We start from the raw sequence: 72,089 nt of genomic DNA on the forward strand, positions 1-72,089 counted from the left end.
CTATGAAGCTAAAATAAAAGTTGAAATTAAAGAAGACATTTACAACCCACAAAAATTAAAAATAAATATTGTAAAATTTACAAAGCACTTGTCACTTTTAACCTACTATTAATAACTAAATTTCTTTGTGAAGTTAGTTAGAATTAGCCTTCTGATTAATATTTTGATTTATTTTTATAATTCTCGCATTGCCTAAAACAACACATAAATTGTGCTAAGGGCTCAATATATATCTTCTGAATGGCTGAATAAAATGATCAAAGCAAAAATAAATAAAAATGAGACTACAAATTACAGAAGATAAGCAAAACAAATATGGTTTCTTTGAAAAAATAAAAAAAATTAACAAACCTTCAGTTAGACTAAAAAAAAAGGAAGGACCCAAAAAAATAACATCTGAGTTGAAAAAGAAGATATAAAAACAGACATACAAAGAATCACTACAGATTATTAGAAGCATTTGATCATAATACACCAACTAATTGGAACACTTAGAGGAATTGTGTACATTTCTGGACACATATAACCTACAGATATTGATCCATGAAGAAATGGAAAACCTTGATAAACCCATAACAAGTAGTGATACAGAAGCAGTAATAAAAAGTCTTCCATCAAAGAAAAGCCCAGGATCTGAAGGCTTCACTTCTGATTTCTACTAGACATTTAAAGAAGAACTAATAGCAGTTCCACCCAAACTTTTCAAAAAATTGAAGAGAAAGAAATATTTCCAGTCTCATTCTACTTGGCCCGTATTACCCTGATACCAAAACAAGACTAAGACACAACATGAAAAAATTTATAGGACAATATCTCAGATAAACATGGATGCAAAAATTTCAAGAAAATACTGGCAGACCAAACAACACATTAAAAATATTATTCACCATGATGAAATGGTGCAAGAATAGTTAGTTCAATATATGTAATACATAAAAATGAGATACTTTAAAGTAGTTTTTTCCAATTCTGTAAAGAAACTCATTGGTAGCTTGATGGGGATGGCATCTAATCTATAAATTACCTTGGGCAGTATGGCCATTTTCATGATATTGATTCTTCCTACCCATGAGCATGGAATGTTCTTCCATTCGTTTGTATCCTCTTTTATTTCATTGAGCAGTGGTTTGTAGTTCTCCTTGAAGAGGTCCTTCATGTCCCTTGTAAGTTGGATTCCGAGGTATTTTATTCTCTATGAAGCAATTGTGAATGGGAGTTCACTCATGATTTGGCTCTCTGTTTGTCTGTTATTGGTGTATAAGAATGCTTGTGATTTTTGTACATTGATTTTGTATCCTGAGACTTTGCTGAAGTCGCTTATCAGCTTAAGGAGATTTTGGGCTGAGACAATGGGGTTTTCTAGATATACAATCATGGAACCAAAAAAGAGCCCGCATCACCGAGTCAATCCTAAGCCAAAAGAACAAAGCTGGAGGCATCATGCTACCTGACTTCAAACTATACTACAAGGCTACAGTAACCAAAACAGCATGGTACTGGTACCAAAACAGAGATATAGATCAATGGAACAGAACAGAGCCCTCAGAAAAAACGCCGCATATCTACAACTATCCGATCTTTGAAAAACCTGAGGAAAACAAGCAATGGGGAAAGGATTCCCTATTTAATAAATGGTGCTGGGAAAACTGGCTAGTCATATGTAGAAAGCTGAAACTGGATCCCTTCCTTACACCTTATACAAAAATTAATTCAAGATGGATTAAAGACTTAAACATTAGACCTAAAACCATAAAAAACCCTAGAAGAAAACCTAGGCATTACCATTCAGGACATAGGCATGGGCAAGGACTTCATGTCTAAAACACCAAAAGCAGTGGCAACAAAAGCCAAAATTGACAAATGGGATCTAATTAAACTAAAGAGCTTCTGCACAGCAAAAGAAACTACCATCAGAGTGAACAGGCAACCTACAAAATGGGAGAAAATGTTCGCAACCTACTCATCTGACAAAGGGCTAATATCCAGAATCTACAATGAACTCAAACAAATTTACAAGAAAAAAACAAACAACCCCATCAAAAAGTGGGCAAAGGATATGAACAGACACTTCTCAAAAGAAGACATTTATGGAGCCAAAAAACACATGAAAAAATTCTCACCATCACTGGCTATCAGAGAAATGCAAATCAAAACCACAATGAGATACCATCTCACACCAGTTAGACAGGTCAAGGGATCCAGACCTTCTTTGCCAATATGGTAAAACTGAAACCCTGTCTCTACTAAAAATACAAAAATTAGCTGGGCGTGGTGGCACACGCCTGTAGTCCCAGCTACTGAGGAGGCTGAAGCAGGACAATCGCTTGAACCCAGGAGGCGGAGGTTGCAGTGAGCCCAGGTTGTGCCACTCCAGCCTGGCGACAGAGTGAGATTCCATCTCAAAAAAAAAAAAAAATCTATTGACATACTTTCAGTGCACAACAATTCTCCTAAAACTTTTAATGACAAAAATAGATAGATATTGGGGTGCCTAAAAAAAGAGATCTATTTTAAGACAGAATTAGAATTAATTCTGTGGATATTTCATGTAGCAATGAGAACTGACCTGGTCTAAGAATGGCTTGGCAAAGTGACAATGAATATAGTATCTGAAGGATAAGTTGGTCAAGTAGAGGTAAAAGGAGAAAGATTATCCTATGCAGAAACACCTTAAAAAGTCCAGAGTTAGGATAATGGGTGCAATATCCAAGGAAAATAAGTTTTCATATAGGATGGCTCAGTTAGGTTTTAGAATCCCAACTTTTAATTTGCTCAGACATTTATATATCTCTTTTTAAATTTTCTATCTTAAATTGAACCTAATTTTGACAACTGTGCTTATACTCCCCTGTGGACTTCACATTTATTATGCAGATACCTATCTAGATGAGTTTGACATATATTCTATTTTTTATGAGATCCTGAGTTTAAATTACCTGTATTGAGTGATATACCCCTATAGGACAAGAATGTCTGGGATCACTAAACCACTGTAAGTGATTGAGTGATGGCTTTGCTTAAATGTCAGTACACCCATACTGGCTACTGCTATTACCCTTAGGGTATTGTTGCTTTCCTCTTGCCTGTCTACATCCTAACAGAGGTCTTGTTTCCTTTTTTTTTTCCTTCTTTCTCCCTCAACACTTTTTGAAAGTTAATATGCAATTTGTTTTATTATGGGAATTGGCACTCAGTCACCAGCCTGCTTACTCATTACATTTTCCATCTCTCTCTTTGCTGATTTTTTATATACCTTGCTATTTTTGCAGCCTCCAGTGAAATGCAGAAATTAAAAGGTAATTAAGTGTTCATGATCACTTTCCTTTGGAATCATAGAACTATGCAACCTTATTTTTCAACTACAGTGGATGAATGACAAACTGAAATAAAAACCAATGATTTATATTAAGCCAGGTGGGTATTTTGTGATCCTAGTCATGTAGGAAAACATTGATAAACAGTGAAAATGTGACTTGACTCATTTTTTTCTATTATGTTTGTCCATAACTTGATAGTATGATCCTTTCCTTTTATTATGTTTTATGTAAGTATAGAAGAACACCACAAAGCATAAGCCAGAATTTGCATATATGACAGAGAAGTAAAGACATTGGGAAACCTGGCAACTAAAGTTTAAATAGTTAAAAGTGTAACATATATAACATTATTAGAGACAAGGCAAAGCTATCATAGCCAAGATGAATCAAATATACACATATATAATGTATATATGTATATATAATATATATAATGTATATATATGGTTCTTTTCTTTCATTATTATGTATTCATTATAAACATTTCAGCTTTTGGAAAGCTTTTTAATTTAATACTGAAACAGGTTTTATTCACTTTTTCCAAATCAATCATATTTTGCCTTTTTTCCCCTAGTGGTCCTTTATATAGTTCAGGCAAAAAAAAAAAAAAAAATAGCTATCTTGACTCTGCAGCTTTGGTATTATTGACCTTGTCAAATATAAGAAGGATGACAGACAGAACACACATTTTTCAGTGGTATAAGCTGATTATATTCAGTCAAGTCGACATTTTAGGATCATTTCTAATCACATTTAGAATTGAATCTCATGCTACTCTTGGTAAATCCTTTCTGAACCTTATAGCCTTTTGAACTTAAAAAGGAACTGTCTGATACTTGAGAAAAATGCTTGCCAATTAGGAAAAATGGACAGTGATGACGGAATAGCCCATAACTACAAATATAATCAGAATAAATCTGTAGGATGAACTTTAATCTACCCTGAGAGATGTGATAGGAAATTGGGCATATGCCCCTTTCTCCACTGGCTTTTCTTTTTCAAACACAGATTACTCTTGGCTGTCCCTTTTTTATAATTTGTGTAAAATTGATTTCCCTCTTACTCTTGGATTGCAATGTAAAGTCACACTGCCAGTAGAAAAAATCACATATAGCCAAAATTAGCCTTGATAATCTCACAAATAATCCTTCAATTTCAAAACCTGGAACCTCAGATTCTTAAAATAATATGCATTTTATTCATGGATTTTTTCCCCTCTGGAAGTAATGGAGGTCAAGTTTTTGTTAGAATGAGGAAATACTCTATCCCCCTTTTTAAAAATTCTTTGCTTCTCTCTCTCTTCCTTTCAATCTCTACTTCTATCTTCATTTTAATATCATGTTTCTCCGCAATATTGCTACAATTAAGCAGGCTAAATATGCATATGACCTGATTCCATTGTACAGAACATAAGATAGAGCTGATATAATTCAGGGGTGGTAAGTGAATATCCAATTGTTGAAAACGGTTACAGTACATCAGTGAAAAAACGTTTATGTCTACTTAGGTATTGCTGTATATTTTCCCAGCATCTGATCTCTGGTGAGATAGGAAGGTAACATATCCATAAGAAGAGTGAGATACTCTGGGTTCTATTAATTAATTATATATCCCTCATGTTAATTAAGCTCTCTGAATTTTTCATTTAACTCTCTAATGGCTATTATTTATTTGTTTGCTCTCTCTCTCTTTTTTTTTTTTTTTTGGGTGTACAGTTACCCATATAAATTTACTCATGTGCATACCATGGTTCCATTTGTTTTAGCAATAGGAGACTGGATGGTTTGTGATATAGTTTGGATATATGTCCCCGCCCAAATCTCTGTTGAATTGTAATCCCCAGTATTGGAAGTGGAGCCTGGTGGGAGGTGATTGGATAATAGAGGTGGATTACTCATGACTGGTTTAGCACCATATCCTTGGTGCTTTCCTCAAGAGAGTGAGTGAATTCTAGTGAGAATCAGTTGTTTAAAAGTGTGTGGCACCTTCTCTCTCTCTCTTGCTCTGTTCTTGCCATGAGATGTGCCTGCTTTCCGGTCTCCTTCCAAATGAGTAAAAGCTCCCTGAGGCCTCCTCAGAAGCAGATGCTGCTTTGCTTCCTGTAAAGCCTGTGAAGAACTGTGAGACAATTAAACCTCTTTTCTTTTCTTTTCTTTTCTTTTTCCTTCCTTCCTTCCTCCTCTTCCCCACTTTTCTCTTCTCTTCTCCCTTCCTTCCTTCCTTCCTTCCTTCTCTCTTTGCTCCCTCCCTTCCTTCTTTCCTTGCTTTCTTGCTTTTTTTTTTGCTTGTTTTTTCTTCTTTTTTTTTTGAGACAGAGTCTCACTCTGTTTCCCAGGCAGGAGTACAGTGGCACGATCTGGGCTCACTGCAAACTGCCTGCCAGGTTCAAGCAATTCTAATGCCTCAGCTTCCTGAGTACCTGGGACTACAGGTGCGGGCCACGACTCCCAGCTATAAACCTTTTTTTTTTTCTTTTTATAAATTACCCAGTCTCAAGTATTTATAGCAATGCAAGAATGGACTAATAGAGTTTGTGATATAGCCCACACTATTTTCTCTCACTGTGGCTAGAAGAGCCAGATAATGAGATAAATGCAATCCCTAAATTTAAAACATAATGAAATCATAATCTTGTGATATTCACTTTATTACTTCAAAAGAAAAGAAAGAAAGTCTCACTAAAATGCTTGACTTGACCATTAGTGTGTGGAATTGAAACAAAGGTAGAGTCTTATTAAAATAAACATTACCATAAAAAGCATATTTCACCAAAACTAAGAAATAATAGTGATAATTTGCATACATAACATCAAGGTAGTCAAAAGTACAATGAAAATATTTTCAACCCTCACTCCAAATTCAATTTTCTTTGTCCCACTACTATTTAATTGCCTACATGGTCTGGAATTCAACTGTGAATAAGAGCAAATAAAATGTCTAGTAGATATATTTGTATTTCTTCTCAGAAAGTTTGCTCAAGAAATGTTGGCAAAACTATTCCTTCTGTAGGGTTTAGGTCAGTGATTTTTAAATCTGGCAAACATTTTCCAAGGTTGAAAAGGAGTCGTTATTAAAACAAGATAAAATATAATGGTAAAGTTATTGGACAGCATTTTTATTTTACAAACTAATAATAAAACATTAATAGAACAATGAAGAAATAAAGAAACCACAGCATAGGAAGTTCATAGATTCATTTAATGTGACTGGCTTTTCCTCTCCTCCTTTTTAACAATATTTTTAAGTTCAAGTACCTAATATAAAATGTTCCTCATCTTCATCTTTTATGCCCAATTTTATTCAAGCTTCATAGTAGATTGAAATTAGTTGGCATATGTTTTTCAGCTTATTAGGCAAAGTATTTGATATGGAAAACCTACTTAATACAACTACTATTAGCGTTTTTGGTTCACAATATATTCAATAAATAATCATTAATTAATATACATTTTTACAAAACATGGTACTCTTCGGGCTCACCCAGCCAAACTTCCCAAAGCTTAGAGTCTTTTTGTTATATACTGGAATAAGAATTGAGGAATTGTTGTCTATCTAAATAGTTAACTTTTCACTAAGATGAACCAACTAAAAACATTAAAATTGTCATCATTCATCCAATCGGGTATTTCATTATGTTCTACATTTTGTTCAATATGGAAAACTGACTAGCAGAGATGGTTTAACAAGTGTCCATTCCTTTAAACCCCATGGGTTGTTGTTAAGATAGTCTCTTTTGTCTTTCTAGAAGTTAGTACAAAGTCTAATGATAAAAGTATAATTTTAATAGTGAGGATTATAGTTACATTTTTGTTATTATCATCCATGAACTGAGTTTCATATTTTCTATGTTTGACAATATACTTCAGAATTGCTGATTTAGTAAATATGGCTTAATGATCGAAACATTTTTATTACCTTTACTTTCTAAAATACATTATGTATAAAATTCACATAAATAAAATAGAATGAAATCTATGTAATACAGAGAAAAATATTTTCTTTAAATAAAAAATTCCATTAATGTGTACAGCATATATTTTGCTACTGAAAAACATTTTATTAGCTACTTGCAATGCTTTAAGGTACTCTCCCCTGGAATAATTAAGAGCATTTTATTTTGAAAATTCACTCTTTAAACAATGCCAAATTATTCAAAATGTACTAACTATCAAAAAAAGTAATTTTTTCTGGCAGTACATGATCATATTAATGTTCTTGAAATAAACATACATAAATAATTTAATAAATTGCATCTGATGTTTATTTCTACAAAAGAATTCTAATAAGAGCTTAAGAAAATTCAAAGTGCTGCTTTATTATGTAAATTATAAGGAAATAGAATCTATTAACCTGTTTATTTTCTCCAAATCAAAAGATACAGTTTTTCTTAGGTAAACATGTAAGCTCTATTATAATAATTTGTTATAGTGATCTATCATTATAATAATCTATTATTACAATAATCTAGAGTAGTCCCTTTTCTATAGCAATCTATTATCTATTGAGATAAACTAGTGAAGGCTATTTACACCTTTCCAGGAGTTCAAAACCCTATTTAAAACCTATTAGAAGAAATTAAATTTCACATTTTACTATTAAGAGTATACAGATAAACATATGTATACTATTGTAGAACTGTATGATGATTATATTTGCTTTGCCATTTAATGTTAACATTAAAATACTTGATATATTTCTAATTTCTCATTTAATATAATTTTTTTATTTGTGTATATTAACCTCAGATGAGAAAATGTGTCAAATGTTAAATGTACAGATGCATCTTCCCATGGTTATTTGCTATAAATTCTCATACAATTTTTTTTTTAGTCTTGAAATTTTCCCTGGCAGATGTATTAGTGTTAGAGTAGCTGCCTATGACAAAACTGTGGCTAAGTAGAAATTCTATACAAGTGTGAAAGCATGCAGAAAAGTTTATTCCATGCAATTTTATTGCGAAAAAAGTAGAAGTTTTACATTCAGAGGAAAGGAGAAAAATAGGAAACTCACAATTATGGGGCCAGTGCTTTTTTATTTGTTTATATTATCTATATTATATGTGTGTGCATGTGCGCTTTTTTTTTTTTTTTTTTTTAGACAGAGTTCCACTCTTGTTCCCCAGCCTGGAGTACAATGGCGCCATCTCGGCTCACTGCAACCTCCGCCTTCCGGGTTGGGTTCAAGCAATTTTCCTCCCTTAACCTCCCCAGTAGCTGAAACTACAGGCATGGGCCACCATGCCCAGCTGATTTTGTATTTTTAGTAGAGATGGGGTTTCTCCATGTGGTGTTGCTGGTCTTGAACTCCCGACCTCAGGTGATCCACCTGACTCAGCCTCTCAAAGTGCTGGGATTACAGGTGTGAGACACAGTGCCCAGCCACATGTGTGCATTTTATATAATCTTTAGTGATTATAATTTGACAGGGTTGTCATAAAATATTCTAATTTATTTGACTTTGAGACTACAATAGAATAGGTATATAAATTATTTGCAACACTAACCTGCTTTGTGACATGTCTAGTGTTACACTATCCTGTTGTACAGTTGTCTCAACAGTATATAAAAGCCTCTTGAAGTCAGGACATATTTTATAGAATCGTGTCATCCAAAATAAATTATAACATCTTATAGAATTGTATCATCGAGCACAATACCTTGCTTACATCAGATGTTCAATAAATGTCATATAACTTTCTTTTACTTTGGTACAATGAGAAATATGAAAATGGGGGAAGAAAAGATGTCCCAATACACAGAACTTATAAAATACATTGTGGAAATATGAAAGTCTCAATTATAGCGTAAGAAAACATGATCCAACATTAATACAGTAAGGCATATGCAGATTTCTAGACAAAATTAATATAAAAAATTCACATCTAAGAAAATAATTCTAAAATTCTGGTGCAATCAATTTCTTTATAGCATATAAGTATCCTAGTTACAAAATACAGAACCTCTTTGGACTAATTGCACAGAAAAAAATTAATGAATATATTTTCTTAGCTTATGGAACTGATAAAATGCTGAAGACAAAGTCATAAAATGAGCAGAAAGAAAGGGAATCTAAGCAGAGTGATTATGGCCATGATCATGGAATCATTTAATCATATTGCTGTAATTATTGAATACTAGGTATTTGTGTTCTTACTGTCACTAACATTAGACATCAGGCTGTTTACTGATAGCTGCTCTTGTCTCTGAAATTTGAAGGTTGCTGGCATCTCACTTGACCTTCAACTGCTGCCCTCCCCATGCTTCACTGCATCAGTAGTGCAGATTCAAAGCTCCAGAATGATATGTCAGATGGGCAAGCAAGAGTCCATGGGTCCATGTCCTGGACTGCAGACAGGTTCAAAGTGAATATGGCATTTGAATGTTTGACTTTCACAATGGTAGGATTGAAATTTCCTAATAATAGATAAAAGTTCAGTTCCTGAGTAGCCAAATATCAAGAGATGTCTCAAAACTTCTGTTTCTCGGCCGGGCGCGGTGGCTCACGCCTGTAATCCCAGCACTTTGGAAGGCTGAGGGGGATGGATCAGTTGAAGTCAGGAGTTCGAGACCAGCCTGACCAACATGTTGAAACCCCATTCCTACTAAAAATACAAAATTATCTGGATGTAGTGGTGCACTCCTGTAATCCCAGCTACTCAGGAGGCCGAGGCAGGAGAATCGCTTGAACCTGGGAGGCAGAGGTTGCAGTGAGCCGAGATTGCACCATTGCATTCTAGCCTGGGCAAGAGGAGCGAAACTCCCTTTCAACACACACACACACATGCACACACACACACACACACAAAACTCTGTTTCTCATTTGCAGGTAACATCTAGGTGCTTATATCTTCTCCTATACTTGAGGACTATTTATAGTTCTACATGCTAACATTCTAAGTAACTGAAATTTTTGTCATATTTAAATTAAGAGACCATGAAGCATTTTAATGCCAGTGTGCCAAGGCATGATCCTTTTTTTTTTCTTTTTTTCTAAACTGGCTCATACTTACAAAAAGCAAGGTAGAGAAAGCTTAGTTTATCAAGAAACAACTAATTTTGAAATACAATTCCTTATCTAGCTCATTCTCCTATTAGGTCCATTAGCCCATATGTACTTCAAGAACAACATGTTCATTACATTCTTACTGTCATAGATTAGGGGAGTGTTAGGTTCATAAAAACATATACAGTAAAGGGTTTCTGGAGGGTTTGTGTTTTCATAGAATGTGGTTGTATAATGTCTGATCATTATTATTTTTTAAGTTATTAAGTGTGACTTGTGTTGTCATACCAATTTAATTTTGTAAGTACTTTCAGGAAGTTTCAACATGAGGTGCAGTCTCAAAAAATTTCATATTCAAACATGTAAAATCAAAGTAAAAATTATGCATGAGTTAAGAATGACAAGCCTAAGGTATTTTGTAATATTATTTATATATATGTGTTTAGAAAGCAAAATATAAATATTTATCTCCAAATATAAAAGAGGTTTTTTTTCCTTGTTTTTTAATGACAGACAACATACAGAACATGCACGAAATTATTTTGGAAGTAGCATGTCACGTCCATATATATGATTTCCAAACAAAATAGCAGGACACAGACTAAGTTTTTTTAAAAAAAACTGCATCAACAAAGGATATCGTGAATACTGTATTTTGCAGACAGTTCTGTCAATATAATGAGACATATTATAAACTAATAGTTGTTTGCAGACATACAGATTCATTTACTAGAACGTGAAGGAAAGAAATTAAATAGATATGCCTTGAAATGTAAGCTTATTTTTTTTTTTTTAACATCACACCTGCTGTTAAGATCTTTTTCATTCAGTGCCAGAAATGCTGAACTCGGTTAAAAGTAATAATAGAATGGAGATGGAAATTCAGAAACTGCTTTTGGAATATTGAAGAGCAGCTACACTGTTCCTCTGATACATGTGTAGATCCAAATTTGAAAGACAAATTTGCTCAGGTAATGTTGCATAGCAGCCAGTGCATCTCTGCTACATGCTGTTACCCAGGGACTCCTGTATCTTTGATCTATGACTCTGCAGTCATCCACAGTGAAGTCCTCAAAGATTTTAGTCTCAGGAGCCTTTCCATTTCTGAGAATTATTAAGAATCACAAGGTCTTTCATTTAAATAAGTTATATCAATTGATATTTACTATAGTAAAAATTTAAAGATTCAATTTTAGAGATATTTATTTACTCCATTTAAAAACAGTAATCAATTCATTACATATTAGTGTAATTAATATTTTTAAAACTATATTTTTCAGCAAAGAAAATTGGTGAGAAGAGTGACATTGTTTCACATTGTTGCAAGTCTCTTTAGTGTCTAGCTTAGCAGATGACAGCTACATTCAGATATCTGCCTCTGCATTTGGTAATTTTCAGTATCTCATGTCATGTAGCATTTGGAACACTGTGCTGTGCATTTTCAGAGAATAAGTTTTAAAATACTTGAGTATTACTTAAAATTAAATATATTTAAAATAACTTTGAAAAGTAAAAACAAGATTTTAACATCTCAGTATTCATTTTAAAATAGCTTACCCATTCAGGGTACTGAAAGGGCACTGGGGATTCCCAGAGGTGCCTGGAGGACACTTTGAGAACCACTGTTCTAGGGCCATGTATTCCAATGAGGGAAGATGTTTCTAAACTATCTAGTTTATGGTTCCCTTACTGTCTCAATCATTTTTTTAAAGTGTGACTAGAAAAAAGTAACATGCTAAAATTTTCCTTTATAAGTATTTGGGTTCAAACAGCTTAATAAACATGTCCTAGCAACTTAATAGAGATTTTTAAAATAAAGATAAAATACTACAAATATTTTATTTTACATTATTCTTAAATAACCATAATTTCTTATTATGGGATGATTACACAATTTCTTAATTATGCAATTATATTGGAAATAGTCACCTACATTGCCACTTCTGTATTTTCCTGTCGTACTTCCTTTTTTTAAGGAACTTTTAATTTTAAAACAGTTTTAGATTTATAGAGAACTGTGAGAAGATAAGAAAGTTCTTATAAGCCTAAACCTAGTTTCCTATATTATTAACATAGTCATACAAGTGTGGTTCATTTGCTATAATTATTATTAATTTAAGACTATACTCGGATTTTCTTAGTTTTTACCTCATGTTCTGTTTCTATCCCATGATCACATTTACTTGTCATGTCTCCTTTGGCTCCTCTTGACTCTGAAAATTCATCAGATTTTTCTTTGTGTAATGACTTTGACAACCTTGAGGAGTACTGTACAAGTATTTTGCAGAATGCCCCTAAATAAGGATTTGTCTAATGGTCTTCTCATGATTGGAGTGGATTTACTGGAGAATGAGCACATAGGTATATGCCAGTTTCACCACATCATATTAAGGGCACTTACTATTCATATGACTAATCACTGTTGATGCTTGGCTGAGGTAATGTTTGTCAGGTTTCTTTACTGTAAAATTACTCTTTTTCCCATTTTCCATACTGTAGTCTTTAGAAGGAAATATGTGCAGTCCATACTGCTTGAGAGCAGAAAATTATTTGGAAATTGTCTGCATTTTAGGTTTTTTTTTTTTTTTTGCTTATTTGTTTTTGTTGTTGTTGTTGTTTTTCTAATATCTGCTATGATGACCTGGAAGAGCTCCTGATGATAAAACAGGAGTGTTAGGCCACCTATAACTGAGTCCCCGGGGAGCTTTTACCTCTTAGCTTGTCCAGACTGGGCCTTCAGCAAATCATCAATTACAGTTTCAGGTTTTTGTGACCCAGCATTGGTTTCTGCAACAGTTTCTGTTAATGAGTTTCTGCTCTGGTAATTTGTGATTCTCTGTATCCACATGTCTATCTCTCCAATTTTTGGAACAGCTGTTTGCCCCGTGACCTCATTTTTCTGAAAACTTTTCTGAAGAAAAGTTGTTGATTTTTCTTTTTGTTCAGCTTTTAATTTGTCGTTTGAATGGAGTGAAAACTTTTAAGTTTCCTATATGCCGTACTGAAAATCAGAAGTGGTGGTTTATATTTTTGGAAAGATTTAATTATTGATTTATAGAGCTCTTCAGGTAATCTATTACTATTTTTGTAATTTTTATAAGTTGTGTCTTTCAAAGAATTGGTTCATTTCATCTGATTTTAAATTTTTTGTCATAGAGTTGATCATAATATTTCTTTTTTATCATTGAAATAATAACATTGGGAGAAATAGTAATGACCTCTCTTTTATTTCTGATATGCAGGATTTGTGTTTACTCTCTTCTCTTTCTCTCTCCCTTTTTCTTTTGTTAGTCTGGATATATGTTTAACAATGTTAGTTATCTTTTTTAAACAATCAGATTTGGACTTTGATTGTGTTAAGGATCTTTGTTTTCTTGAAACATTTATTTTAGGTTGGGGTGGGTACATGTGCAGGTTTGTTACATGGGCAAATAGTGTGTTTCTGTGGGTTTGTGTACAAATGATTTTATCACCCAGGTAGTGAGCATAGTATATAGTACTTGATAGGTAGGTTTTTTTTTTCTTTTTCTTTTTTTTTTTTTTTTTGAGATGGAGTCTCACCCTGTTACCCAGGCTGGAGTGCAATGGCGCGATCTCTGCTCACTGCAACCTCCACCTCCTGGGTTCAAGCAATTCTCCTGACTCAGCCTCCCGAGTAGCTGGGATTACAGGTGCACCCCACGACGCCTGGCTAATTTTTTGTATCTTTAGTAGAGATGGGGTTTCACTGTGTTGGCCAGGCTGGCTTTGAACTCCTGACTTCGCAATCCACCCCCCTTGGCCTCCCAAAGTCCTGGGATTACAAACATGAGCCACTGCACTCGGCAGATAGGTAATTTTTTATCTTTACTCTCCTCCTAGCCTCCAACCTCAAGTAAGCCCTGATCTCTATTGCTCCCCTCTTTGTGTCCATGCATTCTCAATGTTTAGCTTCCACTTCAGAGTCAAACATGTTTTCTGTTCCTGGATTTATTTGCTGAAGATAATGGCCCCCAGCTGCATTCATGTTGCTGCAAAGGACACAATTCCATTCTTTTATGGCTGCATAGTAGTCCATGGTGTATATGTACCTAATTTTCTTTATCGAGCCCACTATTAATGGACATCTAGGTTGATTCTATGTCTTTGCTATTGTGAAAAGTGCTGCGATGAACATAGGCATGCACATGTCTTTATCATAGAATAATTTATATTCTTTTGGGTATATTCCCAGTAATGGCATTGCTGAGTCAAATGGTAGTTTTGTTTTAAGTTGTTTGAGAAGTCTCCAAAGTGCTATCCACAGTGGGTGAATTAATTTAAATTCCTACCAGCAATGTATAAGCATTCCCTTTTGTCTGCAACCTCACCAACATCTGTTTATTTTTTAAATAAACACATCCTAACTGGTGTGAGATGGTGTCTCACTGTGCTTTTGATTTGCATTTGCATTTCCCTAATGATTAGTGATTTTGATCATTTTTATTTTATTTATTTATTATTAATCATTTTTATTTTATTTTAAACGGAGTCTTGCTCTGTTGCCCAGGCTGGAGTAAAATGGTGCAGTTTCGGCTCACTGCAACCTCTGCCTCCCAGGCTCAAGCAATTTTCCTGCCTCAGCCTCCCAAGAAGCTGGGATTACAGGCACGTGCCACTATGCCCAGCTAATTTTTCTATCTTTAGTAGAGACGGGGTTTCACCATGTTGTCCAGGCTGGTCTTGAACTCCTGACATCAGGTGATCCACCGGCTTCGGCTTCCCAAAGTGCTGGGATTACAGGCATGATACATCATGTCCGGCCAAGCATTTTTTCATATGCTTGTTGGCCACATGTGTGTCTTCTTTTGAGAAGTGTCTGTTCATATCCTTTGCAATTTTTTTAATAAAGCTGTTTTTTGTTTGTTGATTTAAGTTCCTTATAGATTATGGATATTAGACCTTTGTTGAATGCATAGTTTGTAATTTTTTTCCCTTTCTGTAGATTTCTGTTTACTCTGTTGATAGTTTATTTCGCTGTGCAGAAGCTTTTCAGTTTAATTAGGTCCTACTTGTCTATTTTTGTTTTTGCTGCAGTTGCTTTTGGAGCCTTCATGATGAAATCTATGCCAAGGCATATGTCTAGAATAGTATTTCCCAGATTTTCTTCTAGGGTTTTTACAGATTTAGGTTTCACTTTTAAGTCTTTAAAACATGTTGAATTGATTTTTGTATATGGTGTAAATAATGGTTTTAATTTCAGTCTTCTTCATATGGCTAGCCAGTTATCCCAGCAACATTTGTTAAATAGGGAGTCTTTTCCCCTGTGTTTGTAATTGTTGATGGTCAAATGGTTGAAGTTATGGGCCTTTATTTCTGGGTTCTCTAACCTGTTCAGTTAGTCTATGTATCCGTTTTTTGTACCAGTATCATGCTGTTTTGGTTACTGTAGCTCTGTAGTATAGATTGGTGTTGGGTAGTATGATTTCTCTAGCTTCATTCTTTTCACTTAGGATTGCTTTGGATATTCAGGTTCTTTATTGATTCCCTATGAATAGTTTATTTTAATTCTGTGAAAAATGACTTTCACAGTTGGATAGGAATAGAATAGAACCTGTAAATTGTTTTTGGCCATATGACCATTTTAACCATATTGATTTTTCTTTTTCAGGGTCATGGAACTTTTTTATTTTATTGTGTCATCTCTGATTTTTGTCAATAGTGATTTGTAATTCTCATTGTCACATCCTTGGTTAGCTATATTTCTAGGTATTTTATTCTTTTTTTGGCTATTGTAAATGAGATTCTTGATTTAGTTCTCAGCTTCGACATTATTGGTGTATAGAAATGCTACTGATTTTTGAACATTAACTTTGTATCCTAAAACTTTACTGAAGTGATTAGGTCTAGGAGCCTTTGGGCAGAGACTGTGGGGTTTTCTAGGTGTAGAATTATATCATCTGTAAAGAGAGATTGTTTGACTGTCTCTCTTCCTGTTTGGGTGCCTTTTACTTTTTTCTCTTGTGCGATTGCTCTGGCTAGGACTTCCAGTACTACACTGAATAGGAGTGGTGAGAGTGAGCATCTTTGTCTTGTTTCAGGCCTCAGGGGAATGCTTTCACCTTTTGTCTGTTCAGTATGATGATGACTGTGGCTTTGTCATAGATGGCTCTTATTTTGAGATGTTCCCTTGATGACTAATTTGTTGTTTTTTAAAACAGGAAGTGATGTTGAATTTTGTTGAAAGCCTTTTCTGAGTCTATTGAGATGATCATGTGGTTTTTGTTTTTAGTTGTGTATGACATCAGTCACATATATTTATTTGTGTATGTTGAACTAACTTTGCATCCCAGGAATTAAAGCCTACATAATCATGGTGGATTAGCTTTTTGATGTGCTTCCGAATTCTATTTGGTAGTATTTTGATGATAATTTTTGCATATGTGTTCATCAAGGATATGAAATTTTTCTTTCTCTTAGTGTCTCTGCCAGGTTTTAGTATCAGAATGATGCTGGGCTCATAGAATGAGTTAGGAAAGAGTCCCCTCGCTTTGATTTTCTGGAATAGTATCAGTAAGACTGGTATCAGCTCTTCTTTATACAACCGGTAGAATTCAGTTGTGAATCTATCTGGCCCAGGGATTTTTCTGGTTGGTAGGCTTTTTGGTACTGATACAATTCCAGAACTCATTATTGGTCCGTTCAGGTATTCAATTTCTTCCTGATTCAATCTTAATAGGTTATATGTTTCTAGGAATTTATCCATTTTTTTAGCTTTTATTGTTTGCGTAAATAGGTATTCATAATTGTCTCTGATAGTTTTTTTTTTTTTTTTGGTTTGTTTGTTTGTATTTCTATGGGATCGGCAGTAATGTCATTTCGGACTGTGTTTATTGAGAGCTTCTCCCTTCTTTAAATTAACCTAGCTAGTAGTATATCAAACTTATTTGTTCTTTTAAATAACCAGCTTTTGATTTCATTGATCTTTTATAGGCATTTTCACATCTCAGTTTTGTTCAGTTCAGCTCTGATTTTGGCTATTTCTTTTCTTTTGCTAGGTTTGGTGTTGGCTTACTCTGGTTATTGTATTTCCTGTAGGTGTGATATTAGGTTGTTAATTTGAGATCTTTCTAACTTTTTGATGTAGGCATTTAGTGCTATAAACTTTCCTCTTACCATTGGTTTGGCTGTGTCCCAAGATTCTGGTATATTGTATCTTTGTTTTCATTAGTTTCCAAGAATTTGTTAATTTCTGCCTTAATTTTATTCTTTACCCAAAGTCATTCAGGAGCAGATTGTTTAATACCTGTGTAATTGTGTGATTTTATGCTTTGTTGTCAAGTGCATACACACTTAGGATTTTTATATTTTTTGTGAAATTGACCCCTTTATTATTGGACCTCTGCAAGTAATGGTAGACAAGAAAATTCAATGCATAGGGAAGACATATCTTGGCCACATGTTAATAGCAGGTATTAGGTAAATGGTCCCACCTACATGTAAAGGCTCTGAGAAATGTCTAGGAGGATGCAAAGGAGATAATATCATGGCTATTGAGAAATAAATCACTATTAACTTTGTCTCTTTTGTGTTTTTGGAAACACTCTCAAGCTGAACACTGAATTGCCAATTTAATTTTATGTTCATGTAATCTGTGTTTAACTGTATCCATTATATTTTGATATTGATAATCCTTTTTTCTGAATATAGTCTTGGTTGGTATTTGGAAGTTTTCTACTATGCAATGTCCTCTTGGTTATCATTGAAAATCTAAGTTAAATATTTTACAAATTGTTTAATGTCATACTATAAGTTTGCTTTCTTCATGAATATTATTTCCAGTTTCTTAGAATGAGCCAATCCTTTCAATGTTGTGTGCCTTTTATGTGCCTCTTAATTTGTTTTTCTTTTAAATTTAATATAGAGAAACTGACATTTTTTGAAGAAATTAGTTAAATAAATTGTAGAGGCCACTGCTCAAATATTTTTATTTTTCAAAAACTTGAAACAGAATAGGTTTGTTTCTGTAATTTTATTTTGCACCTTCAAGATTTTAAGTGTGTGTAACATCTGAAAATTTTAGGCTTTTTCTCTTATTTCACATTTATTTTTCCTTGATAATTTCAATGAAATTTTTACAAAACGGGAAGCAAATACTTAGCTTCAAATCATTATCTTATGACTGGGTCACTTTTAAAATATCTTTCACATTTATAAATGTATATACTTTAAATAGCAAATGTCTTCTGGCTTTTTATTCATTTGGTGTTTCTCTTAGTCTGCATTGTGCTACTATAACAGAATAGCATAGACTGAGTAATTTATAATGAACAGGAATTTATTTCTCACAGTTCTTGAGGCTGGGAAGTCCAAGATTAAGCTGACAGCATTTGGCATTGGCTTTCTTGCTGCAACATAGCATGGCAGAAGTTCATCACATGGTGAAAAGACAAGGAGAGGGACAGATCGAGAGAGAACAGGGGACTCAAACTGCCCCTTTCGTTATAAACCCACTCCTGAGATAACAAGTATACTCCCACTCTAATGGCCTTAATCCATTCACTCCACACTCAAGGCCTAATCACCTAATCATCAGGCCCCACTTTCCAATACTGTTGCACTGAGGATTACATTTCCAACACATGCTTGTCTGGGGGACACATTCAACCCATAGCAGTGTTTTTAAAGCAGGGTGGCACTTCACTTATTTATTTTTTTGTATAAGAATAACTATGTACAATTCTGTACTGATTGACATTAGGCCTGGTTACATACATTGACCACCTAAGTAAGAGTTGCTTAAGAAAACTCATACATGAATGTTTTTCTCATGTAACAAGAATATTGATAAGTTTACTTAACAATAAAAATATCAATATTCTTGTTACACGAGAAAGGGTTAAATTGTAGTTAAATAAATTGTCACATTTAGGTTGAGCCTCCTTCTTCATGAAATCATGTTCATTAACATTTCTGTTCTGCTCATATGGAAGATGCCATTCTTGCCCTAATGGACTGAGCATGAGAACTGCATTTTACACAGGAAGAAGAGGAATGAAGTCAAAGCAAAAAAATGATAAAATAGTTAAGACTATGTCTCAAATCAATTTGCTTAGCTAATAAAAACATAGAGTATATATTCTACAAAATAGTACAGTAGGATTATTAGAGAAATAAGCAACATTAAATTCCTCTCTAACAATACTCTAGTAAAAAGCTAGTTATTTGATCATCATCTCTAGTATATAGTTTATTTCCTGGTGAAGGAAAAATAAATTATCCATTTTTAGAAAATGTAGTGTGTGACTTGCTATTTTATATTTGTCATTGTTTTTCAACTTATGCTATCTCAAGATATTCTGATATAACACTGTAATTATCTGGCTAAACTCATAATGTAGATTATCAACTTGCTAAGCTAGTTAATATACTTTTAATTTTATAATGGATATGTAGCAATATAAATTTAAGGAAGATAAAAGTAATTTTTAGAATGCTACATTACTCTCACAAAAAAACTTTCTTCATGTTCTTATTTCTCTTCTTGCCAGTAGACTCTACAACATAATCTAAAATTTAAATGACAATGTAATTTATGTTATGTCTTGTTAAGGAATACAACAATTTTTTGGGTATATCGTTTTACTTCTAAGGAGCTTGAAGGGAACCTATGTTCAAATTACACAGACGATATCAACTATTTTTGAAAGTTTCTGAAACCAGCCAGGCCTGGTGGCATGCACCTGTCATCCCAGCTACTCGGGAGACTAAGATAGGAGGATTACTTGAGCCCAGGAGGTAGAGCTGTGATTGTACCTCTACACTCCAACCTGAGGGACAGAGCAAGACCCTGTCTCAATTAAAAATAATAATAATAATAATAACAAACAAACATCCTGAAACCAACCATTATTCATATTTCCTCTGGTGCTAAATTTGAAACAATGTCATTAAAAAGAAAGGTCCTGTAGATTGTAAATAATATTTTCCACTAATTACAGAAAAAAATTTTATATATATATGGATATATCATATGTTTATATTATGTGTTTTACAGAAAGGAACTATCCCAGTCTTACATTTGAAAATGTTGTGTGCATATATTATATTATATGTATGTTGTATATGTGTTTAAGATTTGATAGAGAGATGATCATAAAATCATTAATATTCATTAGTAAACGATAAGGTGAGGGTCTATACTGATAATATTATCTTAGTCACTGAGTGATAATTATGTACAAAATAAAACTTTAACTTCACTAAGAAAGGACTCAAAATACATGGCCTTTATAATTTTTTTTTTTTTTTTTGCTTATCCGCATGTGAGTTTCCAAACTGAATCATGTTACTAGACACATAACAGTGAATGAATCATTTGAACTCTTTAAAACTTAGATTCCATTATTTTCAAATTGGAATGTCAATTATATTTATCTGTATGTTATTTTGAGAATTCATTAAAATCAACAAAGTATCAAATACAGTTCCTGGCACACAATAAATCTTTTATAAATGTTAGTAATTATCTATTTTTCATACTTTAGGTTCTACCTCTCCTTTTTTTATAATTTTCATGTTTTTATTATTGCCATAGTAATTATTATAATTATTCCTATTGTGATTCAAACTCCCCACCTAGAAATTATTTATCCTACACATGATCATGTAGGATAATCTTATTTTATACTACAGAAAATAATCCTATTTTTTCTTATTACAAAATAATAAGGAAAAATATAAAATAATTATCTTCTGTAGGATAAATAATAATTTAGCCTATATGACCAGCTATTAAAAGGTAGAAACCAAAAGAAGTTTTTATAATTAAATTCTTACAAACCATAAATTCATAAATGATAACATTGGGATTTGAACAACCAAAACCAGTTTCTTTTCTGGCACAAATCACCGTATGTAATACAGTGGAAATCAAATCAGATAAATGTAAAAAACACAATGCAGATTTAGCTTTCCATGAGTTCTATTAAGATACATTGGCAAGACTATTCATTAGCATTTATAAAAATCTGAACAGCACTTTTATGACTTAGAATTCTTATCTCAGAGAATAAAAACACAGAAGTACTTAGAAACTATCTTTTATTGTTTATTTTCTCTTGTAATTTCAACAAATAGTAGGTGGACTAGTGAATATATATTGCAGAAAGACACACTTGTACTGAAGAAGAAGGTAAATATGTCAAGCCAACAGAACCATTTGGAGCATTCAGCTCCATCTAAGAAGGTAGTGTATTTTCGTAAAATGTTCAAGCAAATAATTGAACAGAAACAGTAACTTCTCTATCTAGTATTTGAATTATTTCCAACACAACTTAGATTTATTTCCTTTAAAAGACTATCTCTTATAGTCTATATGAAGAAATAAAAATATTCCCCAAAGCAATAACATAAGTAACAACATTTTTTTGGCACAGGTAACTATAATTTGGACTTCAGAAGAAAATATAATAACTCACTTGTATTGCGTAGTTATGGCATATCAGGTACTTTTGCTATGCTATGACCTTTGCATGTATTATTTCAATCACCTTCAAAGTTATTAAGTTAGGTATTGTTATTTTGATATTTTACACATGAGTAAAGACAGAGCCATGAAGATAAAAATAAATACAATTTATTATGGTACAGGGATCAAATTCCAAAATTATGCTTTTGAGGAGTAAAGTGCATTATGAGTAGGGGAGTAACATAAACATTAGCAAAGATGGGATTTAGCACAGAAGGTTAAAGATAATCAGGAAGTTGATTAAATATAGAAGATCTAGCTATGGAGTACTGAGTTCAGTGTGACAGAGAAATCAGATTATAGAGCACTGGAAAAGTAAAGAGAAGAGTTTAAGTTGATTGAGTAACCAGTGAATAAACTTCTAGATCATTACAAAGCAGATGAAAACGTACTTTTAGGAATAGTGGAAACCAAATGAAGAATGTATTTAAGTAGAAAGATCAACTACAGATAAAGCCTTGTTAAGCATTTACAGCAACTCATCATCAAGTGAGAATGAGAGAATCATTGTTATTTTGTTATAAAAAAGAGATTCAAATAAAATTATTATTATCTGAATAATGGACAATCGTTATTGACAATTTTCTATAGAGAATTAACAAAAATAAAAAATATTATTTTAAAAGAAAATTTATGTTTGTAAAATATTCATACTATGAGTCAGTGGCTCTGATACATTCAGAAGTAATAGAAGTAATTCTGTGATTTTACGGAATAAGAAGGGGTTCCACTAGTTTTATAGCAGCTCAAAAGTTCACCAATATTATGGACAGTTTGATAACTGTAATATCAAGAACACTGTGCTTGTCACTTAGTTGGAGTTACTTCTAAAATATAGTTTATATAGAGAAACACCTAAAGAAAATGAAAGAATGGTAGGTCATAAAAGCCAAACAGGATAAGGAATAAAATTTTATAACTCACTTTCAGTCAGTTCTACTAAAAAAAATAAAATAAAAAAGGAAACATAAAGATTGCTTATCATGGCTAAGGAATGTCAATGGTTGGCAGTTTATTCTCAGAATAATTGAAGATTTATGATAAAATTTAACAATGTATGTAAACATCTTAAAAGCGGTAAGTCGAATACGGGTATCACATGCTTGTATGCAATTGATTCTGTCTATAAAGTATGACTATACTTAGTTATATATAAATAAGAAAGGGTGAGTATAGGAGATTATGGATAAGCTAGATAGTTTAATAAAAAGACGCCTTTATAGAACAGGAAGGACAATACTGAGGTAACACAAAATATCCCCAGAGAAAGTAAATGAAATAGAAAATCTCATCTAAGCTGTTTAAGAGAAAACACTTGATTGTGTGGAAATGGAGATTATATCTGTATAATTGGAGTGAAATGATGATAAGACACAATGAAGTAAGTTGTACATTGACATTAAAAGTTGCATGATTTAAACTTAGTAGAGTTGAGGGTTTCAGAAACGAAGCTTTGATAAAGAATTCGAGGCAGGAGAAAGAAAAGAGTAAACATAAGAAAAACTCTTCCCTGTGTCAAAATCTCACTCTGTTTGTGGTTGGATATGGGAGCTGAGTCAACTTGAGAATTAATTTCTCAAGACAAATAAAGCAAAATGATTGTTGCTCTTCTGTCTTTGACCTGTTATGAGGGAAAAAAGATTTTTCTCCAGATAGCAATACCAGGAAATTCTCCTGTTGGTAAAATTAAATTTGGTCCTATAAGTTTAGGCCTTATTGAATGCACTGCTTGGCTCAAGAGAACTAGCCAGTTGCCAGACTGAACGTCAACTGAAGCATTGCAGCATGGTTGATATTAATGTTTGAAAGCTCCAACCTTCTGGATAGGTCTAAAAATTATAATTTTGCATGATGAAGATGATCTTCTAAGCCTATCTTTTTTTTCTTGAACAAAAATTTAAAAATATATTAAATTAATTGTACATTTTTCATAAAGGATTATGAGGCATATTGATCTACTGAGAGGTAGCTATTTCCATATGGGTGAAAACATGCCTGAACTAAAGATCACAGAAATTGATGTTTCTATGGCCTTGTTTTTACTTGATTAATTAGTAATATTATTGTATTAATAGAGTTATGAATATGAGTTTAAAAAACAGATTTTTAATTGATAATCATAGGTTGATAATTCCGGGAGGCAGGGGTGTGCTGAGTACGTATTCATCACTGAATGAAACCTCTTCCAGGGGTAATTTTTAAATATTCATCCTCAACTTTCTAATGTATTATAGCTAGATTCGCTGACGGAAATATATCCACTAAAGTATTTCTTTCATGAGTTTCCCCTGAAAAGAGTAAATTAAAAAGGTATGAAGGAGCTCTCTTTATTCCACTGTAAGAGGCTGCCTTGAGCAGACAGCATAATTGGATAATGAGTGGGCACTCTAATATGCCAAGAACAAGAATATGGCTTATCCCAAATATGCAGTTATCAATTTATTATAGAAATGGACACTGAGGAGTGACAGAAGAGACAGAATAAAGAAGAGATAAGTAGAAAGAATAAAGTAGAATATTTTTAAAAGAAAGTTTCAAGAACGTAGAAGCAGGGAGTTAGGGAACTAATGTATGCTCTATTCATTAACAAATGAAAAGTGTAATGTATAATACGGCAGTCTGACACAAAAGAATAGTATACAGTCTAAACATCACATTTTGGAGTAACCCAGAAAAATGTATCTTCCTCGAGTCAAAATGGTGTGTGAGAGAGAGAGTGTGTGTTTGTGTGTGTTTTGGGGGGAGGTATAGATAAATTTTAGCTCTTGTATTTATAGTCAATAAGGATGATCCTCCATGAAGTATTTCTCTACTAGTGTGTATCAGGAGAAAAGGGGGAGAGGGCAGGGGCTGGAGACACCGTGGGTTTCTTCTCACCTAAGTTTAAAGTTAACTAATATAAAGCAAAAATAAAATGGGTAACAGTCCCGAAAAATTTGAGCAAACAAAACCAAAGGCCTGGGGCCGGGCGCGGTGGCTCATGCCTGTAATCCCAGCACTTTGGGAGGCCGAAGCGGGTGGATCACGAGGTCAGGAGATCGAGACTATCCTGGCTAACACGGTGAAACCCCATCTCTACCAAAAATACAAAAAAAAAAAATTAGCTGGGCGTGGTGGCGGGCACCTGCAGTCCCAGCTACTCGGGAGGCTGAGGCAGGAGAATGGTGTGAACTTGGGAGGCGGAGCTTGCAGTGAGCAGAGATCGCGCCACTGCACTCCAGCCTGGGTGACAGAGCGAGACTCCGCCTCAAAAAAAAAAAAAAAAAGCCTTAAAGCAAACATAAGTAAAACTTAACTTGGGTCATTGCCGATAAATGCTTATGTTAAACAGAACTAAAATTTAACCTCAACCAATCATAAGCAGCCAATTAACATATGATTATGTGATTAGAGGCTTTCCACCAAGGTGGACTAAAATGAAGTCATTTTGTAATTGCAAACCATTCAAATAATTTACTTACTGTGCTTTTGCATTTTTCCAATAAATATTGCCTCTGACATTTTGTCATTGGAACGCTAATTGGTTGCTTCTTACTCAAAGTCTCTAAAATTTTATTGTGCCTCTGATTTTTCTTTGACACCGGCCAATGTCCCAAAGCTATAATAATGATCAAATATATGATATTGTATTTTCAGATGTGCAACAGTAAATACTTTTTTCTATTACAACAAAAGAAAAATTATATAAATAGAGAGACCTATCATTATCTACCAGATGAGATGGTGCTCCTTGAATCTCTGTATCTGTATTGTGACAAGTAGAGTTGGATTTTATGATACACTTCACACATTTACGCTACAGCTACACATTGCTAGAGGCAAGTGTTACTATTTTCACTACAGTTTTTCATTCACCTATAATTCTTAAAAAAAAAAAAGAAAAAAAGAGAAATTGCCTGGGGTTGTGTGGCATAATGAGAATTACATCTCCTCTTTCTCTTTGTCTTTCTCTTTGTCTTTGTATTTCTCTTTCTTTTATCTTCTATTAACCCCAAATATTAGTGTTATTAAGTTTAGCCTTATGCCTGCTGTATTAAAATAATTTTCCCTATTTTTTTAGAGATAGAAAATACTGAAACTCTGTATTAAAATATGAGTTAAGATAATATGATATCAGGAGCTCTGGTGATATACTGTCCTAGATATGAATGGGAAAATACTGTCTTTCTTGATCATCTTGCTGCGATTTAAATAACAAACATGGAAAGACTTATAAGAGATAGAGCAGGCTATCACAAAACCATGAGAGAATCCCACGTAAGATTTTCTCTCCTCCCAAATATGTGTGAAAACTATTTTTAGCAGTTTTTATTGTCAGCTCCCCAAATGTTTACACCCTCTATTTCTGCAAGGCTGTGATTCCTTTTTGACCAAACATTTGTGCAACACACACACACACACAAACATGCACACATGCACTCACACACATAGATAACAATAATTTTTGGAAAAGCATTGATGTACTTTGTATTTTGCCATTTAGAACACTTTTTAACAAATCTAGTTCATCTGAAGCAGTTTAGGAATGTTCCTGATATCTGATATAGCCCTGCTTCTCTTTACAGTAGATGTGCCCACATTGCCTTTGATGTTAAGTGTTGCCATTTGACCTCCAATATTTTAAGATCCCATAATCGCCACTGAAATCAGGAAGTGCATCTCAATGACAGCATTCCCTATGGTTATATCTGGGCTACATGGAATTCACCTGGGGTCTGGGTATGCAAAGCACACATGATAAATCCAATAAAACTTCCCTATATCCCCAAGCTTTCTAATTCCTTGTTCCATATTATGCTGTGGAACTCTGGGATCTCAGCCTCATTAAATATAGGTCACCACTAAGTCAAGTTTCATTTAATCTGCCAATTACAGAGCTATTTCTAGCTGTTCCAGTCATCTCCAGCTGTAAGAGCTAAATTAGGTACACCAGTAAAAATGAATAAAACCCAATTTAGTGTTATATCCTATCCTGTCTGATCCTTAGAATCCACTCTCACACACGTTTTCCAGCTTTCTGCTGATATATGTAAGCAAAGTCTTGTGATTATTTTGCTGCAGAAGTTTTTTTCTCCCTGGGTCATAGTGTATACTACTATCTCTGGTGAATGTTGAGATGTGACTCCAGCTATGAGCAAATGGCAAAAGGGTGGAAAGAGATTCATGTTCTTGTTATAAAAATGAGCATCCCCATCCAGTAGAGAATCTCTCCTTCAGGGCTGAGATCTATCATTAGGGAGGACAAAGCTGTGGTTTACTGGATGTGGAAAAGCTGCTAATGTGCATTAGGCAGAACCTGCTAGAAATGTGCTCCTGGTCTAAGAGCCAGGTGCTGGAAAAGCTGTACATGCAGCCGAAGTTGTATGTATTGCAAGAATTTGTTCCTGGAGAAGTCACCCACGCTGAAAGAACCAACTTCTTCTACAGTAGCTGTGGTGTACACTGCAGAAGCCTGGCAGGAGGGGCACACTCAAACCAAGGAAGAGAAGCCCTTTACTTCTCTAGAGTCCATACAGAGCCATCTATTGTCAAAGCTTAACATTATGTCATCTGGTGAAGATCTCTTTACAGAGTCTAGCATCATTTGCATAAAGAAGACAATGAATGGTAGATTTGGAGATGAGAGGCAATATAGTATATATATATACACACACACACATATATATAATGTGTATGTGATGCCTATACTACATATGTATTACACATACATTGTACTATGTAATACATAATAAAATACATACAATATGATAATCTTTAAATAGATTCAGAAACAGTTTTTGGTTATTACCCCTACTTTCCTAATAACTAGTGATTGTGTGCTCAGGAAGAAAGAAAAACTAGTTATGGGGGAAAAATACGTTTTCTCTTCACATCCAAGTTGTAGTTTGAAAAAAAGATGGGAAAATGTGACTTGTTACTTAAATGTATTACATATGCTAACCTCGACTTAATAGCTAGATTGAACAAGGGGGTTATATTTTATTTTATCAACTCATGTTACATATTTTAATATGGACTCAGGAAAGCGTTTTATTTGCATTGTTTATTGTGTCCCAGATCATTTTCCCCAGCATGTTATTTATGCTGAGTCACTCTTGAATATGTTTGAAATGAGCAGGCCTAAACTTTTAGAAATTTTAGAGTAACATGTCACTTATTTTGGGGTTCACAATTCCCTTCTATCTTTATAGGCATATAATAGTCAGATAGATTATATTTTTTCTTTTCTTTATATGCATATGACAGAATGAGTCTCAATTTGTTTTAATATTCTCATTTTGCAGTTCTTGATTAGAGCAATTCACCATGAGCCATCTTTATGGAACTTTGAAAAATATGTTGTAACTGAGCATGGTATCAATATAACCTACCCTCATGTGACAGTTTTTGGCCTTCCTCTTAAAAATGTACCAGCTTTTTTCCTGTATAGATTCTCTATAGATGTAACTTTGTGAAATTAATAAACAAATTAATTTATCTCTATGCATAGGCATCTTATTTTATTTGATGTTGTCTTTTATTCATTTTCTTCTTCCTTTAATTTCTGTCCACTTTCTTCTTGAGGCTACCCTGAGGCCTTAATTTTAATATTTATTGTTGTCAATTTCAATGAAAATTTTTTTCCTCAGAATTCTAAGTTTTGTTTTAGCTATTTCATGGAGTTTCTAGAGAACACTGCTTCAGCAAGCCCTTTGTGACACAGCTTGGCACTTTTAATGATGCCACTGTCACACTTGACTAAACTGTTCCTCTCCTGTCCTTATATTGCAGAGGGTACCAGAAATACTGACAAGCTGACTTCCAATTTGTCCCAGCTAATAAGTAACATCATTAGACCTCAGAATAAGTGCTTTGTGTCGTGTATTTGAAGTATGCTCCAAAGAGAATACTATTGATATTTTATGCAGTTTTTACTGCATGTAAACTTTAAAATTATTATAATAATCCCCATTTATAACAACATCCATAAAGTCAGCTCTGATTTTCTGAAACAAAGACATCTTAAAAGTTCACTAGTGTAATACAACCCCTCTCCTTTTCATTAATATTTTGTGCTTCCAAGTAGATCTTACTACACACTGATCTTTTAATTCCCCCCACAGCAAAAAAAAAAACAAAAACAACAAAACTCAGAAACAATAAAATGACAAACTCAAACTAGCTAATGGATTTGGAAAAGGAATAGAAAATAATAAAGATTTAGCATAATGGAATTTTACTTTTCTAAATGAAAATCAGAGATACTTAAAATTCCTTGCTCTAGTTAGATGGTTCTTTTATTATAAAATTTTTAACGATATCTTTGAAACCTTATGAATAATTACACATGTTGTTGTAGCACACATATGTGCTGCCTTGGAATCACATTATAGATGCATAGTTGGGTGATACTGCATATGACTTTGCAGGTTTTCAATATAAAATTTTTATAAATAAGTGTAATAGTGTAAACTGGGCAATAGGTTAAGGAAAATTGATATGTTTCCGGGTTTAAGTGCTTATTAAAATATTAACAATAATTTTCTAGGGTTTTTATTTTAAAAATATTATCGTAAAAAGAAAAGTATTATTTCCCAAAGCAAAATCTAAAAATATGCTGGAATTTATGATTAATTCAAATGGATAGTAGTATAAATGTACTGGATACAAACTTTTTCCCAAAGAAATCTCACCAGACATAAAAATTTTAAAAATATGAAAAATAAAGAACATAAATTGATGGTGTACAGTTTTTAAAGTATTGAACTCCATCTTTCTTTTTAGTTTTCAAGGCTCAGTTACATTTTGTAGAAAAGAATTCAATCCAAGACAGGTAAGTGAAAGATAGTTATATTTAGTAAAATACCAGAAGTATAATAGATACCTGTCATGTTATATATTGGTTTAGTTAATTCTTATAAATCTATTAAATTAAAATGAGAATCAGATAATTTAATTTGTGTTCAAATCTTATGTTACTGAATATAAGAGGGTAGGTTGAGTTGAACTGAAGCCAGTTTAAATGACCCGTGTGTGCTGTCCATTATACACTTGTTACAATTTGAGGCAAAATATTTTTTAAAAAGCAGCGGTGGTAATATTTGATACTTTTTTTTTTTTTTGAGACAGAGTCTCACTCTGTCACCCAGAGTGGAGTGCAGTGGCGCCATTTCAGCTCACTGCAACCTCCACCCCCCAGGTTCAAGCGATTCTCCTGCCTCAGCCTCCTGAGTAGCTGGGACTACAGGCGCATGCCACCACACCCGGCTAATCTGTGTACTTTTAGTAGAGACGGGGTTTCGCCATGTTGGCCAGGCTGGTCTCGAAACCCTGACCTCTGGTGATCCGCCCACCTCGGCCTCCCAAAGTGCCAGGATTACAGGTGTGAGCCACTGCACCAGGCACAAAATTTCTTAGTAAGTCTTTCTTAAGTGTATTTAAATATTTATTTGTATTTTTCTTTTTATCCAAAATCTTCCATAGATTTTCACTCTAATCATGAAAGTTAGATAAATCATTTAAAGAAACTTTCAAATAGATTAAAAGAAAGCTATTAACAGCAAAGACAAATCCTTTGAGATGCAAATCAATTAAAAAGATAGCATTTTTTCATATTCAGAACACATCTACTAAGAGATTATCCAAGCAAATAAAAACTAATCTATATAAATGGAAAACTTTATGATTAAAAATGTTTATAAAATAATACAGAAGAGGTAGAAATGCAGCTTTGAAACAAGTAAAAAAATTAAAATACCTCTATTGCTTCTAAAAGAATTAATGATAAAATAATTGATCATTAAACTCATACAAGGAAACATAAAAGAACCTGTTATTTTTTCCATTTAAGTCTACCTTTTTAATTTCATGCCAAATTATTATAGAGAATTTACTTTGCTGAAATTACTAAGGCGGAAAGATAATTTTAAATATTTTTAAAATATCAAAGTTGACTCTATTTAAACATTAAAATACTTAGAGCAACACATTGAAATTCTAGTGCTTTCCATGTATAGGACATATTTCAAATAACAGCAGTAAAACAGTCTGTAATTTAATTCAACAGGCACTTTAAAATGAATTACATCTAATAAATCATCAAACACAATTGGTCATATTTGCACTTAAAATTTGCTACTGAATTCAAATTTTTATTTACTGTGATCTTTATATGTTACTCTTCATCTTTGCGGGGATAAGCAAGATTGCTAAGATACTCCAAATGCTCCTTCTGTTTTTGTCTGACAGTTAGCTTCCGGGAATAAAATTTTTGCATGAAACCCCTGGAAAGGTCTTCACTCAAACTCATATTCCCAAGAGAACCAACAGTGTTCTCTGCAAAGCCAAAGGGATTCCAAATTTCCCTAGGACCTCAAGATCCCAGATGTTGCACAGCTGCCTTTACCCAGATCTCTCTAAAATAGATTACATCTAATCTCAGACATTTTGGCATCTCCACACACACTGCTTTTTACCCACTATTAAGTCTTCAGTCAATTTTACTGTATTCACTAGAAAAAGAACAAGGGGAAAGTGGATTCCCATGCAGCAAAACCATGATACACCCAGCTTGCTGTAGTCTAAGCATGAATGCCTCTCACAGAGGCTAAGTGATCTGAAACCTTCCTCCTCGTATTTCTTTGTGTGATTGCGTCATTCTCCTTAACCTATCTTACCACAATCTATATGTTGTAATTAATACCCACAATCAAATTTGTTGTAATTTTTCAAATAACTGTTTTTTGCCTTAAACTCTATTTAATTACTAATATACTCAAAATTACAAAAGTAAAAGTTGAATTATTAGATAAATTAATTCAATAAAAATATCTATATTTACAAGTCAAGTCACATATGTATTTATGAATGGAGGTAAATTTCAATTATGTTGAACTTACTTAATTCCTTTACTTTATGTGCAAAGCATTTGATATTTAATTTTGTATTAACTGGAAATTTCTTCGATCAAACATAATTGCAGGCTCTCTAAAGAATTTCATGTAGTTTAATGAACTACATTTGTATTCTATTTGCAAATTAAAAGTTCCTTTATTCAAGGGATAAAATATTCTTACTGAAATTGCATCAAGCTTTTCAAAAAAATTTAAACAAAAATGTTTTCAATGCCATAAACATGAAAATTATTATTAATGAGTGGAAAGTTGATTCTGTCACTGGAGAACAACTATCTGGGATATAGATAACTTATATCTTGAGTCTTAAATAATATAATATCCAGAAAATATGTTGACAGTAACTGTTACAGCAATAATAAGGAAAAATGTTCAAGCCACTACCTTCATATGAGTTTATATATCAAACATTATTTGAAAACAAGAATGACACTATGGAAATAAGTGTAAACTGATAATAAAGCATCTAGATGTAAAATGGCTTTTATATAAGGTTCAGTTCTACAGCTATCACAAGATACAAAAGAGAATTTATCATTTGAATAGAAAAATTTCAAAAAGGAAAGCAAAAGAAAATCAAAATTAAAAGAGAAAATAACTTAATGGGCCAATATGTTTTATATTTATCTATCAGTAAATTATTATCTTCATATTATAGCAGTCTAGGGAAATAATAATATCACAAGACCACTAACTAAACAACATTTATCAGTTGTACATATTTGACAAATTATAAAAACTATAGCCTTTTACTCCTCTTAGTATCTATAAAGTGACTTGGGGAACTCGCAGTAATTTTGCACAGGTACGTGAAAATGCAAGTACCCTCAGTTTTCTCTTTTTCTCCTACAGCTGGCTTACAGAGCAAAATGATTGATGCTGAATTATTTCTTTGTGCCCTCTACTTATTGGTTCTATGCTATCACAATTATTTCATTAAAGTTGAAAAAAAATAGATGGTACGTTATTTTCCGTTTAGTTTAATATTAAACAGATTTAAGAAGCTCCTTAAAAATAGGGACCAGGCCTTACTCATCTTTGGGTTTCTCTCTGACATTATTTTAAAGTTAATCAAGTCATCCTCTACTCCTTTGATTTTCAGGACTGTTTATAGAGATACCTGAAATTTGTAACATGGAATTAGATGTATATGCTGTATTTTTATGAACATTTTTAATCACAGAAAAGGAAAAAAATTATTGGGCAGGATAATTAGCCTGTGTGTAATATAAAGATAGTAATATTTTGAGGGAAGTGGGGAATCTTCTTGCCTTAGTAAGAAATAATAGCAAACAAAGGTAAGTGAAAAAAGCAGGAATACTGAAGAAACACAAAAGCATTAAAATGTGATTTTGCAACTAAACAGGTTCACTATTATGTAACATCAGTTATTTCTAAACAACAAGAATATTCAGAAGATATTACTATTAAAATCAATGTATTAGTCATCAAAAAGTAATAGAATGATATAATTTGCATAAATCTATGAGGTGTACCGTGCAGTATAATATTGACTATCCTTCCTAATCTTGGAGTTATTGAGGCTTGAGAGCTATAAAAGTAAATAGCTGGAAACAAGGAATGTAACTTATTTAACCTGACAGAGAACCAGCTGGCTGTAACTTTTCTGTTCAGTTTAGTGCATTCATTGTTAAGAGATGCATTGTGATATGTAATTAAAACATCTGGAAATCATACCAATGTGAGGTACTAGAACTTTTATGAATCAATATCTTTTCTTTCTACAGTAAACTTGAGTTGACTGAATAGTTTAATCAGATATTGGAAGACTTCTGCCACAGCCAAGACCTTTGTTGCCTTGTTTGTGCAGTCTTGCCCTGAGGGTCTGACCCAAAGAACCATAACATTTTACAGAGAAACTGAAGAGTACACAGAAAGTGTAACTAAATAGCGATAACTACTATGTAATATATAACTAAACATGAGCAGATTTATACCAGGCCAGCCACAAAGTGAAAGTGAAAAATGGAGATACTGACATAGCATTAAAAAGGGAATAGTTACAAGTTGAGATGTGCTTGGGAACAAACTCATGCTTATTATAAATTGAAGGTATTAGGCATTTTTAAGATATGAGTTATCATTTATTTAATTACTGATTCAGTATGAAATGTGTACTTTATCAGACTATACACATTTATGCAAGTATAAAATGCTATTTATTAAGTTTAAATTACATACATTTTAGTCAGTCCCATTTGCATTCAATCCAATGATAACAACTTCTTCCCTGATATTTATTTTCTTCACAGTTTTATTCTTTTAATTCTTTAAAAATATAGTATTTTCTTTTTTGATCAAGATAAAAATCCAAAAAGTTTTACCACAGCACTTCCTCTATCTATTGGAAAGTAACTGTTTGTGACTATGATGCATGCTTTTGTATTCCACTATGTAACCCAATGATTTCAGCTGAAATTTCCTGGGGTAAATTGAAATACAGGATTTCCTGAGATTATAGATGAATGTGAGAAATTCTTCTAAGATGCCAAATACATTCTGTTTTGATCAGTGACTCTGAAGTAGCTTGTACCTCTAGGCTATATATACAGAAGCAGATTCCATGAGTTTTATGGTATTAGCACATTTATACTTACTACCTGTTGCCAAAGTGATCTTTCAAAGTGCTTAAAACAACTCATAACCCTATCCCACCTGTGGTCAAATATATCTTACTGATCTTTTGAAGGTGTCATAACATAGTAATGTCAGCTTTTGTATTTTATTTTTTCTTAACTAATGAATCTGATATGCTATTCTCTACTGTGCTTTTAATTTGTTTCCACTAACTCATGTGACAGAGCATTTTTAAATATATTTATTTGCCCATCAGCTTTCTTTTCCTTTCAGTTTTCGATGAATATTTTTGACCCAATTTCTATTGTCTTTTCTCTTTTCACTTAGAATTTTTAAATTCTTATTATTTATACAAATCTTTTCTTAGGCTTTTGCTTCACAATTATCTTTTTCCCAACTGTGGTTTAATCAAGCTGCTCTGGGAATAATTTTTATTTTGTTGCTGTTTAAGATTCATTTGTAGTTACCCATAGACATTATGGCTACTGTAAGTTAAGTCTTTTCTATTTCAATTTTTATTTTAGAATTGTTATTATTTTAAAGGAACATTGCTATTTTCGTTGGTTGGTAGTCTAGCCACCAGCTGTCTAAACATTTTTTCATTACTCTTAGTAATTATTTGTTTCTTTTTTAAATTTTAGGAAGACAATTAATATTACCTCCTCTTTTCCAATATTGTATCTCTGACTTAATTTATAGACCTATTATCTTGCTAAATCTCTGCATACAAAATTGATAAATGAATCAAAGAGACCTTGGTGGACATGCCAATCTTGGTCTTTCAGTTTAATAGGATTGCTTTGAGTAATTTAGCACTATTGCTTTTATTGTTTTCAATAGCATGCGTTATATTTCATCTGGTTTTATGTATTTATTTGTGACAACCACTACTTTAATTTTGCCATCCAGTGAGATATTTTTTCATAAATATAATTTCATGAAAGAACCATCTTTGCATTCATGAAATAAACCTGTTTGAACATGATCTAATTTTTAAGTATAATCAGTCAATTAAATTAGCTAAACTTTTATTGAGGTTTTCACACTTGGCTTAATAAAGATTTCAGTCCCTGATTTTAATATGTGCGTCTTTATTGCTTTCATTATCATGATTATTCTATTTTTATAAAATAAATTTGACAACATTAATTTTCTCTTCAAAAAAGTTGACAATATCTGTCCTTTGAGTATTTGGCTAAATTTATATATAAATTAATTTAGATTTGATATATAATTAGAGAAGCAGAAAAAATATTTAATTATATTTCTAATTTCCTAATAGATATTAGATATTGAGGTTCTAAAATTTTAAAGGTAAATTTTGAACTCAAATGCTTTTGAGATAACAATAAAATTTCTCTAAAATTACATAGGAACACTTAAAAATTACATAGACTATTCTTTTGGGAGTTAAAAATTCTGCAATCACTTATTTTTCCCTTATATTTAATCAAGATATTTTAAATCTGTACTATGTTGCTTGTTTTGTTCATCAGTTTTTCTGGGGGAATTTTATAAGAATAAAATTATGTTTCCAACACTTAGTATATAGACTGGTCAAATTATAAAATCTACTCATGATTGTTTCCTTACCTAAAAAAAGGAGATTGTATTTAAAGTACCAGCTTCCCAGGACTGCATAAGGTAGTAAATAGGAAGCACTTAGAAAAGCACCTGTCACATAGTAAAAGGTCAATCACCACCAAATATTACTATTTTAATTGTGATTAATATTATCATTAATATTCCAAAGAAGTATTTTTAATTCTGGCCATGTCCTATTTTTCTTCATTCATATTTTATAATTTTTATTTATCTGTTATTTCTTAATTTCTATTTTAAGATCTTTTTCTAGTTTCTGGCTTAGCATTTCTTTCCAATCCTTTTTCAAATACATGTGCTTTAGATTACCAATTAATCTCCAAGTAATTATTCAACTGTAACCCATAATATTCAATATATAATTTTTTATTCTGGTTCAAATACAAAACATAATATTTTTGTCATGATTTCTCCAGACTCATGTATTATTAGTTCATTTTTAAAAATGTTCCAAGTATAGTGGTCTTGTATTACTCTCTTATTTTGTTTTTGACTTCTAATTTAATTTTTTAACTGAATTTTAATTTCTATTTTTTTCTGTGTCCAGAAACTGTTCTAAATTGCATCAAAACATAATTCGTTGAGTCATATTATAAGTAGTAGACTTTGGAAATATTCCACATATTCTTAAACATAACTTTATAAATTTTGTTTGAGTGTTACAGCTACCTCAGTATCTACTTGTCTATATTTTACTTACAACCATCTACATCTATATTAATATATTTAACCTTGTTATTCAGGATTTTTATATTTTTCTAATGTTTGTCAGCTTAAAACTGCTGTTGTTAGTCTCCTAAATTTCCAACAATGATTACAATTTTCCCAGTTTTCTCTTGTAGCTATTTTAATGATTGCTATGTATATTTGAAAATTTTTAATAAGCTGCTTACTCATTTAAATTGAAGTCTAATATCAATATATTGAGCAATTTGGTTTCTTCTGAAGCCTCTCCCTTTGGCATGCAGATGGCCACCTTCTCATTGTGTCCTTACATGATCTTTCCTCATTCTTGGTGTGTCTGTGTGTATCTGAATATTCTCTTCTTATAAAGACAACAGTGGAATTGGACTAGGGCCAGTCTTAATGACTCCTAACTTAAAAATATCTTTAAAGCCTCTATATTCAAATACAGTCACTTTCTGTGGTACTAGGGGTTAGAGCGTCCACCTATGGGTTATGGAGTATACAATTCAGCCTTAACAATGCATCTAGTGTGGGGTGGGGGAAGGGGGGAGGGATAGCATTAGGAGAAACACCTAATGTAAATGATGAGTTAATGGGTGCAGCACACCAACATGGCACGTGTATACATACGTAACAAACCTGCATGTTGTGCACATGTAATCTAGAACTTAAAGTATAATAAAAAATGCATCTAGCTATGATTTTTTTCACATATCACTTATTATTAAAAATTATACTTGATTTTTAGGACTATGCCTTTCTTTAATTCTAGAAAGTTGTTTCACTATCTTACATTTATTTATCTCTTGTTTGTCATTGCTTCAATTTTCCATATCTGAAGCTTCGGTAGGGTACAATTTTAAACTTTTCTATTATATTTCCCTTTTTTCTTAACAGCTTGTTTATGTTACTAACCTATGTTAATTTCTTAGTCTTATATTCCAATTCCTTAAGTCCTCACTGTAACTATGATCAGTTTCTACTTACTTCATTTGTTGTCTTATTTTCATTTTAGTTACTATACGATCTTGCTATCTATGGCAGCAGAGCAAACCACCTCAAAATCTTGTTACTTTACTCATGGTTCTGTGCTTTGATTGGACTTAGACAATACTTGACGTTGCTCGCACATTTGCAGTCAGCTTGCAGATGGGGCTTTGAGGTTATTTAATAACTAGCCTGGCTGAATGTCCATGATGGCTTCTTCACTTCCATATCTAGTGTCTAAGTATTTCTTCTCATGCCCCCACTTCTCCTCGGATTAGACTGAACTTCTTAGAGCTCCAGAATTCCAGAGAGTGGGATGTAGAAGCTGCCCAGGACTAATACGATGTCTGGCATAAGCCTCTTCTCCCATATTCTATTGATCAAGGTAGTCATAGGCTCATCCCCAAATACAGGGGTTGGACAAATATACCCCAACTCTTGATGGGAATAGAATATGTGAGATAAGCATTACTGTTGTAACTGTCTTTGAAAAGACAAAATGCCACACTACATTTTAACATTTACAGAATTTCTAGTGTTGTCTTTTACCTGCTTTATTTTCTCGGATTATGTTTTCTCTGTTTTTATTTTATAATTTTATTTTTACTATTTGAATATATTTTTTATTTTCATGTGTAACTTTTTCTGCTTTGTGCTTTCTTCTACCTATGTATCCAGATTACAACCACATTTTGTAACAGTAGGGTGGGGTGCCTATGAAGTTGCTGATGATTTTGCTGAGTCTGTTACTTGGCCAGAAATCTGAAGAGAAATAAATGTTTGGTCTTTGCACACATCCTTGACGCAAAGTCATAGTCAAAGGAAAGATAATAAAACATCTTTAGCCTACTTTTAAAAATGAAGGAGATGCCACCTAACCCCTGGTGACAGGCAGAAATGCTAGTTCCACTTACCCATTACACTTCAGACAACAAATTCATGTCTATAACTGTTTACTCCAGGACCTGAAGCTAGCATAAACTGTTTCACCCACGTTCAAAATGTTCCTTTGGAGTTTTCCTTTTGTGACCTGTGAAGCTTGGGATTTTCCTCACCTATGCTTTCTATGTTGATTTTCTATGGTTGATTTTCCCTTTAATATTTTAATTATCTTTGCAATTGTGTTTAGATATGAGGGCATGTGTCCAAAAATTTCAAATGACTACATCACCTTAAATGAAAATCTTTTAAAGATAACAATTGCAATTATTTTTGTCAACCCTTGTCTGTTCTCAGGAAGTAGCTAGAAATTTTTCTAAAGCAGAAGGGATTAATAGGTCTTCCTACCTCACTGAAACTATTTGAACAATGCACTATTTTCTGTTATATTTATTGGGAAATGAAGAATAGAAGTGCTAAATAATTTGTGAAATGTTACCAGGCAACTGGGATGAGAGAGGTTCAATTTTTATGTCACTTCCTGTTGGGTTTTAGATGGTTCATAAACCACTGGGTTGGGAAGAGTTCTGAGGTTATGTTCACAGAGAGTAAAAATAGTAGACTGAATTATCATTGTTTGGTATGTTTCTGATGAAATACACAATGGTGGCACATATAGTTTTGCATTTCTTGTTCTGTACAATTTGCCACTTGAACAAACAAAAGAGGGAGGGAGAGGAGGTTAATTCCCATTACAAAAAAATTGTGAAGTGAGACAGAAAAAAAACACCCGCATTTTATTTTCTAGTACATCTGTAAAGAAAATAATTCAGGTAGTAAAAATTAGTTGTAGCAGTTAGTGCCAACTGTGCTAAAGACTAGAGGTTTTGGAAGAAAGAATTGTATACAAATGATCACATCAGCTACTGAGGCTAAATCATTATTTTCGTAGTCTATACAAGCATAGTAGAGCTGTAAATGCATAGTAAATCTACAAATGGTTCCAGTATTTTTAAAGCATTTCTATGCATTTCTATTAAAGGCCCACCATTTTTTTCACAGATAGTTATGTATAATTAAGCCATGTTTACTTCTACAAAATCAACCAGGTTAAAAACTTCTTGCTCAAAACTGTCTACCATAATAACTTGCCTTAGTGTCTGAAATGTTAATATTCTATATTGCTTTGTTTTATTAAGGCATTATCTCCCATTAATATGCAAATCCTCCTGAAGTTTACACTTAATTTGTGTAATGTCTAGTTGTCATAAAGGGCTCTGCAACATTGTAAGGTTCTGTAGGAACAATTTTGGTATTGATGTGGAAAAGAATGTAGTGAGAGAAGATAAGAGGGCACAAGATTGCAAATACTATAGAATAAACATAGACATCTGGATCACACTTCAAATTTTAGGAGCCCCAAGAACATTAAAATGGTCAGTGGAATTAGATATTGTTCTATAGACATGTAAAATTTGTAATTTGTAATTGTTTGTAAAATTCAAAAGATTACTTAATACGTAAGCGTATCTGCCTTTCTACAAAACCGTCCTCTACTGACCACAAAAGGAGAATCTTTGTCCAACCACAGTGAAAAAAAAAAAAAAAAGAGAGAGCACCTGAGTCAAACCTAACATAAATAAATAGTACGTACATCAAAATACCAGACAGAGCATGAAGACTTGTACGTGAGTGGATTGGTCTTTTATCAGTTTCAGATTTACGAAATAGTGAAGGAGATTCTAAAGATGTTGCTTGGAGCGTTGAATTGAGGCCCATTAGTGTTATTTGAGGAAAATAAGTAAAGTTTGGACTTCTTTTAAATTACTATTTGATGTTAAATGATGCCTTCTTCAGTGCAAATCATACGTAAATTGAACCACAGGGGGTCATAATTATAACCTGGGCAACACTGTCAATTGTTTTAGTTAATGTACAGTAAAGTGTAAAGTAAACCTGAGTTTAAAATAGAGACAAAAACATTTTCTTTAAACTCATCTATTTTTACTCCCATGCCATAAAAAGAAGAGTCACATAGAGAAATACGAGGCCTTTGTTTTGGGAGTTGGGGTGTATATTTCAAATTTATTTATTTATTCATTAAAGAAATACCATTTAAATGTACAATATTTGTGTTTCCTCTAGGAAATGTAATATCTAATAACTTTCCATAACAACATCTTAACTTAAAAGAATGTAATTCAGAACTATAAGTTGATTTTTAAAGTATCATCAGGCTAATTTCGAGAATCAATAAATATGTACAATTGGGTTGGAATTTTATGAGAAATATCTGAAAAGTTAGCACTTTTAAGGTGTTTTGCTATACTGTCTCCTACAATTGGTGACTAAAAAAAACCTGAGCCCTCATTTTATTGCTAAAGGTAGGAATATTAGATTAAATTAGAAGGAGCTTATATTTCAATACGGATATACAAGTTAGACAATGTAGGTGTATATCTTGAAGTTACTTTTCTGAGCTGAAATACTTACTCTCAGATTGTTCAGTTACTAAATGATCTTCTATATTCTGAATCAAAATAGTTATTAACCATAATGCTAACATAGTAAATCAATTCAATCTAATTTCTTATTTCTTGTTTGGATCCTACCATATATGGCCACTTAAAATACAACATATAGACAGCTATTTTTCAGGGAGCAGGTATGAAAAAATTATTCTCCTATTTGTATCCAAAAACTATAAAATTAATGTGATGTAAGTGTTTGGCTTCTGTACGTTAAATTTCAAATAAAAAGGAACATATTTTGCACTTGCTATTAAAATGGCCCAAAGTTAAGTTCACTAAGCTCTGAATTTGCTATAATTTTAATTTTTATTACATAATGTAACTATGAAGCCTTTTTATAATGAAATTTATTATTTAAATGAAGTTCACATAGGTCAATAAATTTTAGAAATCCATTTTATGTTATTGGCTTAAAGATTCTAAAACATGCTCTAGAAATGTATTTTCTAGGGAAATTTTGGCTTAATAACTCATTGTTATAAGATGCAACTTTTTACATTACTAAGCATGTTTTCTTTCCATATATAAGGGAAAATTTAGAATTTATATTGCTGAATTAAACAAACAATTTCCTGTTGTGACAGCTTTCATTACAGTTCAAAGACATAGGCATGTATTATGTCAGTCCTTTGTTCTTACTAATGATTGATGTAAAAGATTTTTATTTAAAGCCTTTAATAATATATAAAAAGCTCATATTTTATGTTCCATAATTGTAAATATATTTCTTCAAAAAGGCTGAAAGTCTGCAAAAGAGAAACAAAACCACCTAATCCAACCTGTTGTCAAAAAATTATTTTTTTCTTCACAGTTAGGGTTAATTAATAATAAATATAAAGGTATATTTAAAGCAGAACTTCATTTAATATCCTAAGAATATACCTACTAATTTATAAGACTGGAGTTATTTAGAATACTACTTATATTAACACATGAAGAAATAATGTGCTAAGGAGTCTATCTAAGTGAAAGCAAATCTGTCCTTTAGAATAAAATGTCAATCATTGATGTTTTGCTGAAATGAGGTGTTAAAAATTTGTGCTTTTCCTTTAGGCAAAGTCTTAGAAATAAAAAAAGAATAGTTTTTTCCCACATGTAGACATAAGGCAAGTACACAGTTCATGAACTGTGACACCATGAAAATTTCATTCACATTATATACCATGTTTCAGTTAGAAGTGATTCAATTTCTGGTAATATAGGTTTGACCTATGCTGTACTTGTTCCTTACAGCTCTGCAATTTGAAGCATATTATATACAAAATGGTAGAAAAATACTCAGTAATATCCTGCCATCTATAAATCATAAGTTTATATGTCCTTCAACTCTATAACATTTATATTGTCCAACAGTATCTCTACATAGGTCATTATTTAGCTTTTAAATAACAGTTTGTAATCCCTCTTATAAGACTTCTTTAAGGAATTGAGGACAAAATACAAATAAAGACAAGCATGAATGTCATAAATATCATTAATTGTTTCAGGCAATATTTTAACACAAATGTTGCTTATGATAAGTCCAAATGCCTCAACGTTAATTTTTAACTTCTGAACTCAAGAGAATGTATTTTTGAATGCATATTTTATGTGGTCATAGAAAAATTTCAAAAACTATAATACTTTAAAATAAATTAATCACATATGCAAATCTTGCTTTATTTTAATACCATGGCAGAGAAATATAACAAAATTCTTTTTGATTATTCAGGTTGTTAGAATTCCCTGACAGCATATTTTAGTCATGTATTTGCTTTTGAGGGAGATAAAGCATCCCTTTAAAATTACAATGAGTAAATGAGAATTTCAGTGTAAAGTAGACGTCGTGATTCTTTATCTCGTTTCACCTTGTTAGAGTTCATTAAATTATGTTGAAAGGCTGTTTTTTTTTGTTCAAATGCATACACAGACACATTATTTAAAGAGAAAAACTGTGTTTCTGATTTATAACCTTCACAACACATATCACAGTTCATTTCCTACAATACATCCTCCATAGATGCATGGTAAACAAGTAAATGTATGAGCAAACAAAGATATATATCACTGGTCTTACTTCTGACACAGATAATCTTGATTACTGTAGCTGCAGGAGAAACTAATTCTTCAAGAGCCATTTTCTTTCATAGCACATCCAAATGAAGAATTTTTTTAGTTGGCAAATATTATTTCTCTTATAAAATGTAAAGTATGTTGTTAATCTAGGTATTTTTTATGTGTTTCAAAATCCTTTCTTATTTACAGTTGCCAATTTAAATCCATAAATTCAGATATGCAAGAAACGTTTCTTTGATTCAATTTTGTATAACTAAACTCAAAAATTTTTCCTAGACTCCTCCACTGAGTGATAATTAATGATAGCCAACACAAAGGATTTTGTCTCCTCCCTAAAGAAAACTGGAAAGAAAGATACTAGCCTCTCTGCTCTCAGGTTTAAAAAAACTTTTGGAAATTTTTAGTTCCCTACAACAAACAAATATATGAAAGAGAAGCTACAAGACACAGCATTCTATCTGACTATCTTTTTCTCAAGGACTCTGTGATGGTTAATACTGATTGTCAACTTGATTGGATTGAAAGATGCAAAGAATTGATCCCGGGTGTGTCTGTGAGGGTGTTGCCAAAGCAGATTAACATTTGAGTCAGTGGGCTGGGAAGGCAGACCCATCCTTAATCTTGGTGGGCACCATTTAATCAGCTGCAGCACGGCTGGAATACAAAGCTGGCAGAAAAACGTGAAAAGACTAAACTGGCCTAGCCTCCCAGCCTACATCTTTCTCCCATGCTGGATACTTCCTGTTCTCAAACATTGGACTACAAGTTCTTCAGTGTTGGGACTCAGATTGTCTCCCCTTCCTCATCAGCTTGCAGATGCCCTATTGTAGGACCTTGTGATTGTGCGAGTTAATACTTAATAAACTCCCTGTCTCTCTAGTGAACCCTGACTGATACAGATTTTGGTACCAAGAATGGTTCTAGAGGAACAGAATATTAAGAATGAAATTCTTTCATTGGTTTTGTGGTTTCTGGAGTTGGCTGCTTCATATGATTGACCCCAAAATGCTAAGGACTCTACTGCTAATAGTATGGAGAACACTGATAGACTTTGGCATGAACTGTTTAGAGAGTTATGCAAAATAAATGCATTTGAGACTCCCGATTTGCCGCTTGTGAGAGACAAGGAGTTTAGTAACTCTATACATAATACCTTTGGCCATATGTGGAGAACCAAGGAACATAATGAAGTTGGTTAGTTACTCAAAGTCAGTGGATAAAATGATAAAAGAAAATGATGAACTCTGGGATTCTAACTCATGCCTTTAGAAGCAGATACTGAGCTTCAAATCTGCTAAGATTGCCCTGATTGAGAGAGAGTCTTATCTCCTGTAGAGAAAGAGCTGAAATTGTGGGAAAACTGACACAAGCTCTTATCATGCAAATGGCTGACCTGCAATGAAAGGTGCATGCACAGCCCTGCCAGGTGTCTACTGTTAAAGTGAGAGCATTGATTGGAAAAGAATGGGACCCTGAAACGTGGAATGGGGATGTGCGGGAGGACACTGATGGAGCTGAGGACACTGAGTTTGTAAACACTGATGAACATTTTTTGCCAGAAGAAACAGCTTCCCTATCCTCAGTAGTGGCAACATTCCCTCCCTGACCCATGTTGCCATCAGGCTTTCCACCTTTGTCTGAGAAGATAAACCCTGCCTGGGGCAACAATGATGGCCTCCCCTGAGACAGTTGCCAGGCAAGATAATGTTGATTCTCCTCAGGTGCCGACCCCAACACCCTTGTTTGCTTCTAGACCTATAACCAGACTAAAGTCCTGGCGGGCCTCTTGAGGTGAGGTTGAGAATGTGACCCATGAGGAAGTACATTACACTCAAAAAGAACTGCTTGAGTTTTCTAATTTATACAAGCAGAAATCTAGAGAACAGGCATGAGAATGGATATTACAGGTGTGGGATAATGGTGGAAGAAACATAGAGTTGCATCAGGCTGAATTTATTGATTTGGGCCCACTAAGTAGGGACTCTGCCTTTAATGTTGCGGCTTGGGAGTTAAAAGAGGTTCTAATAGTTTATTTGCTTGGTTACCTGAGATATGGATTAAAAGATGGCTCACTGTGAGTGAGCTGGAAATGCCTGATCTCCCTTGGTTTACTGTAAAGGAAGGGATCCAAAGGCTTAGGGAGATTGGGATGGTGGAGTGGATTAGTCACTTTAAACCTACTCATCCTAGCTGGGAGTGTCCAGAAAATATACCCTTGACCAATGCCTTGTGAAATAGATTTGTGAGGGCAGCACCTCATCTTTGAAGAGCCTTGTAATTGCTCTTCGTGTATGTCAGATCTAACAGTGGGAACCACAGTCACTCAACTACAACATTTAAATACAATGAGAATAATTGGATCCCGAGGTGGCAGTGGCCAAGTGGTGCCACTCAACTGACAAAGGCAAGGTGGGCATAGCTACCATAATGGACAGCAGAAGCAAAGCAGCAATCAGAATAGTCTGAATCATGTAGAGCTCTGGCATTTGCTAATTAATTGTGGTGTTCCTAGAAGTGAAATTAATAGGAAGTCTACGCATTCCTACTTAATTTATATAAGCAGAAAAATTCTAAGTCAAATGGACAAAAAAGTGAATTTGAATTATAAATAGAAAATCATGGCCCCTCAGTCAATTTCCAGACTTGACTCTGTTTACAGACCCAGAACCCCTTGAATGAAGGAGAGGATGGTTCCCCTTGATGAAGGACCCTACTATACAGCTGACAATTTATGCTGTTAATGTTTCTCCCATCCTTCCCCAAGGAGATCTGGCCTTTTACCAGGGTAACTGTAACCTGGGGAAAGGGAAATAATCAGACATTTTGGGGACTACTGGACACTAGCTCTGAGCTGACATTGATTCCAGGGAACCCAAAATGTCATTGTGGTCCTCCAGTCAAAGTAGGGGCTTATGGAGGTGAGGTAATTAATGGAGTTTTAGCTACAGTTTGACTTAGTGGGTCCAGTGGGTGCCTGGTCTCATCCTGTGGTCATTTCCCCAGCGCCAGAATGCATAATTGGCATAGACATACTTGGCAGCTGGCAGAACCCCCACATTGGCTCCGTAACTGGTAATGTGAGGGCTATTATGGTGGGAAAGGCCAAATGGAAGCCATTAGAGCTGTCTCTACTGAGGAAAACAGTAAATCAAAAACAATATCATATCCCTGGAGGGATTGTGAAGATTAGTGCCACCATCAAGGAATTGAAAGACACAAGGGTGGTGATTCCTACCACATCCACAGTCAACTCTGTCATTTGGCCTGTGCAGAAGACAGATGGATCTTAGAGAATGACAGTTGATTATCATAAGCTTAACCAAGTGGTGACTCTAATTGCAGCTGCTATACCAGATGTGCTTTCATTGATTGAGCAAATTAACACATCTCCTCGTACCTGGTAGTCAGACATTGACTTGGCAAATGCCTTTTTCTCCATTCCTCTCCATAAGGTGCACCAGAAGCAATTTGCCTTCAACTGGCAAGCCCAACAATATACCTTTACTGTCTTATCTCAGGGGTATATCAACCCTTCAACTTTGTGTCAAGTAATATTATTCAGAGAGACCTTGATCACTTTTTGCTTTTGCAAGATATCACACTGGTCCATTACATTGGTAACATTATGCTGATTGGATCCATTGACTGAAAAGTAGCAAACACACTGAACTTATTGGTGAGACCTTTGCGTGCCAGAAAATGGTAAATAAATCCTAGTAAAATTCAGGGACCTTGTACCTCAGTAAAATTTCTAGGGGTCCAGTAGTGTGGGGCCTGTCAATAAATTCCTTCTAAGGTGAAGTATAAGTTGCTGTATTTGCCCCCATCCCCCTACAACCAAGAAAGAGGCACAACACCTAGTGGGCCCATTTGGATTTTGGAGGCAACACATTCCTCATTTGGGTGTGTTACTCCTGCTCATTTATCAAGTGACCCGAAAGGCTGCCAGTTTTCAGTGTGGTCCAGAACAGGAGAAGACTCTGCAATAGGTCCAGTCTGCTGTGCAAGTTGCTTTGCCACTTGGGCCATATGATGCAGCAGATACAAGGGTACTTGAGGTGTCAGTGGCAGATAGGGATGCTGTTTGTAGCCTTTGGCAGGCCCCCATAGGTGAATCACAGTGGAGGCCTCTAGGATTTTGGAGAAAGTTCCTGCCATCTTTTGCAGAAAACTATTCTCCTTTTAAGAGACAGCTCTTGGCCTGTTACTGGGCTTTGGTGAAAATTGAACATTTGACTATGGGTCATCAAGTCACCATGTGACCTGAACTGCATATCATGAACTGGGTGCTTTTCTGACCCATCAGCCATAAAGTGGGACATGCATAGCAGCATTCCATCATCAAATGGAAGTGGTATATACCTTATCAAGCTCGAGCAGGTCCTGAAAGCATAAGTAAGTTACATGAGGAACTGGCTCAAATGCACATGGTCCCCACTCCTGCCTTCTCTCCCCTAGCCTGCATTCATGGCCTCATGGGGAGTTCCCTATAATCAGTTGACAGAGGAAGAGAAGATTAAGACCTGGCTCACAGATGGTTCTGCACTATATGCAGGCATTATCCAAAAGTGGACAGATGCAGCACTACAGCCCCTTTCTAGGACATCCTTAAAGGACAGCAATGAAGGGAAATCTTCCCAGTGGGCAGAATTTCAAGCAGCGCACCTGGTTGTGCACTTTGCATGAAAGGAGAAATGGGCAGATGTGCGATTGTATACTGACTCATGGGCTGTAGCTAATGGTTTTGCTGGATGGTCACGGACTTGGAAGAAGCCTGATTGGAAAAATGGTGACAAAGAAATTTGGTGAAGAGATATGCGGATGGACTTCTCTGAGTGGTCAAAAACTGTGAAGATATTTGTATCCCCTGTGAATGCTCACCAATGAGTAACCTCAGCAGACAAGAGTTTTAATAATCAAGTAACAGGATGATCCATTCTGTGGAAACCACTCAGCCTCTTTCTGCAGCCACTTCTGCCATCACCCAATGGGCCCATGAACAAAGTAACAGTCGTGGCAGGGATGGAGGATATGCATGGGCTAGGCACCATGGACTTCCACTCCCCAAGGCTGAACTGGCTATGGCCACTGCTGAATGCCCAATTTGCCAGCAGCAGAGACCAACACTGAGCCCTCAGTATGGCACCATTCCTCAGGGTGATCAGCCACCTGCCACCAGGTGGGTTATATTGGACTTCTTCTATCATGGAAAGAGCAGAGGGTTGTCCTCACTGGAATAGACACTTACTCTGGAAATGGATTTGCCTTTCCTGCACACAATGCTTCTGCCAAGACTACCATCCACGGACTCATGGAATGTCTTATCCACCGTCATGGTATTCCACATAGCATTGCCTCTGACCAAGGCACTCACTTTACAGCTAAAGAAGTGCAGCAGTGGGCTCAAGCTCATGGAATTCACTGATCTTACCTTGTTCCCCATCATCCTGAAGCAGCTGGATTGACAGAATAATGGAATGGTCTTTTGAAGTCACAATTACCATGCCAACTAGGGGACAATTCTTTGCAGGGCTGGGGCAAAGCTCTCCAGAAGGCCATGTATGCTCGAATAAGCATCTAATATATGGTACAGTTTCTCCCATAGCCAGGATTCACAGGTCCAGGAATCGAGGGGTGGAAGCAGAAGTGGCACCAGTCACCATCACCCCTAGTGTTCCAATAGCAAAATTTTTGTTTCCTGTTCCTGTGACATTACATTCTGCTGGCCTAGCTAGAAGTCTTTGTTCCAGAGGGAGGAAAGCTGCCACCAGGAGACACAACAACCATTCCATTAAACTGGAAATTAAGATTGCCACCTGGACAATTTGGGCTTCCACATTTAAGTCAATAGGCTAAGAAGGGAGTTACAGGGTTGGCTGGGGTGATTGACCCAGACTATCAAATTGAAATCAGTCTACTACTCCATAATGGAGGTAAGGAAGAGTATGCATGGAATACAGAATATCCATTAGGGCATCTCTTAGTATTACCATGCTCTGTGATTAAGGTCAATGGGAAACTACAACAGCTCAATCCGGGCAGGACTACAAATGTCCCAGACCCTTAAGGAATGAATGTTTGGGTCATTCCACCAGGAAAAAAAAAAAAAAAAAAAAAAAAAAAAGGAAAGAAAAAGAAAGGAAGAAAGAAAAAAGAAAACATGACCTACTGATGATGTGCTTGCTGAAGGCAAAGGGAATATAGAATGGATAGTAGAGGTAGGTAGTCATCAATACCAGCTACAACCACATGACCAGCTGCAGAAACAAGGACTGTAATTGTCATCAATGTTTCCTTCTTCTTTTGTTAAAAACATTATGTGTGCATTTTTTTGTGAAAAACATTCATGTATACCCTTGTACTAAAAAAATCTTCATTTTATTTCCTTTTTTCTTTATCATGTGACATAAGACTTATTGACTTCCTATCAGCATTTAAGTATTGTTAACTTTATGTAATAGTATTTGGGTTAGAGACTGTTGTATTACAGTTGTACAAAGGATAGTTGTATTATGTTAGGTGTAATTATGACCTTATTATTGTCTTTGTTTGAAGATTATGTATGATCTCAGGAGAAGTGTATGCATTCAAGTTGACAAGGGGTGGACTTGTGATGGTTAATACTGTCAGCTTGATTGAATTTAAAGATGCAGAGTATTGATTCTGGGTGTGTCTGTGAGGGTGTTGCCAAAGGAGATTTACATTTGAGTCAATGGCCCGGGAAAGGCAGACCCACCCTTAATCTGGGTAGGCACCGTCTAATCAGCTGAAATATAAAGCAGGCAGAAAAAAACATGAAAAGAGAGACTGGCCTAGCCTGTCAGCCTACATCTTTCTGCCATGCTGGATGCTTCCTACCCTTGAACAACAGATTCCAAGTTCTTCAGTTTTGGGAGTCGGACTGTTTCTCCTTGCTCCTCAGCTTGCAGACAGCCTATTGTGAGACCTCATAATCATGTGAGTTAATTCTTAATAAACTCACCTTCTAATACATATAAACTCCCCTTCTAATGTTATATATATATATATATCCATTAGTTCTGTCCCTCTAGAGAACCCTGACTAATACAGACCCACTAATAATATTCTTTGCTTCTCTTCTGACATGCCCACTTCCTTAGTGCAGGAAACCTTTTCAAACCTCAGGAGACATAAGCATTGCTCTTTATCATCTCCATTGATCCAAATATTTATATTTCTATCTTAACATAAGATATTTCAGTTTCTTAGTTTAAAGTTTATAAGTGTGTAACTCAAAAATCAAGTGGAATAGGAGCAACTACTTGGCTACTGTGTTGTATTTTGCTATCTCTTACTCCAGGCAATGAGCAGAAAGTGCATTATACGCCTCTTAACAGGAATGATGAGTCATGTGTTAAAAAAGATAAAAAAATTTATTAGTAATTCAAATACACTATCTTATCATATTAAAACAATAACCAGTTAGTTTGGCATTCTTCATCCAATACATGAAAAGGTATTTATGCTGCTGCTTTTAAAAACTGTATATATTTGACTATTGGGGCTTAGTTAGATTGCTTAATGAATTGAATTTAGTCAGTCTTACAGTAAATAATAATATACTGAGAATGGTTTGCTCCAGTTATTTGCTAGATGGATATATAAGCAGTGTCTCCACACTCACACACACTCATATGTATGCACTAGTGAAATGGGTGTGAGAGTAAGGAGCATGGCAGGATGGACCAGAACTCCCATGAGAATGGTTAAGGGTGGTAGTTGCTGCTCCTGAGGCGAGGGTACCATCAACTCTACAACCCTTTGGTGACAAGTTCTTCTATTCGCCTGAATTGTATAACTCTCTTCATAAGGCTGTGTCCTGTTTCATTAAAGAAAGTGTATACTTTTACATGTGTCTGTTGGATATTTTTCACCAATCATGTAGTTGTTTTGTTTGAAATTATGGAGATTGATTTTAGATATGATATTAATGCAAACACCATAGACGTGAGTTGTAGTAAAACTTGGGGGAGTCTGGATAATACTGTATTTCCAAGATGTCTTCAGGCCACATTTATTTAGACCATAATTATTTGGTCTGAGTATCTGAGAACAATTATTTCAATGGAGTAGAACCACTGGCCCTTGTCTCTGAGTTTGGCTATCAAAGCAGTAACTGCTTGTATGTTATGTGAAGATTTATCGGGGTCTTCATTGACTTGAAGACAATAATATATTCCTAAAAATTCTCAAGTTCTTCCCAACTAGAATAAGTATATTTAAAACTCAAATTCCCAAACTAAAACATATAAGCTATGTGCAAATAAGCAACAAACTACAACCATATTAGTTTATAAACCACTTTAAACATTATTTTCCAATCACTAAATGGTTGATATTATTAATGAACAAATTATTTGCATGCATAACAACATCCTCTTCCTCTATTACCTTTCTCTATCTTCTGCATTCGCCACAAATTGCTTTAAAAATGTTTCACTGAGATAGGATTTATTGTAAAAGTAGGCAAATACAAAAACCAAATATAAAATATTTTATGTAAAGATCCTTGGAACAATCTGATAATGGAGGAGAATGGTTCAAATTAACTCTAACTCTGTTAAGTTTCTCTTAACATTAGCAGTAACCAAGACTGCTCACCATCAGTGTTAACACCTATTATACATTTCAAACAACTACACATTTGATTCCTATTTTTGATATTCAGCCAATTGAATTTGGAATGTAAATAGACAACTTTCACTTCTATTTTTTTAATGTATTTAGTTTTGAAGATGTAAAATATATTAAGTTGGTGCAAAAGTCATTGCAGTTTTTGCCACTACTTTCAATGGCAAAAATCGCAATTACTTTTTTGCACCAAGCTAATAAACTATCCCTTTATAAATACTGGACCCCCACACCACAATGTACAAAAGATATGTACAAGAGGTCTAAAATATAATATGAAATGAGCACTTGGTCAGATGCGGTGGCTCATCCAGCACTTTAGGAGGCCTAGGTGAGCAGATCACTTGAGGTTAGGAGTTTGAGACCAGCCTGCCCAACATGGTGAAACCCCATCTCTACTAAAAATAGAAAAATTAGCCAGGTGTGATGGTGGGTGCCTGTAATCCCAGCTACTTGGGAGGTTGAGGCTGAAGAATCAATTAAACCTGGGAGGCTGAAGTTGCAGTGAGACAAGATTGCGCCACTGCACTCCAACCTGGGTAACAAAGCGAGACTCCATTTCGAATAAATAAATAAATAAATAAATAAATAGAATAAATAAATAAATAGATAAATAGAATAAATAAATAAATAGAAAATTGAGCACTAAAATAAAAAATGATAGCTGGTTGGTATAAGAAGGACTGACTTAAAAATCACTATATATTTCTATCATCTAGAGCTATAGTAGTATGGAAAACTGATACATGATCTGAAGTAATTCAGCACTCAATTAACAAAATGAAACAACTTGATGATAGTAGTGGAGAAAGTATGGAAAATTGCCACTCATCCATACAATTGAGGAGACAGTCCACGAATTGAATCAGAGTATGGGATACAATTGTCAATATCTATCTAAGTTAAGAATATGACATTCTTTATGACCTACTGTTAGAAATGCGTGTACATTTATGAACTGAGCATGTAAATGGTAGCACTGTTAATACTTTCAAAACACTGATAATAATCTAAAGGCAAAATATCAAGTGACTTTAGTAAATAATAGAGCATTATTAAACATAATGTCAGTAACCATTAAAATATGCCAACTATATGTTTTGTTAGGAAATAATCTCCAAGATAAAATCAAGACTGTAAATTTAAAAGATGAGATTTAGAATACTATGTATACTATATTAGCATTTGTATACAAACTGTGTTATCATTTGAATAAAAATGTATTATGTCTACACATATCTTAGGATATAAATGGGTCATCTATGGAAATTGGTAAACAAATTATACCCAAATCTAATATCAGTGGAAAGGGCATTTCTAGTGGCTGAGATGTGGTGGAAAGGTGATTTACATTTCACTGCATGTGCATATATTTCCTCTTTAAAACTAAGTTTGAAAATATTTTAAAACATATTCTCAACACTTTCAACATAATCATGTCCAAGATTATTATTGCACAGTGTAAATAATGAAGCTGGTGTTTGCATTAAATCAATATTTATGACATTCAGAAGTTGGAATGGAAGAATACTATTGGTAAGCTTTTCAGCATGTGGCGAAATAACATTAAAATTGACTTACTCAGTAAGTATACATAAAAAGTTATATCACTGTCAGCATGTGTTAAATCAGCTGAATAAATCATGCTTGTTCAGAGTGGGCAACTGTAGACTCTGCTTGTATAGCAAGGCCTTTATCTGAACTACCGTGTACTCACAAGATTTTAAGAAAAATTGAACATAAAATTCCATGATCCTATGAGTCACTGAATTTGCCCAATCTGACTGAATAACAAAGGAAGAGAACTACCCTCCTCCTGAGTATAAATGATTGAATTGATTGAATGAATGAAAGTGCTTTTGTGTGTGTGTGTGTAAACCTCAGATATTTTAATACAATTATATAATTTTACAGGGCTTAATGCAGCTAACTTGTCAATTGCAACTAAACGCATATGCAAACTTCTAAATAAAAGAGATAGTATGTAAAGAGTTCAAATGTCATTGTTTACTCAGTAAGTAAAAAGTCCGAGTCTACTGCCAGAGTGGTGCATACACAATCAAAGGGTATTTGGATTGATTACTTGGGGAGCTCTATTAATTTTCTTATTCTGGCTCATCTTTACATTTACAACAGGAAAACATCCCTCCATGATTAAGAACCTGGAACTGTGCCTGTCAGTTACAAATCCTATAGTGTCAAGAACTTTATACTTCTGGTCTCAGGTAGATAGGATTTATTCCTGTGGAAAAGGCAGTAACTATTTAGTTAGCGAAGATTTTCCCCTCATAAATTCTTCATAACATCATTCATTGCCATAAAGGCAGTAGGGGTGCATTCTGATTTATCATCTGATTCAGCACAAAACATTGAGCACCGGAATTTAAACACACAGCACATGGTAGCATGCCTAATTTCAAAGAAACCAGTATAATAATTCGAATCCTCTTTAATTTTTTTTAAAATCTGAAATACCTAAAGTCATATAATTTGAATCAGTAGGCAAACTGCCATCAGAAATGAAATAATAGGCCCTGTGCTGTTTCACTGCAAATATTTATTCCTGGTTTATTTCTTTTTTTAATTATTATTATACTTTAAGTTCTAGGGTACATGTGCACTACGTGCATGTTTGTTGCATATGTATACATGTGCCATGTTGGTGTGCTGTACCCATTAACACATCATTTACATTGGGTGTATCTCCTAATGCTTTCCCTCCCCCATTCCCCCACCCAACAACAGGCCCCAGTGTGTGATGTTCCCCTTCCTGTGTCCAAGTGTTCTCATTGTTCAATTCCCACCTATGAGTGAGAACATGCGGTGTTTGGTTTTTTGTTCTTGCGATAGTTTGCTGAGAATGATGGCTTCCAGCTTCATCCATGTCCCTACAAAGGACAAGAACTCATCCTTTTTTATGGCTGCATAGTATTCCATGGTGTATATGTGCCACATTTTCTTAATCCAGTCTATCATTGATGGACATTTGGGTTGGTTCCAAGTCTTTGCTATTGTGAATAGTGCCACAATAAACATACGTGTGCATGTGCCTTTATAGCAGCATGATTTATAATCCTTTGGGTATATACTCAGTAATGGGATGGCTGGGTCAAATGGTATTTCTAGTTCTAGATCCTTGAGGAATCGCCACACTGTCTTCCACAATGGTTGAACTAGTTTACAGTCCCACCAACAGTGTAAAAGTGTTCCTATTTCTCCACATTCTCTCCAGCACCTGCTGTTTCCTGACTTTTTAATGATCGCCATTCTAACTGGTGTGAGATGGTATCTCATTGTGGTTTTGATTTGCATTTCTCTGATGGTCAGTGATGATGAACAGTTTTTCATGTGTCTGTTGGCTGCATAAATGTCTTCTTGTTTTATTTCTAAAACTTAAAATGTGAGATTTATTATTAATTTTGTGGCTGTTTCCTATAACACTATTTAGATGCCACACACACAGAAATCTTACTGCTCTTTTATCATAGTGACTGTAGACTCAATGAAGACTTGGGTCTCTGTGTTGACCTAGCACAGGCTACATTAACTGCTGTTGGAGAACAGTGCTAAAGATAACTTTGAATCTTCTAACTGTATATATCATTATGTACAAAGTTTTCTTGGATTGAGAGTATTCAATTATAAAAGTAAAAAGGTGTGAACTTTCAGAAATTCTGAGAACAATGTGTTGGGGAGAAAATACCTAGAAGTAAAGAGAAATGGATGATATTGAGTATCAATTCTTATATCTTCATTACTTTATACAGTTAAAAATCATTTAACTATTTGGAGACCAAGACACAATGTAAAACCTGACTTTTTCTTAAGCTTTAATGATTTACAGATTCGTGCAGTGGTGTCTAAGAAGTATGCAGTGGTGCCTAGATGATGACCAAGTTAATCATTGGGATGATGAGAGAAATCACTGTAATTTCTGTTCCAATTTTAACTCACCCTTTTAAATCAATATTTGCATGTTTTACAGTGTGCATAACGTTAGAATTGTAGAGTATGTACAATCTCTTTAGTCTTAATTTTTTTAATTGAAAGGAGTAGATATTTAAAAAGTACATGGAAACTGCTGAATTGAGTAATTAGATGATATAATTTTAAAGAAGAAAGGCAAACAAATATAAAACTTAGATTGGGACTTGTAGTTTTTGATTAGAAGGGAAAAACAAAGTAGGTGAAATAATAGTAACAGAAATATTCTCAAAACATAATAAGAATTCTCACCTCATTTCTTTTTGTAGGTTTTTGCATCCTTATGTGAGAATAGTGAATAGAATATCTTCTGTCTGTATCACCTTCTGGATTATGATTTTTTTGCTTATGTGTGGTATTATCCAGCCAGGGCTGCCATAACAAAATATTGCAGACTTTCATACACTGGGTGGCTTAAACATCAAAAATTAATTTCACACAGCTCTAGAGGGCAAAAATTCCAGTACAGCTTGCTAGCTCATTCAGTTCCTGACGAAGATCTACTGTCTGGCTTGCAAGCAGCCACCCTCTCACTGTGACCTTACATGACATCTTTCTAGGTGAGGGCACACAGTGACAGAGAGATGACAGAGAGAGAGAGAGAGAGAGAAAGAGAGAGAGAGAGAATAAGCTCTCTGGTGTCTCTTCTTAAACGGATGTTAATCCTATCTAATTATCTGACCAGGACTTCACCCTATGACTTCATTTAACATTATTTACCTCCTGAAGACCCTGTCCCCAAATACAGTGACATTAGGAGTTAGAATTTTAACATATGAATTTGAGGGAACACAATTTATTCTATAGCATGTTCCAGGAGAGAGGATTAAAAAGTGGTGGCTGAATTTTTTTTACCTGATTAAATTTAAGCAACCTTCAAATGTAGCAGTGAAAACTTTCGTGTATATATTTTGTTACTTATGAAAAATAGGTTAAAATGCATAGGTTTTTAATTATACACCATATATATATGTGTAGTATCTAGTATCTATATAACATAATCAGTTTTTTCTCTTATTACTTTCATTCATATTGGCTCAGTTTTCACCTGACCTCTTAGGAGACCCAGACAATTATATCTCAGTATATTGCCTTAATATACCACTCCATATTAAACTAGAGTGATATTTCCTGTTTGTCATGCAATCCTATGATCCATCCCTAACTAACTAGGAGTATTCGCCCTGGTCTTCTCTTAACCAAGGTGCCAATAATCCATTTATCCAAATAATGAAGCATAATATTCCAACCATTAAGTCAATATCTATTTTGAATTCTAGCAGCATACCTTCTTACACTTATACGGATTGAGAGACAGCCCACAGAACACCTCTTCACCATTACTGGCCAAGCGTCATCCCTCTTGTACTTATTTCTCATTCTTATTTTAACTCTATTCACCAGCCTAATTGAGAACAAAACACTCAAATAAAGAGGTCCTTGTAGTATATATTATTACTTTGGTCTTTAAATCAAGAATGGAGAGTATGTCTTCCTAGGGCAACTTGAGGAAGAGGCATTATGCTCCACCATCAGCGCACAAAATCAAAATTCTACATAAACTACTCCCTAATATTCTTTTAGCTTTTCCTTTAAAATTAAGGTAAATTTTAAAATAATGTAAATCAGCACAATATTTTAATATAAAAAATGTACTTCTGTCTCTATAGAAGTTACAGACTTAGTCTTGGCTTCTTCAGTTTTGTACCTTCAATAGTGATCACTCAATTTCCTATGATTCGAGAACCTCCTGGAAGCAGAGGGAGCAGTGGCTTAAATGATGCCTTGAGCTCAAAGAAGACTTGGTTTTCCTCTCTCATTAGCACAGCAACCCTCACACTCACCATCTGCCAAAATAAAAACGACAAACAGCTGCCCAAGGGGAAAGAGTCACAGCATTTTTTTTCCAGTGCTCTACACTTGTGATTTTTAACATTGCTGAAATGTACATTTTGATATTGACATTGATGATAATACCTCCAACTTCTACTGCCACTGACACAAGAAAGGTAAGTAATATTTTGTGCTGTAAATAAAAAACACACACACACAATTGTCAGCAATAGTCTGCTTTTTGAATCCAAGAAAAGGACTTAAAAGAAAATTCTTTTCTGAAGGTGAGAAAATAAGTACAGCAATCAGAAAGGGATTTTTTAAAATGCTCATTTTGCAACAGTTCCAGTGAAATTCCTTCTGTGGAATATAACTGACCTGTGACTAAGGTCCAGAATATTTATAAAAATATCAACTGCTATATCTTTCTATTAAACCCTATTGACGTGACTCACAGATTTAGAAAAAAATAGAATGATTACTATTATTGTAAATGGAGCTGATCTTGTATAATTTTGAATTTTCTGTACTCCAGGCATTAAAAATATCTGATACATTGGATTCTATTATAACTTTAGCCCATCTATTTTATTCTTACATAATAATACCTTGACATATTTAGAGATTTGTTTATGAAAGAAAGCACTAAAATATAACCATCCAAAGCAGAATAAAACCCTATTGGGCCAAAGGAATATCTTTTTTTAAAATTTTATTTATTTATTATTTTTTACTTCTATTGGTTTGAAAGTGATCCACATAATTTTTATTCTTCTGGTGGTTGCTCTTACATGTGTCATGTTGGTTTGCTGCACCCATCAATTCATCATTTACATTAGGTATTTCTCCTAATGTTATCTCTCCCCCGGCCCCCAATCCCCTGACAGGCACCAGTGTGTGATGTTCCCCTCCCTGTGTCCATGTGTTCTCATTATTCAACTCCCACTTATGAGTGAGAACATGCAGTGTTTGGTTTTCTCTTCTTATGTTACTTTGCTGAGAATGATGGTTTCCAGTTTCATCCATGTTCCTGCAAAGGACATGAACTCATCCTTATTATGGCTGCATAGTATTCCATGGTGTATATATGCCACATTTTCTTTATCCAGTCTATCACTGATGGGCATTTGGGTTAGTACCAAGACTTTGCTATTGTGAACAGTGCTGCAATAAACATATGTGTGCACGTGTTTTTATAGTAGAATGATTTATAATCCTTTGGGGAGCTTGGCTGGGGGAAGGAATATCTTTATAATTACATAATTATACTTATTATAAAGCAACTCTCTGCAGAATTTTTAAAGTTATACTTCTACCTTGGGACAAATTGTTATAATACATTTCATAGAACTAAAATGGTTAAATGATAATCAGAATATAATATGCCATGTCTTTCTTCCCTTATATTATCAAACGTGCAAAATGACAATGCTAGTATATGCCATATAACTCAAAATATATTCCTTTTGTAAAATTTAGAAATTATTACAGGAATATGGTGTTTCCCAATTTAAATATCACCTTTCATTTGTAAATAAGAACAATTTGCATGATTAATTGTAAGTAAGGGACATTTACAGTATGTTTTTATTTTATTTTGGGTAAATAAATGGTAACAAATAATAATGGTGTCTTTTCAAATATTTTTCTCCTTTGGTAATTTGAGGTTAAATGTGAAAAGTCCCTAAAGCAGAGCAGAAAACCCTGCCCTATTTCTTAAATATGCTGTAAAGACCAAGATAAATCTGAGTAGGGAGTGATTTCTGTGTGTTTGTTTTGGTAATTGATAACAGATAGCATATCTGAGCCTTACCTTTGATCAGGTATTATGCTTGGAAACATACATAAATTTCTGGTTTAATTCTCACAACAACAAAGAAAATAAGGGTTATGATCAACCTGAGATTTGCAAATTAAGGGCTTTTCTGGTAGTCAGGTAGATAAGTAGTTCTTTCCACTGTGTTTCTTTGGTTACAAGTTAGAGAAGTAACACTAAGCCCACCTAATCATACAGGAAAAAATATTTATTAAGGCTCAGAGCCTTCTTAATAAATCCAGAGCCCATCCAGACTCAACCAGGCATTGAAAAGTGTTTACGACTTGCTGTTAGATGGTTTCGTGTGTCCCAAATTGATTAATACTCTCTATCTGAAAAAAAAAATCTGCCTTAGCTTTTATATTTTCATAATGTAATTTTGTAAAAGTTTGCATATTAGTTTCAGCAACCTGAAGTTAATTATTCTTTCTGTCTCAACCTAGATAAAATGTGCATTCTTAAGCTAATCAGCTTATAAGAGAAGAAAATCACATGAATTCACTCACTGTTATACCCAGGGAGAATGATAAATTAATAAGGCTATCCAAAAAGGGGCTACTATATGGGCAGAACTAGCACAATACTTAGAGTCAGTGTTAATTGTCTCAAAATATATGGTTTGAAGATGACTTAGATTTCTTAAGAAAGCCTTTCATATTCTCTTGTACTTTGCTGTCTAACTTTTTCCCAGACAGCACTAACTAGTAACTGTATTCTATATGTCCATAGCAAGTTAGATTGTACAAATAACTGGGTTTCAGAAATATTACTGTGGCAGGGGAAACCGTATAATACAAGAGGTTTGAAATTTAGGTTTTAAGTTACTTTAATTAATAGAGGTTCAATTATTCTTTATTTTCTCAGGGACAGAGAGGTCGATAATTTCTGGGATCATTTTTATCATTTGCAATTTTGCATAATCAAGAAACATGAAATTTTAAATTTTACAATAAGACATACTAAGGTTAAGATGTAATTACAAACAAAATCCAAAGACTTCACCCAATGTGCCTACGCTGTGCTTTACCTGAGCACAATAAGAAACGGAGGAGTGCAAGATACTTGAATTTTAATTTCTAATGTGAAGCAAAGGGAGGGAAATTATTTTGGTGTTTTTTGTCATGGTAGAGGTAAATCATTTACACAGAAAATTGTTTTATACTGGTACTTCTTACGGTGGAATAGAAAGTCTGAAACCCTTTTATTTCAATAATTCATTTTAAACACAGTCTCCTGAGGTGCTATATGAAATAATGTATCATGGTTCTTGATAGCATGGGTTCTCAACAGAGATGCTAGAGTAAAATACTATCTCTTACACTTGACATCTCTATGATATCGGTCAAATTACCTATTGTTTCTAAGTCTCAGGTCTTAATCTGTCAGTTTGACTTAATAATGTGACTATTTCTAAGGACTCCACAATATTATGCAAAAGAATACATCAATGTACCTGGCACATAGTAAATCTCAATTGATATTATATGTTATCATTACAGTTTAGCAATGTGTTTTCCCAAGTAAAACATAATTGCATTTTGATCTATCCAGTGTTCATTACTTAAATAAGAAATTTTAGTAAGTCACTCAAACATTCACATATTTACATATTAAAAAGTAGATGATCTTTACCTGGTTTATTTCATATAACCTAGCCTCCTCCAGTTTTATTCATGTTGTTGCAAAAAGCAGTATTTTTATTATTTTTAAGGCTAAATAATATACCATTGTATACATAATATGCCACATTTTTGTTATTTATTTATCTGTCCACAGACATTTAGATTGCTTCAAATCTAGGATATTGTGAATAGTGCTGAAGTGAATTTGGAAGGAAGATATTTCTTCAAAATAGTGATTTTATTTTCTTAGAATATATATCCAGAAGTGAGATTGCTGGATCATATGGATATTAGGAGTTTTTTTGAGGAACTTCCATACTGCTTTCCATAATGGCCATACCAAGTTACATTCAAGTCAACATGTATAAAGTTTCTCTTTTCTTCATGCATGTCCTCTCCAACACCTGTTATCTTTTGCTTTTAAAAATAGCCTTCCCAACAAGTGTAATGTGGCATACCATTATGGTTGTGATTTTCATTTCTTTGATAACCAATGATATTGAAGACATTTCCTATAACTGTTGGCCATTTGTATGTCTTTTTGGATTAATGTCATGATCTCAATTATACAAAGGGTAACCAAAAACTTCACGGAAAATGTGTATTATGACAAAACTATGCATCAATTTCAAAACCAAATTTTGCACCAAAATAAACTCATATTAGCTTGTTAATATTTATGAATAGGTCTAATTTAAGGCATTAAGAAGAATTAAATATCCATTTGCAAAGAGGCTATTGGAACAACATAAATTTTGCTAAATTTCAGCTTGAACAAACATCAAATATATGGTGAAGTTTGAGTTTTAAAATGGTGAACTAATTAATGTTTTATGAAAGATTTATGGAGACAATTCCCCAAGTAAATCAGCAGTTTACTAATGAATAATTCATTTTAAGAAGGGATGAGATGATGTTGAAGATGAAGCCTGCAGTGGCAGACCATTCACCTCACTTTGAGAGAAAAAAAAAATCTTTTTTGTGCCCTAATTAAAGAGAACCAACAATGACCATCAGAAACAATAACGAACATGATAGACATCTCAATTGATTCAGATTACACAAGCTGACTGAAAAATTTCAGTTGAGCAAAACCGTCCAATCAATGGGTGCTAAAGAAATTGCACCCAGGTAAGCTGAAGACAAAAGCAGAGCTTACAATGAAAATTTTAAGCAAGTGGGATCAAAACCTGAAGGATTTTTTTTGAAGAATTGTAACAGGTGATAAAACATGGCCTTGCCACTATAATCCTGAAGACAAAGCACAATCAAAGCAATGGCTACCAAGAGGTAAAAGTGGTCCAGTCAAAACAAAAGCAGACTACTCAGGAGTAAAAGTCATCACAACATTTTTTGGCAATGCTCAAAACATTTTGCTGGTTGACTTTTTGGAAGGGCATATAACAATATCATCTGCTTATTATATGAGTGTTTTGAGAAAATTAGCCAAAATTTTAGCAGAGAAAAGCTGTACCAGATAGTCCTTCTCCACCACAATAGGAATGCTCCTATTCATTCCTCTCATCAAACAAGAGCAATTTTGTAAGAGTTTCAATGGGAAATCATTATACTTCTGGCTTACACTCTTCGGTGGTCTCTATTTGACTTTTTCATTGCCTAATCTTAACAACAATTTAAAGAGCACTTATTTTTCTTCGTTAACAATGTAAAATGATTGTGTTAACATAGTTAAATTCCCAGGACTCTCAGTCCTTTAAGCATGAACTAAATGGTAGTAATAATCACTTACAAAAGTGTCATAAATTTAATGGAGCTTAGATTGAGAAATAAAGCTTACATTATCATTTTTATCTATTAATTCTACTTTCCATGAAGTTTCTGAAGGCTCCTCATAGGTGAAATCTAAAAATGTCAAAATCATATAAACAGAGAGTACAAGGGTAATAACTGGGGGTTAAAGGCCAGGGAGATGGGTAGGTAGGAGATGTTGGTGAAAGGGTAAACATTTGTAGTTACAATGTGCCTAAGTTCTAGAGATTTAAGTTAAAGCATAGTTACTAAAGTTAAAATAATATATTGTATGCTTGAAATTTTATAGGAGAGTGGCTCTTAAGTAATCTAAGCACACACACACACAAAAGGTAACTGGAGTGATATCAGCAAGATAGTAAACATTGATATCACAAGATAGTAAAAATATTCCCCAGCATCATCACACCTACCCCCACAATGAAAGTACCACTAACAACTAATCAAAGACAAGAATATTACTATATATTTACCAGAACTTCAGGGAGAAGAAACCACCCCCTGGACCTAAAGAAATAAGAAAATCTGTTACCACTAAAAGATAACTGTTTTAGATTATGCTAGCCCCTTTCCCAAGGAGGTGCAATGCTGCTCACGGATAATTTTTCTCGACCCACTTTTTCCAAAGTGGAATTTGAAGGTGTACTTTAATCCCTTCAGTAGTTTGGGATTTCTGTGGGAAGCCCACTTTGGTCCTATTCCACAAGAAGCACTGGGAGTCCCACGGGGGCTGAAACACATGGGGTATATTGGAGACAAAGAGTAGGAGCACTGAATGCAGTAACTGACACACAAATTGTGGTAGTTTATCTGGGTTCTGATCAGCAGAGACACCATGATGAAGAGACTGAACAGATTTCCGACACCACAGCAACACCAGGTGCTGGTATGGAGCCTTACCCTGACCTAGAAATAACTAAAAGTTTAGTGGTTAATTTCCGATGTCACTTAAGTTTGCCTCAAACCCAGAAATCATTGTATATCTGTGATTAAATTTCAGTGGAGTCTTCAATTCTGGTTCTCTCAATAAGTCTTCACAAAGCCGGGAAACAAAGGTGGGGCAACAATTTAGTTTCAAAGTACTATGTAAGTTCGAATGCTAATAATAAATCTTCCCCACAATTGGAAATAATTGCAGGTCAGTGATTTAGTTCCAATATTAAATAATAAATATATAACGCCCCCAAAGAACACCTGCAAAAGCTGGAAGTGGTGGCCCTCTCCGCAAATGCATGGGCATCAGCATAAAGATACAAGAATTGTTAAAAAAAAAAAAAAAAGAAATAAAGAAAGAAAGGAAAATAGCATCACCAAAAGAAACCTGTAAATCTCCAATAATGGACCCATAGTAAGGTTTTTCTTTTTCTGGTAGCACCTCAAAAGAACAGGCAAGACAAGAAAAAAATAGGCAAATATGACTACATCAAACTAAAATGCTTGTTCACAGCAAATGAAACAACTAATTGAGCAACAACACAACCTCCAGAATGGGTAACAGTATTTGCAAACTATGCATCCAACATGGGGTTAACATGCAAACTATATAAGTAACCAGAACAACTCAGTAGGCAAACAGACAAAAAAAACTCAAATTGTCCAATTAAAAATGAGCAAAGATCTGAATAGGTCTCAAAAGAAGTGTTCTTAAAAGAAGACATATAAAGGGCCAGCAGTTATTTGACAAAAGCATATTACTAGACATCAGAAAAATACAAATAAAAAGAAACAAGAGATATTACCTAGCCCCAGTTAAAATGGCTTTCATCAAGAGACAAAAACAACAACAAAAACAACAAAAACAAATGCTGGTGAGGATTAAAAGAAGAGGATACTTTTTATACACTGTTGGTGGAAATTTAAATTAGTATAGCTGTTATGGAAGGCAGTATGGGGTTTCCTCAACAAATTAAAAATAAAACTATCACATAATCCAGTAATTCCACTATTGGGTACATATTCACAGGAAATGAAATCAGTATGTTGAAGAGAGAGCTGAACTTCCATATTTATTGCAGCACTATTCACAATGGCCAAGTGATGAAATCAACCTAAATGTTCATCAATGAACAAACGGAGCTAACAGAAGACAAGAAATAACCAAGATCAGAGCTGAATGGAAGGAGATAAAGAGATGAAAAACCCTTCAAAAAATCAATGACTCAAGGAACTGCTTTTTGAAAAAATTAATAAAATAGACTGCTAGCTGGATTAATAAAGAAAAAAGAGAGAAGAATCAAATAATCACAATCAGAAATGATAAAAGGAATAGGGGAATATAACAATGGACCCCACAGAAATACAAACAACCATCAGAGAATACTATAAAAACCTATATGCACATAAACTAGAAAGTCTATAAGAAATGGATAAATTCCTGGACACATCCACCCTCCCAAGACTGAACCAGGAAGAAATTGAATCTCTGAGTAGACCAACAATGAGTTCTGAAACTGAGGCAGTAATAAATAGGCTACCAACTGAAAAAAGCCAAGAAACAGATGGATTCATAGCTGAATTCTACAAAAGGTACAACAAAGAGTTGGTATCATTTTTATTGAAACAATTCCAAAAAATAGAAAAGGAGGGACTCCTCCCTAACTCATTCTATGAGGCCATCATCATCCTGATACCAAAACATGGCAGGGATACAACAAAAAAAAGAAAAAGAAATCTTCAGACCAATATCACTGATGAACACTGATGCAAAAATCCTCAATAAAATACTGGCAAACTGAATCCAGCAGTACATCAAGAATGTTATCCACCACAATTAAGTTGGCTTCATCCCTGGGATGTAAGTTTGATTCAGCATATGCAAATCAAATGTGATTCATCACATAAACAAAACTAAACACAAAAACCACATGATTATCTAAATAGATGCTGAAAAGGCCTTCGATAAAACTGATCATCCCTTTATGATTAAAACTCTCATTAACTAGGTATTGAAGGAATACACCTAAAAATAACAATAGGCATATATGACAAACCCACAGTCAATATCATACTGAATGGGTAAAATCTGGAAGTATTCCCCTCAAAAAATGGTGCAAGACAAAGATACCCTCTCTCACCACTCCTATTCAACATAGTATTGAAAGTTCTGGCCATGGCAATCAGGCAAGAGGAAAAAATAAAGGATATTCAAATAGGAAGAGAGGAAGTCAAACTCTCCCTCTTTGCAGATGACATGATCCTATATTTAGAAAACCCCATCGTCTCAGCCTCAAAACTTTGTAAGCTGATAAGCAACTTCAGCAAAGTCTAAGGATACAAAATCAATGTGCAAAAATCACTAGCATTTCTATACACCAACAACATACAAGGACAGAGGCAAATCATGAGTGAACTCCCATTCACAATTGCTACCAAAAGTATAAAGTACCCAAGAATACAGCTAACAAGGGAAGTGAAGGACTTCTTCAAGAAGAACTACAAACCACTGCTGAAAGAAATCAGAGAAGACACAAACAAATGGAGAAACATTCCTTGCTCATGGATAGGAAGAATCAATATTGTGAAAATGGTCATACTGCCCAAAGTAATTTATATATTAAATACTATTCCCATTAGACTACCACTCACATTCTTCACAGAATTAGAAAAAAACTATTTTAAAATTCACAGGGAACTTTAAAAAGACTCCAAATAGCCAAAACAATCCTAAGCAAAAAAAAAAAATGCTGGAGGCATCACACTATCTGACTTCAAACTACACTACAAGGATACAGTAACCAAAACAGCATGGTACTGGCACAAAAACAGACACATAGACCAATGGAACAGAACAGAAAACTCAGAAACAAGGCTGTACACTAACAACCATCTGATCTTCAACAAACTTGGTAAAAACAAGCAATGGAGAAATGATTCCCTATTTAATAAAGGGTGCTGGAAGTGCTGCCTAATCATATGCAGAAAATGGAAACTGGACCCCTTTTTTACATCATATACAAAAACTATCTGAAGATGGGTTAAATACTTAAATGTAAAACACAAAATTATAAAAAACCCTCAAATAAAATCTAGGCAATACCATTCAGGACATAGGCATGGGCCAAGATTTCATGACAAAAACACTAAAAGCAAGTGCAACAAAAGCCAAAATTGACAAATGGGTCTAATTAAACTAAATAGATTCTGCACAGGAAAACAAACAATCATCATAGTGAACAGACAGCCTACAGAATGGAAGAAATGTTTTCAGGGAAAAATTTTTCAATCTATTCATCTGACAAAGGACTCATATCCAGAATCTATAAGGAACTTAAACAAATTTACAAGAAAAAAACAAACAACCCCATTAAAAGTGGGCAAAGGACATAAATAGACACTTCTCAAAAGAAAACATTGATGTGGTGAACAAACATATGAAAATAAAGATCAACATCAGTGATCATTAAAGAAATGCAAATCAAAAGCACAATGAGGACACCATCTCACGTCAGTCAGAATTATGAGTATTAAAAAGTCAAGAAATAACAGATGCTGGTGAGGTTGCAAAAAAAAAAAAAAAAAAAAGGAACACTTTTGCACTGTTGGTGAGAGGTAGATTAGTTCAACCATTGTGGAAAACAGTGTAGCGATTCCTCAAAGACCTAGCAACAGAAGTACTGTTTGACCCAGCTATCCCATCATTGGTTATATACCCAAAGGAATATAAATCATTCTCTTATAAAGATACATACACACATATGTTCATCGCAGCACTTACTATTCACAATAGCAAAGACATGGAAACAACTCAAATGCCCATCAGTGATAGACTGGATTAAAAAAAAGAATGTGGTACATATACACCACGGAATAAAAAGGAATGAGGTCAACCACAAAAAGGAATAAGGTCATGTCCTTTGTAGGGACATGGATGGAGTTGGAAGCCATTGTTTTCAGGAAACTAATACAGGAACATAAAACCAAACACATCATGTTCTCACCTATAAGTGGGAGCTGAATGATAAGTATGGGGAGGGGAACAACGCACACTGGGGCCTGGGGCCTGGGGCCTGTAGGAAGGGATTGGAAAATGAGATAATCAGGAAGAATAGCTAATGGTTGCTGGCCTTAATACCTAGGTGATGGGATGATCTGTGTAGCAAACCACCATGGCACACATTTACCTATGTAATAAACCTGCACATCCTGTACATGTACTCCTGAACTTAAAAATCAAAGAAAAAGAAAGAAAATATAGTAGGGTCAGAGATGGTGCCTTATGGCCAAATAGAACCCTCCGGTGATGAGCTTTCTGTAGAAACACCACATTGAACAACTAGAACAACTAGCACAACTAGCCATGCAAGAAGCATCTTCATAAAAACACAAAAAATCAAATGAATGATCCTACTACTTGGTTTTAATATAATAACAATAAAAGAGACATTGAAGAAGACAGAAAAAGAACAGAACTCTTGGACTTTTTACACCACCACCCCTCAGCCCCAGGCAGAGCAGTGCAGAGAGAATATCTGTGCTTGTGAAAGGGAGAGTGAAGTGAATGTGGGATTTGGTGCCATCCCAATATAATGGAAAACAACACTGGGCAGAATGTTTTGGTACTCAAGGAAGAAGTATTTCAACTAGCCCTGGAGCAGAGGGGAATCCCCAGGTTGGCTTCAGTACAGGCTGATTAAAGTGGAACCCTGAATACATTTGAGTTGTAATCAGGTCATCATGATGGCAGTCTTTGGGCAAGACCTAGTGATGTGCTGGTCTCACGGGCAGTGGGATTGTGATGGAGCCCAGTACAACACCAGCTGCAGTGGCCACACACATGCCTTTGTGGCTCTTCCTCCAACTCTAGGCAGTGCCGCATCAGGAGAGACTCTTTAACCTTGGGGAAAACAGAGGGAAGGAGAACGGTGAACTTTTTCTTGCAACTTGGATACTAGCTCAGCCACAATAAAAGACAACATCAAGTAAAAATACTGAAGCCCTGATTTCAGACTTTTGCTCTTAGATAGCATTTCCAGACCCACCCCTAGCCAGAAGGAAATCCTCTGTCCTGGTGGAACAGACTCAGTCCAGCAGGATTCACCACCTGCTGACTAAAGTGGCCTTAGACCTTCAATAAACATCAGCAACAGCCAGACAGTAAAGGCCACAATCCTTGGGCAAGCCCCAGAAACGAGCTGGTCTGGGAGGCCATAGGCTTTACATGCAACCCAATATGGTGCCAGATGCGGTGGCCACAAGAGTGCCCTTTTCACTCCTACCTCAACTCAAAGCACCACAATGCTGAAAGAGACTCCTTCAGCTTGAGGGAAAGAGAGTGAGATACTTTGCCTGAATACTCAGGAAATTCTCCCTTATCTTTCCTAAGTCCCCCAACACTGTGTATCTAAGAGTTTCAAGAATTGCAGTGTTCCTGGACTTAGGGTGTCCACTAGTGCCGAAGCAGCTGCAGTGACCATAGGCTTAGCCAACAAAACTCAATTTCTTTTGGATTTTTGAAAAGCCATTTTTATTTATTTATTTATTTATTTATTTATTTATTTATTTATTATACTTTAAGTTCTATGTGAAAAGCCCTTTCAAGAAGGATGTACAAACAAGTCCATACTGGGAAGATTGGAATAATTGCTTCTCTCTTCAATGCCCAGACATCAGTGAACATGAGCAAGATCAAGAACATCCAGGAAATCATGATCTTTCCAAATAGATTAAATAAGAATCCAGTGACCAGTCCTGGAGTGATGGAGACATGTGACTTCTCAGGCAGAAAATTTAGAATAGCTGTCTTAGGGAAGCTCAGTGAAATTCAAGGTAACAGAAAAAGAGAAGTCAAAATTCTGTCTGAGTTTTTAACAAAAGTTTGAAATAAATTTAAAAATTAAGTGGAAATTTTGGAGCTGAAAATTCAATTGACAAACTGAAAAAATGACCAGTCTCGCAGCAGGAGAATTGGTCAAACAAAAGAAAGAATTAGTGAACTCAAATATAGCTTCTATGAAAATACGTAATTAGAGGAGATATAATAATTATTATTATAAAAAGGAAATGAATATAAGATCTAGAAGATAGGGTCAAAAGGCAAATATGAGTTATTGAAGAATGATTGGCCTTAAAAAAGATGTAGAGAAATATATTAGGGTAGATCTTTTATTCAAAAAAGTAATAACAGAACTTTACAAACACAGATAAAGAGGAAAGTGTCTGGTTCAAGAAGGCAAAAGAACGCCAAGTAGGCTCAACCCAAATAAAACTACCTCAAGGCATATAAATAATCAAACTCTCAAAAGTCGAGAATTATAAAAGGATCCCAAAAGCAGCAAGAGGGGATGAAAAAGCAAATAACATGTAAACGAGCTCTGAAACTTCTGACAAGAGGCTTCTCAGTAGATACCTCATAAGCCAGGAGGGATTGGGATGACATATGCAAAGTAGAGAAGGGCGCGGGGGGTGGGGGGAGAAACCTTCTAACCCAGAATATTACAATCAGCAAAGTTATGCTTCAAAGGTTAAGGAGAAATAAATAATAAATATTTCCTCAGACAAACAAAAGCTGAGGGATTTCATTAACACCATAGCTGTGTTACAATAAATGCTAACAGAAATTCTTCAGTCTGAAAGAAAAGAATGTTGGCAAGCAACAGGAAATCATCTCTAGGTATAAAACTTACTGATTAAAGTAAGCACACAAAGAAATACAAAATAATCTAAGTCTGTGATTGTGGTGTGTAAAATACTCAAATCTTTGGTATGAAAACTAAAAGACAAACCTACCAAAAATAAGAAGTACAACAATTTTATAAGAGACAGATAGACAATATCAAAAACAAATATTTGTTCATTGTAAACAAAAATTGAGTTGAAATGACTCTTAAAAGTTTTTTTATTGAAGTTTCAATTTCATCAACTGTATTTTGAAACTTTTCTCATAACAATAGTGTAATTTTTAAATGTGAGGAATTACTTCCAATGAAGTAGCAGTGTGTAGGTGTACTGGATTTCTATCAATTGAGATTAAATAGTTTCTTGCAATGTAATGTAATTTTGTGTAATTGCCTCATTTTATTTCTATCACTTCCTTCATATTTAATTAACATAACTTCTAGAAGAAAAAAAGTAGCTTTGTAATGTAATGGATATGTTATTTAGCTTGAATGTGGTAATCATTTCACAATCTATGCATGTATTAATCAGATTGTACAGTTTGAATTTTTATTTGTCAGTTATACCTCAATAAAGCTAAAAAAGAAGAAAACAAAAATATTTTAAAATTACATTGTGGTGGTTGAATAACACTGTATAGCTGTTAAAATACATTGAGTTGTATACTTTAAATTGGTGCACATTCTGTGAATTATAGCTCAACAGAGGAAATAGTAGATGAGCAGTGTATGCTAACCCTTGCAAACTAAAAGTGAGATGTATTCAAATTGATTCAAATGCCACACTTTAAAAATTGAAATACTATTATTTTATTTATTTTGGTAGGGGCATTTACCTACCAAAAGAGGATAATGCTTTTTCTACAAACCTGTTTTAAAATTTGTGTTTCTTTTTTAATTATTTAAGAATGGTTTAGAAAAAAGAATAATTAAAGCACCATAAGAAAATGGGTCTATTCTCAGCTCTAACCTTATAGATCTGAGTTATTTTAGGTGAGTTTCAACTGATTTCAAATATCTTCATCTATAAATTAGGGTTGAAGTAGATAATTTTTAGTTGGAATTGATAAATTTTAATTTTTCACTAATTGAAAACACACTTTCATTTTTTTACTTCCATGAGAAGATTATGGAAACTACATGTGCTTGTAAAGTAATGAAAAGACTTTATTGTAAAAGCAAATAACTCATCAAGAGGGAAGGAAAATTACATAGAGTAGGAGACCATCTCTGCTGATAGCATATGATTATCAGGTATGTTACGGACCCTTAAAGTGCTTATATGTACAGTTTTATCATAAAAATCTGAACATTTAGGCTAAATCACTCTTCTGACAACTGAACACAAGAAGTCAAAACTTTATTCCATGGGATCAGTACTCTGAGCTAAAATACAATTTTGCAGCTCATGAGTATTGTAGACCCAGGCATGTAAAACTTGGCAAGTGAACATGCTCTGTAACAGTCACATTAAACACACAATAATATTCTAGAAATCTAACATTGTTACCCATATTTTGCAGGTGCCCAAATTGTACAATCTCAAAAAATATTGGCTCACCATATATAAGCATGGTTTTATCACAGACAATTTCACCTTGCCAACACATTTTCCCTCCTGATTCAATGTATGTTTCTATGAATGTGATAGTCCTAAAAGTATATTATCTCTAAAACATTTCAGTGTAATATTAAGAAAGAAGTGGGAGTTTTATAATAACTAAGAACATGAAGATTTTTAAATGGCAAATTTATTCTGC

General features: G+C 34.1%; 2 pseudogenes; both read left to right on the plus strand.

Moving 5' to 3' along the window:
• The first annotated feature begins 45,875 nt into the window (after positions 1-45,875).
• On the plus strand, positions 45,876-49,178 carry LOC134730427 (uncharacterized; annotated as a pseudogene).
• Positions 49,179-69,258: 20,080 nt separating this feature from the next.
• The window catches only part of LOC100985254 (large ribosomal subunit protein eL14-like), a 16,811-nt pseudogene continuing 13,980 nt past the window's right edge, over positions 69,259-72,089 (plus strand).

Source organism: Pan paniscus, chromosome 4, assembly GCF_029289425.2.
Source record: "Pan paniscus chromosome 4, NHGRI_mPanPan1-v2.0_pri, whole genome shotgun sequence".
NCBI classification, from domain to species: Eukaryota; Metazoa; Chordata; class Mammalia; order Primates; family Hominidae; genus Pan; species Pan paniscus.